This window comes from Miscanthus floridulus, chromosome 9, assembly GCF_019320115.1.
Source record: "Miscanthus floridulus cultivar M001 chromosome 9, ASM1932011v1, whole genome shotgun sequence".
Taxonomy (NCBI): domain Eukaryota; kingdom Viridiplantae; phylum Streptophyta; class Magnoliopsida; order Poales; family Poaceae; genus Miscanthus; species Miscanthus floridulus.
This window is the reverse complement of record NC_089588.1, coordinates 3,182,359-3,254,244: the sequence shown is the minus strand read 5'-3', so window position 1 is coordinate 3,254,244 and position 71,886 is coordinate 3,182,359. Positions and strand designations below refer to the sequence as shown.

Here is a 71,886-nt window from a genome sequence, read left to right as displayed (position 1 = left end):
AAGTTGAAGATCCTTAGACCAGAGGCTTTGAAACATTTTGAATGCTTCATCAAAACAATTGTTTTTGGAGAGTCCATTTAGAATTATGTTGTATGTGCTAATGGACCATTGTTTTCCACTTTTAATAATATTGAGGTAGAGTTCCTTTGCTTTAGAAAATCTCCTAGTCCAAAATAAACCATGCAGTATAGTATTGTAAGTCACAACTCCAGGAATAACTCCCTTCCTCAACATTTCTCGAAAAAGACAATATGCATTGTCTATCCTGTCAGCTTTACAGTAGTCATGAAGCAATGTATAGGAAACAATGTTAGGTTTCAAGCCAACTGAGACCATACCGTCAAGTAACTTTGCCGCTTCATCCATTCTACCAGCTAAGCAATGGCCATCTATTAATGTCGTGTATGAGATAACATCAGGCTTCACACCCATGCATACCATCGAGTCAATGAGCCTTTGGGCTTCCATAACCCGCCCTTCTCTACATAAGTTACACAATATTGTGTTGAAGAATACGATGTCAGGGCAAATCCCTTGATTCAACATTTCAAAAAATAATTCCTCAACCTTCTCCCATTTGTCAACAGAGCAGAGTCCATAAACACAAGGGAGCTAAAAATAACCTTGCCAGTAGTCACTCCTTCATTGATCATCTGATTGAATTGGAGCACAACATCATCCACTCTTCCCAACTTGCAAAGTGCATCTATTAATGCTCCATAATTGACGACATCTGGACTCAAACCTTGCTGCTTCATTTTGATAAATATATGCATCGGCTCATGTATCATTGCCCTTTTAGCATATGCACAGATCACAGTGTTGAAGATGTAATGATCAGGTGAAATACCATTTGCTACCATCAAACTCAGGAGATCATGCATTTAAGAAAGAGCTCCTTTGTTACCATATCCATGAAGCATAATGGCATAGATAGTTACATTAGGTTTTATGCCCTTCCTAATCATAGAATCAAAAAAAAATTGAGCTTCACTGCAATTTCCTTTCTTGCATAGATAGTCCAGAAGCAAACCATAAGTAAAAACATCTGGCTCAAGACCACGTGCGGGCATCTGTTTAAACCTTCGAACCACCTCTTCCCACTGTCCTGTTGAGAAGTATCCATGGATGAGACAATTATATGTCCCATTGTTTGGTTTAACACCTTTATCCATCATCTGCTGAAAGACACCCTCGGCCCTATCAACCGATTGAGCTTTGCATAAGCCATCAATGATTGTATTGTATGTCACATGGTCTGGCTTAATACCTTTATCAGTCATCTGCTGAAAGACACCCTCGGCCCTGTCAACCGCTTGAGCTTTGCACAGGCCATCAATGATTGTATTGTATGTCACATTGTCTGGCTTAACACCTTTATCAATCATGTGCTGAAAGCCACCCTCGGCGGTGTCAACCGCTTGAGCTTTGCACAGGCCATCAATTATTGTGTTGTATGTCACAACATTTGGTGAAACACCCATTTCAAGGAACAGGCTGTAAGCTTTATCCACCTGACCCTCACTAAAGAAACCGTTGATGACGGTGGTGTATGACACCACATCTGGAGGGCAGCTACTACCTTAACCATCAGCCATCATGTGGAGCAGCTCAAGTGCCTCCTCAGCTCTCTTTCCATCGCATAAACCTTTGAGAACTACGCTATATGAAACTACACTGGGTGTGCATCCAACTTTGGGCATCAGTAGGAGCAATACATCCATGGCCTCGTCCACCCTCTTGGCGTCACAGAGGCCCTTGAGCAGTTGATTGATGACTGTCATTCACCCTCCAACCTGTCTTAAGGATGAGGCCAAAGGCGGCGAAGCCATGCTCAAGACGGCCCATGGCAGAAGCAGCCAATGAGGATGCTGTAGGTGCAAAGGTCGGGTGCCACCTTGTTGGAGCAGTCACGGAGCATTCCGTTGAAGTGGGAGACAACGAGCTTGGATGACGACGAGCATTTCGCGCGAGACACAACGCTAAGCAACTGGTTCAAGGCACGAACCGAGGCAGGCCTGGCATGGAGAAGTAGTTCGTCGAACAGCTTGAGCGCGTCATCGAGGCCGAGGTTCCCCGACCTTGCGAGGCCTATCGCGGCGCGCTCCAGCTCCAAGCACCGGTCGTGGGAGGCGCTCACGCGGCGGGACATGCCAACGGCGCGAGGCTAATCTGGCCCGGCGAGGAGAGGCACGGACGGCGCCGCGTCAGCCTCCGGATCGGCGAAGCAAAGTAGGCGAGCAGTTTGCGTGACGGCGTGAGCTGGGCGTAGCCGCGAGTGCTGTGCCGTGGAGTGGTTGGATCGGCGAGGGCAGGTGCTGGAACGTTGGGCGCCGCGGCGGCGGCGGCCACGGCGACGGCATGGCCGCGTCAGCCTCCGGATCGGTGAAGCAGAGCAGCTCGCGCGAGCTGGGTGCAGCCGCGAGTGCTGTGCCTTGGCGTGGTTGACTCTATGAGGGCAGGAGCCGGAACGTCGGGCGGCGGCGGCGGCGGCGGGCGCTGCTGGTCAGGCGGCTTTTTCTGTCCTGGAGACCTGGAACTGGAAAGCTGGACGGACTGGGTTTTTTTTGTTTTTGTTTTGTTTTTGTGCCGTGTAGCATTGCGTATTATTCTACTGGATTTCAAGAATTTTTTTTTGACTTAATTTTTGTTTTGCATAGAGATATGAGTCATTTCTTCTTTTTTTCTTTCATTGATTTTTTTTTAAAAGAGGAAAGAATATGTTAAAGTTACCTGACAGTCAGGCCCATCGGTTAATATAAAGGTAAAAACATCTAAATGCGAGATTTTGTTTTGGAAGAGCCACACACAACTGATTTTGCATCCTTTTCAGGCTCTTAGAAAAAATAGCAGTGTGATGACTGATAAATTGAACAATCCCATGCACCTACTGCAAATTTGCTCATCTGTCAGAACAAAACTAACAGAGAAATTACTGATTTGATGGTTGATCGCTTGCATCATCCCATTTTCAGGTGTTGTCAGTCAGAGGACGAAATTCACACAGGGAATAACTGTGTCAGGAACAGGATTTACTTCCAGTGCTAGCTTCTGCCACAGATTGAATCATCAATTTGTTTCCTCTACTTTATTTCGAGTGACAAATCTTAATCACCATCTCATTTGACAGGATCATAGAATCATGATAGGAACAGTGTTACAAATGTGGATGGGTTAAGCCTCCTGCAACGAAGTTATGTGCCCTTGCTCTACGCTCTTTGACACGTGCTACTTGTTTCGTGAACCGGCTCCAACACTGGGAACAGCTTCTCAAGCTTCGCATTTGAGAGAACCTTGTGAGGGTCCAGCTCCATACGTGCCATGTTATATGCATCCACAGGGAAACGCTTCCTCAGCCGGGCCTGGACTTCAGCAAGTTCGTCCTTGTCTTTTGGAACCTAGGAAGAATGGAGACAGAATAATAACCAGCCATGAAATTTATTTGCAAATAAATAACTCAACCAGGTATCCGTGCAAGTGAAGAGGTCATACTTTTGAAATTAACCAGACTGATGCTATTTTCACTTGTGAAGCCTAGGAAACAGGAATAACACAAACAATGTCTGAATAAATCTTGAAACTAGTAGTAAAAATTGGTACCTCAATTTTGGCCCAGTGTTCATGGGCAGAATAATCATCCCAGAGACTTTGTGCCAGGCTCCTGTAATTGAAGAACTCCTCTGTAATTTCCTTCCTTTGGAGAGCATCTGATGTTGGCAAGTACATTATAATACCAACCTGCATGGATACCAGTAAGTTGGTCACCGAGACAATGCATAACTGGTGTAAAATAGAACCAGGTTTTGCAAGACGGGCATTGCATATGATTTATCAGAAGATGCAGGACGTGAGCTTTCCAAAGCAGTTATGAGTTGTAACGTGCAACTGTTTCAGAATATACGTGATTGTCTCAGAAACATGAGAAAGATAACAACTACATACAGTAGAACAATTTGGTACTATCATCGACACTGAAGCAAGGATATCCCCTTGTGTTTTTATTTTTATTTTTCTCGAACTCACAGGGCAGCTGTGTATCAATATATTAAGAAGAAAAGGGTTTAAGAAACCCAAGGTACAGCCAGGTTTTTAAGGGAACCTTGCAGGAAAAAACAGAAATAAAAAACACCTAATACCAAGAGGGGTAGGACCTGACCTAGAGAAAAAACTCCTGACAGAAACTTAAACCTGCAAAGGGGGCAGGGCGAGGAGATGAGAGACTCCTCTAGCTCCAGCTGTTAGATTGATCTCCCAATCAATAAGCCCAACGGCCTATTGGGCCTTGGTCACGCGCCCTGATCGGGGGCGCCCAACCCTACATGGTTGGTGGGCCCCCGTCGCACTGCGCTATATATAGAGGTGGGGGCCGGCGGCTCAAAGCACGAGGTTCGTCGTGAGCCGCAAACCCCACCGACAAACCCTAGACCGATCTAAGAGGGCGCGCAGCCAGCGACGGGAAGCTCCGCTGACCCTCGCCGTCGTCACTGCTACGCCCTGTCTGCTCTGCATCGACGTCCGTGCAACCTCTACTCCAACCATCGCTGCCCGTGAGCAGACTTCACCGACGAAGCTGATGGAGGCCTCTGGATCCACTCCCTCTGGGATCTCAGGTTCGACACCTTCTCCTTTCTCTAGATAGCTTTCTAGGTCTACATCGTTACCGTTGTCTACTGCACTTGATGTCTACCCTCTAGACCGACTGCTAGATGATTCAAGGTTTATAACAATGGTACCAGAGCCTGCTAGCATGTAGATCTAGATAGGGGTAGAGAAAGAATGAGATCACGATCTCGGATCGGATCTGATGAAACCCTAACCCTAGATCGGGTTTTAGGGAAGGAAAAGTATGAAGAGGGGAACCTACCCGGTCCTCCCGACACCGCCGTCGCGCGGAAAGCTATCACCGCCGCCATGGTTGGCGCGCGGACAGAGGCCCGGCTCGGCCGTGGCTCAGGGAAAACAGTGTCGTCCCCAACCCTAACCCTAACCCGCTCGGTGATTGACTGAGAAGGGAAAAGAACCGATTTCAAATCGGAAAAGCAAACCCTAACCCTAATCGGAAAATCAGTCCAAATCCGAATCAAAGAAACCGAAAGGGGAAAGAAGGGGAAGAGGGTGGCTCGGCTCACCTCGCCGTCGTGCACGCCGCCGCGCGGGGAAAAGAAAGGGCCGGCCGGGGGTGATCTGCTCGCCGGAACGGCCACTAGGGCGCCGCGGCCAGGCCGCTCGACGGCGGCGCGCTCACCCGCTGGGGAGCGCGCACGCCGGCGAGGGGGCCGGAGACGGCGCCGGGGCTTGCTGATCTCTCTCGCCGTCGAAGCTCCTCGCTCGGTGTCTGCTGTGGCGGGACTGAGTGGAGAGGAGAGAGCAGTGAGGGGCGAAGAGAGAGAGAGAGAGCGAAGCCGAATGACGCTAGGTCAAGGGAGCCGCGGCGGTCGCCGGGGTTTTGATCCTGCGATGCGCGCGGGCAGCCGTTGGATGGAGACGGACGGCCACGAGCGAGTGGGCCAGCGCCGCAGCCCAGGCGGGAAAGGGCGCGAGGCCGAATTCCCGACCCAGGCCCAGGTTGCGGCCTGGGCGCGGGGGTGCGCTGGCGCGCGCGGCTGGGCCGAGGGATGCTGGGCCGGGACAGCAGGTGCGCGCGGCTGGGCCGCGGGGTGCTGGGCCGGGTGCGCTGGCGCGCGCGCGAGAACAGGCCATGGGCCTCATTTTGCTGGGCCGCGCGTGTGCTGGTCGGGCTGAAATGGCCAAATAAAATAGTACAGTCACAGTTTTTGTTTTTCTTATTTTCCAGAAAACAGTTTGATCAATTTGAATTGAATTTTTATGATAATTTTCTGTACAAAATTTATCCAACGATATTTTTTGTTCAGTAAATAGTAAAGTTGCTTCTGGAAAATAGGAAAATGATTATTAAATGTTAAAGTTTCCGCTGCATATTTAAAGATGTAATTTTCATTATTAAATTCGAACCAACGGGAGAATTTAATTTTAAAAATGGATATGTTTTAAATTGATTATAATATTGTTGTTATTCTGACCAACGTTGATTAATGGCAATATTATAATGTTTTTGTCATACATTAATTCTATTTCTGCCCAACGGTGATATAGAATTAGTGTAGAAAATAATTGTATGTTTTAATTTTGACCAACGTTAAACTAAGGCATACAATTATTGTTGTTATTTCTGTTCTCACACTATTTGAATTGTGTTTTCAGGAGAACACAACTTGATGAGTTGTATCAAAGAAATCCCCACTCTAAAAGGTGATAACTATAATGAGTGGAAGAAAAAGATAGACCTGGCTTTCATCCTCGCTGAGGTGGACTGGGTTGTTACCACACCGTGCCCCAGAGAACCTGTGGCACCGGTGAGGGAGGCTGATGAGACTGATGCTGCATGGTAGAATAGAGAGCGGGATTTTGCTCCCGTAAAGATGTCCTATGACCTTGAGCATAGGAAATAGGTCACTGCCAACAAGAAGTGTTTGGCAGTGATAAAGAACACCATTGAGCCTGCTATTATGGGCTCAATTCCAGACTGTGACACGGTCACAGAGTACCTAGATAGAATAAAGAGTCAGTTCACTGGCTCTTCAAAGACATATGCAACCCAGCTGATCAAGCAGCTGGTTACAGAAAGGTACTCTGGTGGCGGCAGTGGCATTAGAGAGCACATACTGAGAATGAGCAATCTGGCATCTAAGCTCAAACCAATGGATTTGGCACTCAAGGATGAGTTTCTTATTCATTTGATTTTTGCTTCTTTGCCCAAAGAATTTGACACCTTTGTTGTTAATTACAACATACAGCCTAAAAAATGGGATTTAGAAAAGCTCATAGCCATGTGTGTGCAGGAGGAGGAAAGAATAAAAGTTTCACAAGGTGGTTCTGTCAACTACCTAAAAGATAAGAAAAAGAACTATAATAACAGCTCTTCCTCCAAATCATCTGGAAAAGGTCCCATGCAACAGTCTCAGAACCAGCAATTCCCAGTGGCTAAAGACCAGTGTCTCCACTGCAAGAAGACGGGACATTATAAAAAGAATTGTCCTGATTTCTTAAAGATGATTATGAAGAATAAAGGTGAGAACATTATTACGTTCGTAAACGAATCCTTGTATGTAAAGTTTTCAAAATCTACTTGGTGGATTGATTCAGGTGCAACTATTTATGTTGCTAATTCATTACAGGGATTCCATTCGATGAGAACTTTGCAAAGAAGCGAAAGTTTCATTAAAGTCGCAAATGGAGTACAAGCAGATGTTGAGGCCGTTGGAGATCTTCCTCTAGAGCTTCCAGATGGCTTCATACTTTTTCTTAGAGATGTTCTTTATGTACCTTCTTTGCAAAGAAACCTGATTAGTGTATCAAAGTTGGACCATGATGGTTATGATTGCCATTTTGGAAATGGCAAATGTCGGATATTGTTTAATAATAAATGTGTTGGTCTTGCCTTCCGACAAGACGAGCTTTATTTGTTATCACTTCGTGAAAATGTGAATTCCGTATGTGATGTGAATGACAATGTATCCTCATCGAACAATGGAAACAGAAAACGAAAGAGAGCTCACGATGCGTTGTCGAAATTATGGCACCGTCGTTTAGGCCATATTTCAAGGGGGAGAATAGAAAGACTAGTTAAGAATGATATTCTTCCTCCATTAGAGCTCTCAGAGTTAGAACAATGTAGAGATTGCATAAAAGGAAAGTATGTAAAGAAAATTAAGAAAGATGCCAAACGAAGCGTAGGAATTCTATAGATTATTCACACAGACATATGTGGTCCTTTTCCTGTGAAAAGTGTGGATGGTTATGATTCATTCATAACATTCACAGACGATTACTCTCGGTTTGGCTACATTTATCCAATTAAAGAAAGAACAGAAGCATTGGATAAATTCAAAATATTTAAAGCAGAAGTTGAAAATCAGCATGATTTAAAGATTAAGATAGTCAGGTCTGACCGTGGAGGAGAGTACTACGGTCGGCATACCCCATATGGACAAGTTCCTGGACCTTTTGCAAGGTTCTTACAGGAGAATGGTATAGTCGCCCAGTATTCAACACCGGGCGAACCTCAGCAGAATGGAGTAGCTGAAAGGCGTAACCGTACCCTGATGGATATGGTGCGTAGTATGATAAGTTACTCCACTTTACCGATGAGTCTGTGGATGGAGGCGTTAAAAACCGCCATTCATATTCTCAATAGAGTACCAAGTAAGTCGGTGCCCAAAACACCGTATGAGTTATGGACAGGAAGAGTACCCTCACTTAACCACTTGCGTGTGTGGGGGTGCCCTGCTGAGGCTAAAGTTTTTAACCCAAACATTGGGAAGCTAGATCTCAAAACAGTGAGTTGCCATTTCATTGGCTACCCAGAAAAGTCAAAAGGTTTTCGTTTCTACTGTCCTAACAGACATACAAAGTTTGTGGAAACGAGACACGCTGTCTTCCTAGAGGATGAAATGATTAAGGGGAGCATGGTAGCTCGAGAAATTGACCTTGAAGAGAAGCGGGTGTATGCACCCACTCCGATCATTCATGAGCCATTTTTCTCACTACCTGCTGTTGCTGCACCAACAGTACAAGACACTGTGGTGCTAGCACCTGTTGTTATCCCGCCTGTGGCAACAATGAATGATGATGAGGAACCTGTGGCTCAGGATCCTATAGAACCTATTGCCACACATGAGGGGGAGCAACAACAGCCTCAAACCGAAAATGTGCCAATTGAGGAGGCCCCTAGAAGGTCTCAAAGAGTTAGAAAATCAGCTATTCCTGCTGATTATGAAGTGTACAACAGTGAAGAATTTCAAATGGAGGATGATCCCACCTCATTTGAAGAAGCCATGAAAAGTGATCATTCATCAAAGTGGCTTGAGGCCATGGAAGATGAGATAAGATCAATGAATGCAAATAAAGTTTAGGATTTAGAGATAATTCCTAAAGGAGCCAAAACAGTAGGCTGTAAATGGGTCTACAAAACAAAACTTGACTCTCAAGGGAATATAGAGAGATATAAAGCCCGACTTGTGGCAAAAGGCTTTACACAAAGAGAAGGGATTGATTACAATGAGACCTTTTCTCCAGTCTCATGTAAGGATTCCTTCAGAATCATAATGGCATTAGTGGCACATTACGATTTGGAATTACATCAGATGGATGTAAAGACGGCATTTCTCAACGGAGACTTAGAGGAAAATGTTTACATGGCACAACCGAAAGGTTTTGTCATGGAAGGAAAAGAACGTTTGGGATGCCGCCTAAAGAAATCTATTTATGGATTAAAACAAGCTTCAAGACAGTGGTACTTGAAGTTTGATCAGACAATAAAGAATTTTTGGTTTAAAGATAATGTTGAGGACAATTGTGTCTACGCAAAGTTTAAGAATGGGAAGTTTATCTTCCTTGTCCTGTATGTGGATGATATCTTACTTGCTAGTAGTGATGTCAGTTTACTACTGGAGACAAAGAAGTTTTTGTCCTCAAAATTTGATATGAAAGATCTTGGTGAAGCTTCGTTCGTTCTAGGGATCGAGATTCACCGAGATAGAAGTAAAGGGGTATTAGGACTGTCACAAAAGGCATACATAGAAAAAGTCTTAAAGAAATTCAGTATGCACAAATGTAGTCCCTCACCTGCTCCCATAGTCAAGGGCGACAGATATAGGGATTTTCAATGCCCCAGGAACCAATATGAGATCGATCAAATGAAAGTGGTTCCATATGCTTCAGCTGTCGGAAGCTTGCAATATGCTCAAGTGTGTACACGCCCTGACTTAGCATTTGTTACCGGGTTACTTGGCAGATTCCAGAGCAATCCTGGAATAGAACACTGGAAATTGGTAAAGAAAGTCTTGCGTTATTTGCAAGGAACGAAAGGGCTCATGATGACGTATAGAAGATCTGATTCACTCCATATAGTGGGATATTCAGATTCTGATTATGCGGGAGATAATAGAAAATCCACGTCTGGATATGTGTTTACTCTCGCAGGGGGAGCTATTTCATGGAAAAGCTCAAAGCAAACCGTCACTACATCGTCCACAATGTATGCCGAGTTTGTAGCGTGTTATGAGGCAACGGGGCAGGTGAACTGGCTAAAGAAGTTCATACCCGGTTTGAAGGTGGTTGACGACATCAATAGACCACTGAAGTTATACTGCGATAATAATCCAGCAGTACAGTATGCTCACAATAATAGGTCAAGTGGTGCTGCCAAACACATTGACATAAAGTATTATGTTGTGAAGGATAAAGTCCGGGATCAAATGATAAGTCTTGAGCATATAAGTACCGAAAAGATGCTCGCGGATCCGCTTACAAAAGGCTTACCACCCAACGTGTTCAGAGAACATGTAGCCGGCATGGGTTTAAGGGAAAGCCTATGATTCCTGGACTATAAAGGGCCCAAAAGTTAAAGTAACTATTTCAGATCAGAGACGTGCATTGTAGCTGTTAAATCTATCGACGATTGACCGTGATGATGAGACATGCTCTATGCATCATCTGTGAAGAAATGAGTAAGGATAAAAGGATTGAAGTTTAAAGTTTAAAGATAAAAGTAATAGTGAGATCAAGGGGGAGAATGTTAGATTGATCTCCCAACCAATAAGCCCAACGGCCTATTGGGCCTTGGTCACGCGCCCTGATCGGGGGCGCCCAACCCTACATGGTTGGTGGGCCCCCGTCGCACTGCGCTATATATAGAGGTGGGGGCCGGCGGCTCAAAGCACGAGGTTCGCCGTGAGCCGCAAACCCCACCGACAAACCCTAGACCGATCTAAGAGGGCGCGCAGCCAGCGACGGGAAGCTCCGCTGACCCTCGCCGTCGTCACTGCTACGCCCCGTCTGCTCTGCATCGACGTCCGTGCAACCTCTACTCCAACCATCGCTGCCCGTGAGCAGACTTCACCGACGAAGCTGATGGAGGCCTCTGGATCCACTCCCTCTGGGATCTCAGGTTCGACACCTTCTCCTTTCTCTAGATAGCTTTCTAGGTCTACATCGTTACCGTTGTCTACTGCACTTGATGTCTACCCTCTAGACCGACTGCTAGATGATTCAAGGTTTATAACACCAGCCACACTCCATAGGCGCATCTCCTCTATCAGAACTGACAGCACTTCATTGAGGTTAGGGGTAATCCCATCAAACACACACCGATTTCGATGAATCTAGATTGACCAAACCCCAAGAATGATGATGGAATTCAGGCCTTTTTTAGCTTGACTTTCTACTCTATTGCTTCCTGCATCCCACTAGTCATCAAAGGAAACCTCTAGCTGTGGGGTCAAAGCATGCAAGCCGACTTTCTGCAGTACACAACCAAAATTGCTGGATGAAGACGCAAGAGACAAGCAGATGATCAATTGTTTCCTCCTCTTGGTCACACAAAGGGCAGCACTCTGGATGTAGCAAATTTTTCTTAGCAAGGCGGTTGGCTGTCCAACATCTGTTGTGGGCTACCAGCCACATGAAGAATTTGCATTTGCCAGGGGCCCAGCTTCTCCAAATCCTCCCCCAAGGTCGGAAAAGGGTGGCTCCGATGAACAGGGAGATTCATAAGGCAGATTTTGCCGAGTATCTACCTGAAGAAGAAAACTGCCATATGTGAAGGTCCTCAACCTCTGGTTGCAGCGAAAATCAGAGAGAAGATCCCAAAGCTGTAAGAACTCAGTCAAGACAGCCAAGGTAAGAGCTCCGCGGATATCAGCAACCCATCTCCGATCAGTGAGGGCATCGTGAACTGTCCTCTTCCTTGCTCTGGTAGGAATTGCACCAAACAAGTTTGGAACAAGATGGTCCAGCCTCTGCCCATGGAGCCATCTATCTGTCCAGAATGAAGTGTTCATCCCATTTCCAACTTCTGATTTAGTGGCAAAGGAGAAAAAAGCTTGGATCGAGGGGTGAACCTGGATGGGAAAGGAAGCCCAGGCTTGCCTGGTTCTGTCTTCAGCCAGAGCCAACACATTCTCAGCGCCCATCCAAGCTGTTGTAAGCTAGATATGCCCAGGCCCCCTAGTTTAGGTCGTCTTGTCACTTTGGGCCAGGCTATCAGATAGTGTCCACCCTTCACCAATCCTTCCTTCCCTCCCAAAGAAAGCCTCTTCGAATTTTGTCAATGGCCTTAAGGGCCCAAGTTGGGAGATCCAAGGCCATGACGAGGTAAATTAGCATGGATGTGAGTACAAATTGCACCAGGATTTTCTCCCTGCCCTGGTCAATAAGTCAGCCTTCCATCCTGGAAGACAATCTGCAATTTTGTCTATGATTGGCTGAACCTGAGTGGTTAGCTTCTGCAGAGAGAGAGGAACTCTTAGGTACTTACAAGGAAAATCCAACATTTGACAAGGAAGCTGCTCCTGTATTGCTGCCTTCTCCTCTTCCGTGCACTGGATAGGTAGCACACTGCTCTTCTGCATGTTTGTCTTTAGCTCGGAAGCTTCCCCAAAGAGTGTTAATAAGTCCAGCATGACTTCCAGGTCACTGGCTGATGGACGCGGGAAGATAACCACATCGTCAGCGTATAGAGAAATACGGTGCTGGAGAGCTTGTCTAGCAAGGGGTTGAAATAAGTCAGCTTCTACAGCCTTTGTGACCATATAGCACAGGATATCCATCACCAAGATGAACAGCATTGGAGACAACAGGTCGCCTTGTCGGAGCCCTCGCCGATGCAAGATTTTGTCCCCCGGAATGCCATTAAGCAGGATCTGAGTGGAGGAAGAGGCTAGCAGCCCACTCAATATGTCACACCATATAGGCCCAAAACCCAATTTTTTCATGACTTCCAACAGAAAAGGCCACGACACAGATTCAAATGCCTTTGTGATGTCCATCTTTAGCAAGATACGAGGTTGTTTTTGTTGGTGTAGAAACCTTGCCGTTTACTGCACAGCATGAAGTTGTCTTGTATGAATCGACCCTTTATGAAGGCACTTTGATTGGGTGAAACCATTTGATCCAGCTTGGTAGCCAATCTATTGGCTAAAATATTTGTGATAAGTTTGGCAAAGGAGTGCACCAAACTTATTGGCCTGAAGTCTTTAATACTTGTGGCATCTTCTTTCTTTGGCAAGAGAGTAATCTAGGCCGAGTTAAGGATCTATTGATTCGCCATTTTTCTACTCCAAACAGCAGATACTGCTGCCATTACGTCTGCTTTGATAATTGGCCAGCAAGCTTTGTAGAACTTTCCTGTGAAGTCATGAGGCCCAGGTGCTTTGTCGGCCGGTAACATGTTGATAGTCCTCCATACTTCAGTTTTTGAGAAAGGGACTTCTAATTCTGAAAGATCAAAATTTGGGATAGCCAACTCATCAAGATTAATGGTGACCTCCCTCTCTGAACTCTCCCCAAGAGGCCGCTATAGAACTCAAAAACATTCTTTTCCTTCTCTGCATGGCTTGTTAGGATCAGCCCTTCTTCTGAAATTAGTCTGCTAACGAAGTTTCTCCTCTTGCGGTGTCTTGCGTGCAGATGAAACAAGGCGGAGTTGGCGTCCCCCTCACTAAGCCAGCTGATTCTGGATCGGCTTCTTGCAATTGTCCTTTGTAAGGAAGACAAGGCCAGGGAGTGTTTTTTTAGCTGGTTGCACAGCCAGCATTCCAAGTTGGAAAGAGGTCGCACATCTTGGGCGATTTCAAGCTGATGCAAAATTTCCCTAGCAAGATCCAACTGAGAGTTGACATGTCCAATCTTTTTGTGACTCCAGCTTTGTAGTCCTTTAACTGTGGCTCTGAATTTTTTTCCCAAGGTATCAAAAGGGCAGGAGGTTGCTGGAACCGAGTTCCATGCTGCCTTCCAAGCTGGTTCAGAAGGATTCAAAGTGAAACCGAGCTTTGCCTGGCTGAACATCATGCAGGCCCAGAAGGAGTCGACAATGGTCTAACTCATCTGTAGTATTACTTTGAAGCAGACAATTGGGAAAGAGTTGTTCCCAATCTGTTGAACAGAAAACTGTCTAGCTTGACCAGAATTGGTGAATCTTGTTGATTAGACCATGTGAATTTTCTTCCATTAAGTGGCAACTCCTTCAGTCCCAAGTCATTGATCAAGCGGCAGAAACGACCCATCATTGCAAGATTCAAGTTCCCATTGTTCTTGTCTTCATCATTTATAATTAGATTGTAATCACCGAGTGTCAGCCAAGGACCTTGGCAGGCTAGCCTTATTTCTCTCAGCTCTTGTAGAAACTGGACTTTGGCATCATCACCTTGCGGCCCATACACACATGTGAGCCACCATGCTTGACAAGTTATGTGCCCTCGCTCTTTGACACATGTTACTTTGCTTGGTGAACAGGCTCCAACACTAGGAACAGCTTCTCTTCGCATTTGAGAGAACCTTGTTAGGGTCCAGCTCCATGCATGCCTTGTTACAATATATGCATCCACAGGGAAACACTTCCTAAGCCTAAGCCTGGCCTGTAGTTCAACAAGTTCGTCCTTCTCTTTTCGAACCTAAGGAAGAATGGAGATAGAATAATCACCAGGCATGAAATTTATCCAGATATAAAGAGCTCAGCCAGCTATTCGTGCAAGTGAAGAGGTCATACTTTTGAAATTAATCAGACTGATGCTATTTTCATTCATGTGTTCAAAGAAGTCTAGGAAAGAACAGAAATAATGTCTGAAAAAATCTTGTAACTAGCAGTAGAAATTGGTACCTCAATTTGGGCCCAGTGTTCATATGCAGAATAATCATCCCGGAGATTTGCTTGTGTCAGGCTTCTGTAATTGAAGAACTCCTCTGTAATTTCGTTCCTTTAGCAAGCATCTTTCCTCCTCCATTGCCAACACTTGTATCACTTATGAGACAAATACCCTCTTCCAACAGGAATCACCCATTATTCTTACAAGAGGTTCAATAAATAGAAGAAAAAACAAAGAAAGGAGTGGACACACTCAGATAGAAATGGTGTAGCGACATACCAAAACCTAAATGAATACAACAGTTTCAAGAATAAAATTATTTTTTAATGTCAGTTCAATTTCTAAGCAAGAGAATACTTAGCAGATTCTTCGGTAAGAGATAGAAAGCAAAGATGTATTTGCATACAGAACACCAGGCCACCAGGAGCATTGAAATTTTGGCGTACCAAACCACAATATGTGGAACATATATTTTTCAGTGACTCATGATACAGGTTATGAGAGAATATTTCTCTAAAGAATTTCATCATTCAAAGCACACCACAGAGCATGGCCAAAAAACTGATTTCTTTTTTTTCAGCACTCACTTATTGGCTCCATTGACAAAACGATACTTTTCAGGCAGGGACTTTGCATGATGGTGATAATCCTTCCTCGAGAAAAGTGATATAAGCATGGAAGTAGTGGAAGCCTCAAGTGAGAAGTTCTTCTCATCAAGCTTGGATAGGTAAGCCCCAGCCCTACTTATGTCACCTCTATGCAACAACCTCCTAACTACAACATTTAACATACGTGAGTTTGGAGCAGTACCATTCTTTTCCATTGCTGAAAACAGACCATCGAACTCCTCAAGCGACCCTTCTTCTATGAGACTTTCTGCTATTAAGCGGTAGGTCACAACATTCGGAACCAAACCATAAGTAGAGATAGTAGCAAACAAATCCATGGCATCTTCCCTTCTGCCACCTTTGAGCAAAGCACCAATCATAATGGTGAATGTAACAATGTTAAGTTGAATATCCTTAGAACACAGGCTCTGAAACATTTTGAATGCTTCATCAACACAATTGTTTTTGCACAGCCCATTCAGAATTATGTTGTATGTGTAAATGGGCCACTGTTTTCCACTTTTAATCATATTGAGGAAGAGTTCCTTTGCTTCAGAAAATCTACGAGTCCGAAACAAACCATGCAGTATAGTATTGTAAGTCACAACTCCAGGCGTAAATCCCTTCCTCAACATTTCTCGGAAAAGAGAATATGCATTCTCTATCATGCTAGCTTTACAGAAGCCATTAAGCAATGTATCATAAGAAAAAATGTCAGGTTTCAAACCAACTGAGGCCATACCGTCAAGTAACTTTGCCGCTTCATCAATTCTACCAGCTAAGCAGTGGCCATCTATTAATGTATTGTATGAGATAACATCAGGCTTCACACCCACGCATACCATCGAGTCAACGAGCCTTCGGGCTTCCATAATCCGTCCTTCTTTGCATAAGTTACACAATATTGTGTTCAAGAACACGATGTTAGGGCGAATCCCTTGATCCAACATTTCAAAAAATAATTCCTCAACCTTCTCCCATTTGTCAACAGTGCAAAGTCCATAAACAAGGGAGGTAAAAACTACAATGTTAGGAGTCACTCCTTCATTGATCATCTGATTGAATTGGAGCACAGCATCATCCACTCTTCCCAACTTGCAAAGTGCATCTATTAATGTTGCATAACTGACAACATTTGGACTCAAACCTTGCAGCTTCATTTTGATAAATATAAGCATCACTTCATTTATCATTGCCTTTTTAGCATATGCACAGATCACAGTGTTGAAGATACGATGATTAGGTGAAATACCATTTGCTACCATCAAATTTAAGATATCATGCATTTCAAAAAGAGCTCCTTTGGTACCATATCCATGAAGCATAATGTCATAGATTGTTACATCAGGTTTTATGCCCTTCCTAACCATAGAATCAAAAAAAATCTAGCTTTACTGCAATGTCCATTCTTGCATAGATAGTCCAGAAGCAAACCATAAGTAAAAACATCTGGCTCAAGACCACATGCGAACATTTCTTTGAGCCTTTGAACCACCTCTTCCCACTGTCCTATTGACAGGTATCCATGGATGAGACAATTATATGTTACATTGTTTGGATTAGCACCTTTATCAATCATCTGCTGAAAGACACCCTCGGCCCTGTCAACCGCTTGAGCTTTGCATAGGCCATCAATGATTAAATTGTATGTCACAACATTTGGTGGAACACCCATTTCAAGGAATAGGCTGTAAGCTTTATCCACCTGACCCTCACTAAAGAAACCCTTGATGACGGTGTTGTATGACATCACATCTGGTGGGCAGCTACTACCTTGACCATCAGCCATCATGTGGAGCAGCTCAAGTGCCTCCTCAGCTCTCCTTCCATCACATAAACCTTTGAGAAGTATGCTATACGAAACTACCTCGGGCTTGCATCCAACTTCGGGCATTCGATGGAGAAATACGTCCATGGCCTCGTCCACCCTCTTGGCGTCACATAGGCCCTTGAGCAGTTGACTGATGACTATGTCATTCACCCTCCAGCCCGTCTTAAGGATGAGGCCAAAGGCGGCGAAGCCATGCTCCAGGCGGCCCATGCGGCAAAAGCAGCCAATGAGGATGCTGTAGGTGGAAAGGTCGGGAGCCACCTTGTTGGAGCAGTCACGGAGTATTCGGTTGAAGCGGGAGACAATGAGCTTGGATGGCGACGAGCATTTTGCGCGAGACACAACGCTAAGCAACTGGTTCAAGGCACGAACCGAGGCAGGCCTGGCGTGCAGAAGCAATTCGTCGAACAGCTTGAGCGCGTCATGGAGGCCGAGGTTCCCCGACCTGGCACGGCCTATCGCGGCGCGCTCCAGCTGCAAGCACCGGTCGTGGGCGGTGCTCATGCGGCGGGACATGCCGACGGGCGACGGAGCGAGGGTAATGTGGCCCAGCGAGGAGAAGCACGGACGGCGCCGCGTCAGCCTCCGGATCGGCGAAGCAGAGCAGGCGAGCAGCTCGCGCGAGCTGGGCGGAGCCGCGAGTGCTGTGAGTGGTTGAATCGGTGCAGGTGCTGGAACGTCGGCGGCGGCGGCCACGGCGACGGCGTGGTCGCGTCAGCCTCCGGATAGGTGAAGCAGAGCAGCTTGCGTGAGCTGGGTGCAGCCACGAGTGCTGCGCCGTGGCGTAGTTGACTCTATGAGGGCAGGAGCTGGAACGTTGGGCGGCGGCGGAGGGCTGGGGCAGGCGGGCGGCGGGTTGGGAGCAGGCCGGCGACGGGCGTTGGCCAGGAGGCTTTTTCTGTCTTGGAACTGGAAAGCTTTCTTTTCTTTTCTTTTTCTATTTGCTCCGTGACATTCGCATCGCGTGTTCGTACGGATGGATAGGGGCGTCCATGGCATGTTAGTGAACTCGAGAAGGCCGTTTTTATACTAACCAGAAAAAAGTTGTTGTGCCGTGTAGCATTACGTATTATTCTATTGGATTTCATGATTTTTTTACTCAATTTATGTTTTGCGACATGAGTCATTTCCCCTTTTTTTTCTTTCACTGATTTCTTTAAAAAAAAGAAAAAGAGGAAAGAATATGTTAAAGTTACCTGATAGTCAGGTCCATTCGTTAATAAAAAGGTAAAAAAAACATCTAAATGTGAGGTTTTGTTTTGCAAGAGCCACACAGCTGATTTTGCATCCTTTTCAGGCTCTTAGAAAAAATAGTTGAACAATCCTATGCTCCTACTGCAAATTTGCTCATCTGTCAAAAGAAAACTAACAGAGAATTTACAGATTTGATGGTTGATCGCTTGGATGATCCCATTTTTCAGGTGTCCTCAGTCAGAGAACGAAATTCACACAGGGAATAACTGTGTCAGGAACAGGATTTGCTTCCGGTGCTAGCTGCTGCCACAGATTGAATCATCAATTTGTTTCCTCTACTTTATTTCGAGTGACAAATCCTAATCACCATCTCATTTGACAGGATCATAGAATCATGATAGGAACAGTGTTACAAACGAAGTTATGTGCCCTTGCTCTATGCTCTTTAACACGTGCTACTTTGTTTGGTGAACAGGCTCCAACACTGGGAACAGCTTCTCTAGCTTCGCATTTGAGAGAACCTTGTGGGGGTCCAGCTCCATACGTGCATTGTTATATGCATCCACAGGGAAACGCTTCCTAAGTCTGGCCTGGACTTCAGCAAGTTCGTCCTTGTCTTTTGGAACCTAGGAAGAATGGAGACAGAATAATCACCAGCCATGAAATTTATTTGCAAATAAATAACTAAACCAGGTATCCGTGCAAGTGAAGAGGTCATACTTTTGAAATTAACCAGACTGATGCTATTTTCACTTGTGCAGCCTAGGGAACAGGAATAACACAACCAATGTCTGAATAAATCTATAAACTAATAGTAAAATTTGGTACCTCAATTTTGGCCCAGTGTTCATAGGCAGAATAATCATCCCAGAGACTTTGTGCCAGGCTCCTGTAGTTGAAGAACTCCTCTGTAATTTCCTTCCTTTGGCGAGCATCTGTTGTTGGCAAGTACATTATAATACCAACCTGCATGGATACCAGTAAGTTGGTCACCGAGACTATACATAACTGGTGTAAAATGGAACCATGTTGCAAGACGAGCCTTGCATATGATTTATTTGAAGATGCAGGAGGTGAGCTCTCCAAAGCAGTTAAGAGTTGGAATGTGCAACTGTTTCGGAATATACGTGATTGTCTCAGAAACATGAGAAAGATAACAATATACATACAGTAGAACAATTTGGTACTATCATCTATACTGAAGAAAGGATTTCCCATTGTATTTGTCAGAGTAGAGGAAGCAAGTGAGCAAGTGATGCTACTATATTTAGCAGAAACTATCAGAAGAGAGTAAAGGACACAATCGAATTGCAAAATATCACATTTTTCCAATCAGGCGAACCGAATTTAATTACCAAAATATTACTTTTTTGAACCAAATTATAAGCAAAGAAATCAATACAAACAAATTAGTATGAGTTGCAAAAGAGCTTTTAGGTAGGCGATTACAAGTGGCAATAGCAGCACACAGATTAAACATACAGAAAACAAAAGAACTATTGGACAAGAACAAATTAATTACCCATGAAAATATGTCTTCTTCTTCAGAGCTTGATGCTGGGCTCATTGGGCTCTTGCTGCGGGCTGTCCAACGCTGCTCAATAGGTCCAGGTGCGGGTATCTCTTCCTTTTCAATCAACCGCAGCAGCTTATCTATATAATCAAGATCCTTCATACTTGGCTTTGCTAGGGTTCCAGTGGGGAAGCAGTTTTCAGAAACCCACTGCTGCCCACCACAATCAAAGCCCAGTATTTCATCACTCCAGCCCATGCGATACCCTTCTGACTTCTTCCAATACTCAGCTTCCGCTTTATTGATTTTCATCACATGATCTTTATCCAGAGGATCAAGAGCAAGCAGCTTGTCCCTCAGCTCAGTAAATGAAAGTGTATCTATGTCTGGGTCATTACTTTCTGCTTCAGTTCTGAAAAGCATCTATAAGGTGGCGTAAGTGAAAAAACAAACAAATATATTGCAGAATACAGCTACAAAATTCTGCAGAAAACTAAATAATTTCATAATTTACTTCATTTGAGTAGAATGGCAACAACATTTGAGTATCCTAGTTGACTGTATAAACCAATATATCTGATTTTCAGTGCATATCGATTTAAAGTACAGGAACTGAATGCTCAAAGGTTCTATGTCTGTATACTAATTAACTAGCTAGAAGCCACAAAAGCCCAACTTACACTTCTTGCGTCACCTTTTTTTAGTGAAAACTGGAATCACCACTTATTTCTAAGCAAGAGAATATTGAGCTGATTCTTCGGTAAGAAAATAGAAAGTAAAGATGCATTTGCATACAGAACCCATGTTTTTGAGGCGCCACGGCGAGGCGCGGCGCCCGACCCCCTTCACAACGCCTAGGCGTTTGTGGCGGACGCCTAGGCGACGCCATACACACATTTATTAGGCGCCATATGATCATCTTAATATATATGCTACTAAAATTCAGAAGCAAATCATACCTTAATATTGCAAGTCTTAGCATGTAATACCATAATAAATTAGCTACCAAGAGTGCTAGTGCACAACATAATAAAGTAGCAAAATAGCAAATCTGAAATCTCTCATCACTCAATAGCAACAAATTAGTTTCTAATATCATAATTGCTGGTAATGGAAGATGTACTCGCCATTGTGCTATTAGCTGTAACTGTAAAAACAAAGAACTCGAGCAGTTCCAGTCACCTCTCTGTAACAAAGCATGAGAGACAGGGAAAGAAACAGAGGAAGAGGGAAGGAAACAGAGGAAGAGGAGGGAAGCAGATGGCTGCAGAGGAGGGGAGGGAAAGCAGACTGCAGAGTACACGCCTCAAATATTTGGGAAAGCAGAGGAGGTAGGAGGGAAAGCAGAGGAGACGAGAGGCATACCAGGCGGAAGGGGAAGTACCCGACCAAGGCAAGGCAGAGCAGGTGCGGACGGATGTGCGGACTCGAGGCAGAGGCAGAGTCGCGATGTGCGAAGCAGGGGCGGCCGGCCGGTGGACTGGAGCAGAGGAGCAGCCAAGCGGAGCTCGAGGTAAGCCCGCCGCCTTCTCTCTTCCTCTTCCGGTCGCCCGGTCTTCCTGCCGCCTTTCTCTTTTCCTCTCCCCTCGATCTCAGTCGTGGCCGCGGGTAAAGGCCTCGCACGGTAAATTTCCTGCGCGGAAGGGCCTATCTACTTCCCGCGCGGTCAATTTCCCCCCTGCGCAGTCGATTTCCCGCCGCGCAGCCACCGCGCAGTCGATTTCCTTTTGCGCGGTCGATTTCCCGCGACCGCGAGGGCCACGGTCTTTTGGCGCCCTTCCCCTCGCGAACTGGCATCCGGCGTCCGCGGCGAGCTTGTAGGCGTCCGCCCGACGCCAAACCAGTCCTAGGCGACGCCTAATGCGATTAAGCGGACGCCATACCACTCCAGGTCGTGGCGCCCCCGACGCCCAGCCCCTCTGCCACGCCTTGTCGCCTAGGCGACGACTAGGCGACGACTCAAAAACATGGTACAGAACACCAGAATAGCATTAGAATCTATTAGAAGGCTAAGAAGGGTATCAAACTGTAACAAGTGTACGTACCTATATTTTTTCAGTGACTCACGATAAAGGTCCCGAACATGCTGTAAAGCTTCATCCTTTCCATATTTTGATCCCAACTTTGGGGTTCTCCACTTTGAGGGAGGATTGCATTGGACAACAACAACCGTGTCAGTATATGGAATCCACAAGTACTTAATATGTTTGTTTTCTGAGAGCCACTTCCTGCAGAAGGGGAGAAAGGAGTAAATCTGAGGATGTTACAACTGCATAGGAAAATCAATTATAAAGCTACATAAAGATTGGCACCAAGAAACATTACTTGTGGTTTTTCTTGACTTCATCTGCATTGGAAACGAATGTATGTTCCACAAGCTGGTGTCTTTCTGCACATTGCAGGGTAACTTCTGCGACGACGCCTAGGCCGCCAAGTCCACAGCGAGCAAGATAAAACAACTCAGGATCCTTCTCCCTCGATAACTCTATTGTCCCTTTGGCAGGGGTAACCAGTTTCATGCTGATGACTTGCTCATCAACCGGAGGTAATGTTGCACCAGTGCCATGGGCACCAACCTGCGTCCAATCATGAAAAGAAGTATACAACCATCAACTGATTAAGCCTGAACTCAGTACGCAAGTTACAATTATGCACTTTGTAAAGGAATACTAGGACCCGCTACAATTGGAGCACTTGAGCACTCAGGCATTAGATGAGAAGAACTTTCTCGATATAGGAAATGGTAGGAAAGAGTAACTACTGGTAAAATGAATATCAGCTTCGAAAACATTAATTTCGATCCCCTGAAGAGGCTATATGATGATACAAGTGATTCTAGACAATCTCGAACATTTCACTGAAGCTGTTAATCCAATATCAAACATATCCAGGGGCGGATCCACCTATCTGGCAAGCTGTGGCGGGTGCCACACCTGCCAGCCACCAATTCATGCATGTATCTTGGCCTCAATAGCAATGTTTTCAAGTCGTCTAGTCGAACCTAGTCGCCATGGGACCGACCAGGCGACTAATTGCGATTACTCGTCGACCAGTCCGATTAGTCTAGCAGAGTGGATGGCTTATCTTTCCTTTGGAACCAGAGAATAGCAGAGGGACAGCAGTACAGCACAGCAAGCAACCTAGCAGTCTAGCAGAGAGCCAGAGAGGCTGTAGAGTGAGGGATGGGGGAGGAGGGAAGAAGATGGAGAGGGGAAAGGCACATACCGTCGTCGGAGCAGCTCATCACGAAGACCGCGGCCACTTGACCTGGCAGAGGGCGCCGTTGGCTTCACAGCTCACCAGAGAGGAGAATAGCGTGCGAGGGAGGGGAATAGCACACGAGGGAGGGGAATCGCGCGCGGGAAGGGGAGGAATCACGCGCGGGAGGCAGGAAACACGCGCGTGGGAGAGTGGAGGCGCGCGGGGAAAAATTGCGGCCGCCCTGCGTTTGCCACCATGCCTGCGTGCCTCCGGTGTTTTGGGGTGCCTATTCTAACTCTAATAGGCCAAATTGGAAGCCCAATAGGCCACATATAGGCCCGGTTGAACAGACCCAAAAAAACAGAGCAACCACACTGGTCGTCCATGGCCTAGTCGGACGACTAATCGTGATTAGTCATCGACTAATCGGACGACCAACTTTCTGGTCGAGCTAATCGAGTCGGACCTCCTAATCGAACACCAGGGACCGATTAGGACGAGTAATCGTGATTAATCGCGATTAATCGGACGACTTGAAAACATTGCTCAATAGTGCAGCATTAGCAATTAACGCTTGAGAAAGAATAGTTCTACTTGTGCCAAACACATTGACGATAAATTCTTGTTGCTGGGAGACCATCAAAGACGACGTCACGGCGGCCATAAATAATTTATTCCAACTGAACTCCCAGGGCTTCGAACTCATGAACTCGGCGAACATTGTCCTACTCCCCAAAAAAGAAGACGCACTGCGGATCACAGATAATAGACCCATCAGTCTTATCCACAGCTTTGCAAAGATCTTCTCAAAGCTCCTGGCCAACAGGCTTGCCCCTCTACTCAACTCGTTGGTATCCAATTGTCAGAGCGCGTTCATAAAAAAGAGAAGCATCCATGACAACTTCTTATATGTCCAGACCACAATACAAAAATTGCACAAACAAAAAACCCCGTCCCTCTTCGTGAAGCTAGACATCCATAAATCTTTTGACACGATCAACTGGAGCTACTTAATGGAGGTACTGCAGGCCCTGGGCTTCGGGCCTCGTTGGCGCGAATGGGTATCCATCCTTTTCCGTACGGCCACTTCGACGGTGTTGCTAAATGGCCAACAAGGACCTAAGTTCAGCCACAGTAGAGGGGTTCGCCAAGGCGACCCCCTATCGCCCATGCTCTTCATCCTCGCCATGGATCCCCTGCAACGGCTGCTGGAGTTAGCCACACAACAAGGAATCCTCGCTCCCTTGCCTTCGGCTGCAGCAAGGTGGAGGATCTCCATGTATGCAGATGACGCTGCCATTTTCATCAACCCCATAAAGGATGATCTGGAAGCTATCAAAACAGTCCTCCAAGCATTTGGGAATTTCTCAGGCCTACACATAAATTTGCAGAAAAGCTCAATTCACCCGATTAGGTGTGACGAACTGGATTTGGAGCACATCCTGTCTTCTTTTGCGGGGAATCAGAGGTGACTTCCCTTGCCGGTATTTAGGGTTGTAGCTGCACTTCCGAAAACTTCGAAAAATTCATGTGCAACCTCTTATTGAGCGCATTGGCCAGAGACTGCCTGGGTGGAAAGGGAGATGGCTGAATAGAGCAGGTCGCCTCACTCTAGTCTCCTCGGTCCTCTCGTCCATGCCGACCTACCACCTGACAGTGTTCCCCCTTGCAGTTTGGGCTAGGAAGAAAATCGACAAAATCAGGAGATCATTCCTATGGAAAGGTGAAGAAAATGCACATGGAGGCCACTGTCTCATGAACTGGCCAACAGTGACAAGACCCAAAGACCCTGGCGGCTTGGGGATACCGGATTTAGAAAAATTTGGGAGAGCTCTTCGCTTACGATGGCTCTGGCAAGATTGGGTGGAGAAATCCAAACCTTCGGCGGGCGCGGACCTACCTTGCAACGAGACCGACCGGCTGCTCTTCAACCTATCAACCAAGGTCACGGTCGGTGATGGCGCAAAGGCACGCTTCTGGCACAATAGCTGGCTGGAGGGCGAGGCCACTAAATATTTAGCACCACATTTGTTTGAGCTGATTAGAAGGAAAAACAAATCGGTCCAACAGGAACTTCGAAACAACAGTTGGATCCGATAGCTAAGAGGCAGAATCACCACCACCGTCCAAGTTGAGGAGTTTGTCTCCCTTTGGATAAGGCTCCAAAACATCCAGCTGACGCCGGGAGTTCGTGACACCATAGTTTGGAGATGGACTGCTGATGCCTCTTACTCCACCCGTTCAGCGTATAGGATCCAGTTCAAAGTTCCTATAGCGAATTCCGTAATGACCTCATATGGAAAGCGCATGCAGAGAACAAAGGTAAAGTGTTTGCTTGGGTCCTGGTGCGAGAAAAAATCCGAACGGCGGATAATCTACAGAAGAGGGGCTGGCCTCATCATGATCAATGCGCCCTATGTAATGGACCTTTGGAAACATGCCTTCATCTATCACTCCTTTGCCCTTTCACCAAGGCGGTGTGGAGTCAGATTCTTTCATGGGAGCACTTTGATGTACAGTTGATCCACCCAACTCAAGACCCACATCATCTGAAGTCATGGTGGGAAGGGGCAGCAGCCAAGATAGTGAAAGAAGAAAAAAGGTGCTTCAACGGAATGGTGATCTACACGTTGTGGAACATATGGAAGGAAAGGAATAGGAGAATTTTTAACAACACCCACGAGTCGGCAATGCAGGTGGCTTTAAGGGTAAAAGAGGATATCGAGCAAAGAAAGAGGGCTTTAGCTTGGGAGGGGGCAATATCACAACACAAATTATGTAATCTTTTTGGGGGTCATGCCCATTTTTGCTCTGTACATAAACCTCTTTTCCCTATCTTAATTGAAGTGCAGAGCTCCTGCCATTATGTTAAAAAAAAACTCTTGTTGCTGAGCAGACATCACAATGTTCTTGGCCTACTACTACTTGCCTGAACTGCCGACCGGCTGCACATCTGCACCCTGCGTGAGTGGAGTGTGGTGCCGCAGCAGCCTAGCGGAGAAGCATGCAGTAGTCAAGCAATGTGCCAAGCTGTGCCAGGCCTCGGTTGGGAAGATAATAAGTGAAAATTGACTAATCCTAATTGCTATGACAATTGTGATGTGAAGTAATAATTAGATTAGTGAATGAAAGGAGGCAATGCAACAATATGATGCACCGATTTAGCAAGATGACATCGAAAGTGTGAAACCTAATTAGATAATGATTCGGAAATAAGAAGGCTGATGTCTTTAACAGACCTGAGTGAACCCTCCGACCTGCTGCTCCCGAATGGACGCAAAGTTCTGCAGCGTGAGGCCATGTTCCCGGAGCGCGTCGACGAGCTCCGCGACACGTATCCCAGCCTGCACCGTGACGGTCTTCTTCTTGGCGTCGACGTCGAGCACCTTGTCCATGAGGGCGAGGTTGACCATCCCGGCGCGGGAGAGCGCGATGCCATTGGGGGACAGGCCGGAGCCGAGGGGCCTGAGCTTGCGGCGCTCCTTGTGTGCGGCGGCGAGCGCGCCCTCGAGGGCCGGGAGCGAGTCCGGCTGGAGCAGGACGCGGGCGTGGACCTCGTGGGTGCCGCTCCAGTTGGAGACGGCGTGGAGGTCCTCCGGCAGCGGCGCGTACCGGAACGGCACGGCCTTCTTGTGCAGCGCGTCGGCGGGGAGCGGGAAGGAGTAGTAGGTCGTGGCGCCGCAGCCGAGGAGAAGCAGCGCGTAGCCCGCGTACTTGCGGAGCTCGGCGTCCGAGGAGACCGGGGAGGGGGCGGAGGAGAGGGCGCGGAGGAGGTGATGGTGGTGGTTGTGGTGGTGGGCGGTGGGGATGCCGCCGCTGCGGCGGCGGAGGAGGAAGCGGGAGAGGAGGAGGTGCCGCATCGTGACGTTCGGTGGCGCGGCGAGGGGCAGCGAAAGGCGGCGTCTCGGTGACGTGGTGGAGGCAGTGGTGGGCGGTGGAGGGTGGACGGCGCCGGCAGCGGCCACCGCAGCAGATCGCGATGGGCGGGGGTGGGATTGGGCTCCTGTGGAAATGATTAGTTGCGATTGATGGGCTCTTGGCCCATGCGACCCCAACGTACGCACGCACGCGGCCCGATTTCGATCAACCAGCCCACGGAGTTAGAGAAAGGAGTGGCCTTGTTTTTCTTTGCATTGTCCCAAGGCTAACCAAGCCATGCTATTGACGTCCGAGTGATATTTGTGCGGTAAGCACCCTTGGCATCACATTACGAGTATATATGGTTCCCGTATATACAGTGGCGGATCTATGATGAAAATCTAGAGGGCTTAAGTTCACACGGTTTTCAACCTCAACGCTCAAGCTCCTTCTTTCCATCCTCCAATGGCAGAAAAATTTAGAGGGGGCTGAGGGGGGCTCCACAGGCTCAGCCACACCGCCGCTGCTATATATGGTTCACCGGACCTACCTTGCCCTTAGAAGAAGTTTAAAGTGTGTGAACCTCTTCCCTCCTTCATCCTAGGGCAAGCTCTCGCACATGCTACATGTGCCGGGCTTTTTTTTTCCCTACTATGAACATTTCCACTATATGAATTCTCGCTTTAGTTAAGTTTCAAAATCAAATATTTACCATTTTTTACATTTCATTTTTGCTACTATGCAAGCATGAGAAGGAACATTTTCACTATATAAATTCTCACTTTAATTAAGTTTCAAAATCAAATAATTACCATTTTTTACATTTCATCTATGCAACTGTGCAAGCACGATAAGGATTTTCTTTTCCACGGGCCTTCCTTACTCCATCTGTCTCTCACTGTATTTTATGGATGTCATTTCACAATATGAACTCTCAGTTTAATTAAGTTCATAAATCAAATATTTACCATCCTTTTTTATACTTCATTGATGCAAATATGCAAGTATGACTTTTCCACTAGCCTTTCTTACTCGGTTACTCCATCTATCGCTCAATGCATTCCTCGGATGCACATTTGACAATATATGAATTCTCGCTTTAGTTAAGTTTAGAAATAAAATACTTTCTGCCCTTTCTCTTATAAAGCTAAACCCCGCCAGAGATTTCTCTCAACAAGCAAGCTATCCACGTCAATAATCCACTAGAACTTGCAACTATAGCCAACCACTAGAGATTTCTCTCAATATGCAAGTTATCCACATCAACAATCTACTAGAAATTGCAATTATAGCCAACTAGCACATGTATGATAGTTATCTCTTCATCCACTAACATACATTTAGCTGTCCACATCGATGTGTCAAATCATTCACCAAAATTAATTTAAGATAGTTTCATTCATATAACTATAAATATAAATAGTCTAATTTCTTTTTAAATTATCTGGAATCCCCGCAGCAACGCACGGGGTATTCTCCTAGTTCACATGAGCAGCAACGCGCGGGGTATTTTCCTAGTTCTCCTAGTTCACATAAATAGTTTAATTGCATGCATGAGTAGGATTTTTCTTGACCTTTCTGACTCTGTCTATCTCTAAGATGGTTGATTTTATTACTAAATTATTCTTTCAATGATATGTAATTTGTAAACTATGCCCATATAAGCAAAATGTACCTATAACACTACTGGAAACTCGAATATTTCTGTGGGTAATTATTTTTTTTGTGCGTTTTTTTCAGAACACACAGAAAATTTATAATTTTTCTGTCGGTATCAAAAAATACCCACAGAAATATCGGAAAACCGACAGAATAATTGAGTTATTTTTCTGTGCGTGACAATACACACAGAAAATCAATACATACCCACAGAGAAATAGCAATTATTCTGTGGGGTTTTTTTTAACTCACAGAAAAAACGACACAGGCACATGAATGGATTCAGCGCGCCCTATTTTCGTCATTGGCGCCTACCTTCGCGCGGTATAGAATAGAAAAGAGAGTGAAAAAAAAACAAAACAGCCTAAAAGTGAATCCTCCCGCGGCCGCCACCCCAACCCTATCCCAAACAAGCCGCCAGAGGCCGAACTCCGCAAGTCCGCCGCTCCCATAGTCCCGTCGCCCCCGGCTCCAAGTCCGCCGTTCGCCGCACAAGACCACCCCCATCTGCACATTCGCCGCTCGCCGCCCGCCGCTAGGCACCCTAGCTCCATGGTCGCCGCTCGCTGCCCTAGGTCTGTTGTCGCCTAGATCTGCCTCCAGCCCACCGACGGCCGTAGCCACCAGCCCGCCGGCGGCCGTAGCCCCTCCGGTGCGTGGCCCTAGCCCTACGGGTGGTCCTTCGGGCATGGCCTTAGGCTCGCCGCCGGCCATCCGGGCATGGCCCTAGGGCGGCCACCGGCCGACCATGAACATCCCCAGGCGGCTGACTGCCCCTGGTCTCCCTCTCGTCCAGCGCACGTCCCGGCGCGACGCCCCTCGTCTCTTCGTCGATCTCCACCGCCCCTATTTTCAGTTGAAGTCTGCTTCCCTCAAGATTTGGCCACCGGTGTTGTCTCCGTCAAATCTGAATCGAGTTTTTAGGTTCCTTGTTTCTCCCCTGAAAATGTATATATTATACTTCCTTTCTCTATGTGTGGCTATATGTATACTGAAGTAAAGCATGGTTCTGATGTACTGCAGTGGAGATTTTGGGCTAAGCAAGGACTGAAGGTTGCTATTGGAGGTACTGTTTACTTTCAAGATAGTGAAGAATTGTTCAGGACCTGTGATTGAGACTCAAAGGTATAATTCTTTCTTCACTGGATTTATTTGTTGTATGTTGTTATTCTACATAATAATAAAAGAAAAGAAAGGTATATATAAGATACTTACTGCCATGATAAATAGTGCACATTGCAATTTATCCACAAAAAAGAGAAACTTCTGCTTCACAGAACTTTTTATTTACTTTATCTAGAGGACAAATCATGCTACTTATCTACAGAAACAAGAGCAAGCAATTTTAGATAGATGATATATGGTGAAAGGGAAAAATAAAAAATCAGATTCTGAAATTCTCTCGACTCACCAACTAGAGTAACAAGCATCAGGGAGAAATAGCATAAGAAATATCCTCATACTCAATGTAATGAATCTTCTTCTTGCGCAAAATTGGTGAAAAAATGGATCTTATAAAGCGACTGAAAGGATCCTGCAAGCCTTCCATTTCATAATGACCAAATCGCCAATCCCGCAATATGAATGATCTCTGGATAGGCCGATCTAAACCCCCTGAAGAACAAAAGACTCATTTTTCTTAGGTGGAGATAGCAACCACAGTTTATACCAACTAAAATTTCTATTTTAGTTAGGTCAATAGTTTTTGTTTATCCTACTTATCAAGTTGTTTTAAGAGAAACAAGCCATTACACATGAATAATGTCAATTTAATAATATAACAGAATGTTTCGGGAAGAATCAGCACATACCTGCATACATCCGACCATGTTTATCTACTGCCCTAAAAAATGGGCGTGTTTTCTTCTGAAATGCTGCTTGTTGTAGCTCCCTCCAAGCACCCAGCCTGTCCTGTCTTGTAATTTTCCCAGTTTAACAACCTGAAGTTCAAGTGCATTTTGTTAAGATCATCAGAGAAACACCAAATGCTCATATGTATAAAAAAAAGAGTGAGAAATTAAATTATCACAAGTCTGCACAATTTATGCAAAACAAGGGACCCAAGAAACAAAATGCACAAACATTACAAATTTGTTTTATACTTTTGCGGACAATGTGTACACATGATACTGTATAATAATTTGCTGAGATCAGGGATCACCTTGGAGAATAAATAGTATGAATGCCTAGGTTTCCGTGCTAGGTCGTTAGCACGACCAACAGCTACAAGCCCAAGCTTGGGACCATAGCCATCTGCCCATTCCCAATTATCTGACATCGTCCAGAATAGATAACCAAGCACAGGCACACCCTTCAAAACAATGTCTATCAGTGCTGGAAGTTACAGATACATGACATTAAGGAATGTTTCATTACACATTAATTTAAGACCGGACCATAATGATTGCAGCATAAATGGCTAACATGTGCTCCAGAATATATGGTTTCCGAATCAGATCAGTCTCGTCAGAAACTCCATTTTCAGTAATTATAAAAGGTATATTCAAGCTCTTGTATCGTTCATTAAACTGAATCAGGATACGGAACAGCCCATCAGGATAAACACCACAACCAGACTCACTGTACTCATCATTGTCCACGAGCTTTAGATCAGAGCCTGATATCACCTCCTGCATGAAAATGGAGTAATCAACTCCTGTTGTTTACATGTTCAGATCATTTATCTAAGCAGCTAGTATTTAATTTACCTGCCCATAGTAGTTGATGCCAATAAAATCCAATTTATCACATATGCTATCAATGTAAGGGAAAAGGGTCAATGAATTAGCCAGTGTGACAGCAGCAACATCAAATAGACCATAGGGCTGTGTAAACGATACATGATGAGCGACACCAACGATTGGCTTCCTTTTACTTTTGCTGTAAAACACCACCAAAGAGTTCAACTCAGAATTGTGGAAATTCATGAGAAATTGCATTTCAAGTAACATATTATATACCTTTCTGAATGTATGTTTTTTTAACGCACTTTCTGAATGTATGTAGTCATAGGCTTCTGCATGTGCAATGGCCATCCAATGTAATGCTTGGTTATATACACCAGTCGGTAAAGCAGATGTTGCTACTTCAATTGCATTAGGGTCTCCACCAGGCCAAGCACCAGCACAATAGGCTTCTACATTTTATTTGTGTGCTCACTTGTCGAGTTTGGAATGTTTGTCCTTGCACCAAAAATAATTGAGCTTCCTTTGTTGTGATATCTAATATATTAATATGAGTACTCTATTAATATTTGAAATAGAACTAGTTAATATGTCAAACCGGACATGGATGTATAATGGTTGGCAACGTGGCAAAGCTCCCTCAAATGAATGGATTGATGGAACCACAGAATTCTTGAATAGTGCATTTTCAATTCCTGGTGTAGCTGAAAATGATACCATTAAGTGTCCTTGTGCACAATGTCGGAACTACTTTAGGCATATAAGATACACTATAGAGATGCGTTTGTGTAGGCATGGTTTTAAGGAAGACTATGAAACTTGGACTGAGCATGGTGAGGGGCTGATTTCACATGATGGATATGATGGTGTGGGAAATAGAGAGGGCACTGATGAAGTTGATCAGATGGATCCAATGTTGGTTGGGCTTGCTGGGCACCATCCACCTATACTGGATGCTGAACCATCAGCATATGCCAAAGCTTTCTATAGGATGGTTGCTAGTGCAGATGAGTTGGTGCATGATAGAACCACACACTCATGCTTGTCTGCTGTAGCTCGCTTGTTTGCTGTGAAGTCACGGTACAACATGTCTGTCACAATTTTTGTTTTCTGATGGCTTAGTCATACTATATAACAGAGGAGAAGAGAGAGGATCAATGAAAGACTAAGCACGCTGCAGCAGCTAATTCCTAATGGCACCAAAGTAAGTTCTTTTCTTTTGTATTTAGTGATCAACTTTTTTGCTATCAAATTGTGTTTTCAAAGGCCCAACAATTTACGCAAACTTTTGTGTGAACACTGAAGATAAGTTGTTCTCTTGCCTTTGCAGCTTTGGTAATTGGTTGCATAGTCCCTCATGATGGCGGGGTCAGTTATCTCTCCCTCACCTTCTGTGGTGAGTTTCATATTTGCAGCGGCATATGTTGATTAATTTCTTGATAAAGCATTTATATATCAGTTATTAGGCTTGTAAAAATCCTCAAAGAGCTATAACCTTTTTGCTATGCTGACATGGACAAATATTCTTACAACATGTAAGATTCTGCTCGGTTGTTATTTATTTGCTTTTGGTCTAGGATCTGAAGGCAGAGAAGCCTGATGAGATGGTTACAAATGGTGTTCTTTTCCTACTGGAACAGTCTCAAAGAAGTTTTCGAATTCTTACAAATTTTTGTGCTTGTAGAACCCCATCATTTGCGGATTAGTTAATAGAAGCTGACAATGGTCTTGGCGAAGTAATGAAACCACCTGAGAAATCTTTCTGGGCTAAATATGTGAGTAACTGCACTAAATATCTTATGTACTTTGTTTAATATCTTCGTGTTTGTGTGTGTGTGTGTGTATGCATGTTCCTTCAGTCTGACTTGTTTGTTTTGCATCGGATGTACATCATTCCGCTTGGTCTTATTGTCATGAATGCTGTTACGGCAGTGGCCAACATACCAGAGGAAGCTGCAGGGCAGGGCCAACCTAGAGCAGAACGGGCACCTGCTGCTGCTGCTGCCGGGAGGAGAAGATGATGGCTGCCTCTATGTTTTCCCATACCGTAGGTATTATCATCCGTTTAACTATCGTCACATCGTTTTCTGTTTTTTTGGGTATGGTGTCAATATTACCTTGACTGCATCATCTGTGGTACTGCATGATGATGCCATCTTTTGCTTGTGTTGAAACACGTAGCGTATGCGTATCCAAGATGAATTGATGTGGTTCCTATACATCTATAGCCATTTTTGGTCACTAGTTTGCCATTGGAGACCATAAACTTTAGGACCTGAAGCCTGCCCACACATCATTTGCAGTGATGACTTCATACTTGATGCTGTAGCAAAAACACTTACTAATTTCAGCTATTGAATTTCCTGCTGATAATTCATGGTTTCATTCCTTGTTCATGCTGAGAATTTATTCTTTGTTTTAGTAAATAAATTATTAGTTTTTGGAATGATGAGCTTGCTTCTAGCTTCTATCTAATTTGAAGCCTTGTGACTTTCAGATTCATGGGTAATGGTAGGAGATTGAACCTGTCTACCTGGCTAGAAGAACTGGAGCTGTACTTACACGACTCATACAATAGTGTGCGCTGATGAGCTTTCTTTCTTTTCCCTGGCTGTATTGAGCTACTCTGTTATAGCAGAATCACCTTCAATGGTGTGGTTAAACACATTTGTTGTTGAGAAACTGCAATCAATCTTTAACACAGTTCAATTATATGTTTTGATATTAAGTAGTTTGACATATGAAATTTGAATGCTGGATGCATTGTTAGACCACCCTTATTTTGTGCGTTAACCGAGACCGACAGAAAAATAAAAATTTTTCTGTGAGTGTGCCTCTACGACTATCGGGATAACATTGACAGAAAAATGATTTTTCTGTCGGGCTTTTCCTTTTTTCTGTGGGGATTAACGCACACAACATTTAGATTTAATCTGGGCTAAGGTAATTTTTCTGTGCATGTAACACCCACAGAAAAATCATTTTTCTGTCGGGCTTTTCCATTTTTCTGTAGGGATTAACGCACACAACATTTATATTTAATCTGGGCTAAGGTGATTTTTCTGTGCGTGTAACACCCACAAAAAAATTATTTCTGACGACGAACACATAGAACAATTGAATTTTTCTGTCGTTATATTTCCGTGGGTATTTTTTTGAGGGTACACCGTCAGAAAAATATTTTTTTGACGGTATTCGCATTTTTCTGTGTGTTTTCGCACACACAGGAAAAAGCGAGATTCCAATAATGTAAGGTTGCTTCATCAATCTTAAGATCCCTTGGATATGTCATATTTTCATGCCATCGAATGAGTGTGTGCATATAAGTTTCTTTGTATGTCTTCTGAAAAAAAGCTTCTTTGTATGTACTACTCCCTCCGTTCCTTAATATAAGCCATATAGATTTCTAAAGAAAATTCCAAAATATAGGTACTTATCAGCTCCCACGCCGATTAGTTTGGAAACTTTCCCACTATACATAGCACATGCCCCAACCAATCCCTTAGATTTAGGAAGCAATCTGATTGGGAGAGAGAAGATGTCCTAATTTTCCTTTTTTCCTCGGTCTCACATCCTTTCCCAAGCCGTGGGTTAATATTAGTGCTAAAAACTATATGGCTTATATTAAGGAACGGAGGGAGTATAGTTTAAGGCAGTGCAGGTTTCATGTTCCTGTTTCCAAGACTTTTAGGTGTTTGAAACACTGTAAACAAAATTTATTCCCATTAAGCTTTTATCATCTATCTCTTCGTTTAAACTATGTCATGTCAGTTTATTTATGTTCATAAAACTCCCATTGAGATTAGTCTTAGGGTTGGAGAGTGAGATAAACAAATAAATTATATTTTCCGACACCGTGGCAACTTATAGGAATACACTTATTAACGAGGAGTACTCGCTGCATCCATGAATAAATCAATCCCTAGAGTTGTCTTAAGTCAAACTTTTAAAATTTGACCGAATTTATTGAAAAGAGCATCAAGGTTTATGACACCACATTATCATTAAATACATCATAAACTATATTTTTATGATGGTTTGGTTGTACTTCTTTCTATAAATTCGGTAAATGCAAAAAAAATGACTTAAGACGACTCAAGAAATTGATTTATTTAGAGACGGAAGGAGCAGTATATAAGAAACAGCAAAAAAAACTTAAAGAAAGATTTTTGCCTTAGCAAATGGATATACATAGACCCTGACAAAGAAAAAAATCCAGAGTTCCTGGCTCCGACACTGCTATCAAATCAGTGACAAACGCCGGTGCAATGCCCTCCGTCCTTTGTCACACAGACACGACCTAGGCAAGCTCAAGAATTTTCCACATGGTGTACTATGTGTACTGCCACAAAATAAATCGTCACCATAATTATTCTACATAAGTGCATGCTGGGAGAGTCGAAGATTCCCACAAAAACACTCTGGTAGGTACAGAGGGTAGTCACACAAGAACAAAAGAAGATTGTTCCAGACGCAGACTGACGATGGTCGTTTGACCTTGAACCAGAGCGGCGATGTATGTGATGTACAATTGCTGCGAACTCCAGTGAAAAAGACTAAAAGAGCATGTATCAGATGGAACGAAAATGATGCTTAGATGGAGACAAGGATCTGGGCAGGTAAGTGCAACAACACGGCATTTGCAATGGCGATGCGCGTGAATGAACTTGCAAACAATGGAGTCGTCGAGCGAGTCAAGACAAAGCGACAAAACGCCACTGCCAGTGAGCTCCCACTCCCCCAGCTCCCAGCTCCAGTTGCCCATACTCTGTTCGTTTGATCGTTTACATGGCTTATAAGCCGGCTAATGTTGTTTTGTCGTAAAAGAAAAACATTGTATCATGACTGATAAGCATACGATCCAGCGAACTTGCTCTGCTTGACCTGACTGTTGCAACCATTTCTGAGAATCTACGCGCGCCGGCGACGCGATTCCGACGCGCTCGACGAAAATTTCCGATCCACGCGGTGTTCGTTTCGTCTTTGTAAATCACCACCACTTGCCGACTGATTGAGCAGACTGTCCCCAAGTGAATCCCCCAAGAGAGAGACAATGGTGGTTGACGTTGACTCCGAGCGCCACCAGCCAGCAGCTCCAGCACCGCCGGCGCCGGCGGGCACTCCGCCCACCACAACCAGAACCAGCAACTCGGCATCGGCGGTCAAGGAGGCAGACTTCCTCTGGGAGCTGCGCAAGTACGTGCTGCTGCAGGCGACGCTGGCGGCCACCATCACCTACTCGGCGGGGATGAGCCCGCCGGGCGGGTTCTGGCCCGACAACGACACCGACGGCGGCGGCCGCCTCGCCGGCGACCCCGTGCTGCAGGTCACCTACCCGCGCCGCTACGGGGTTTTCTTCTACTTCAACACCACGGCCTTCGTGGCCTCCGTCGTCACCGTCAACCTTCTCCTGGTCCACTCTCTGAGCCGCCGCCGCTGGTGGCTCCGCGCGCTGCAGGCCGCCATGATCCTCAACCAGCTCAGCCTCATGGGGGCCTACGCCGCCGGCAGCTGCAGGGAGGTGGCCATGTCCGCGTACATCCTGGCCCTCGTCGGCATGGTCTCCACCTACGTCTGCGCCCACGTCCTGTTCTTCACGCTCTACGCCCTGAGAGCGCGCGGCCCCGTCGGCATGAGCCCGGCGCCGCCCGAAGCGCCAGAGGCCGTGGAGCGAGCGCGCAAGGACCTGCTCATCTTCGCGACGTTGGTGGCGACGGTGACCTACGAGGCCGGGCTGAGCACGCCGGGCGGGTTCCTGTCGTTGGACAGCCCGGACCAAGACCACCTCGCCGGGGACCCCATGCTCCCGCGGCCACCGCTTCATGGCCTTCTTCTACCTCAACACCACGGCGTTCGTCGCTTCTCTGGTCATCATCATGCTGCTCATGAGCAGGACCGTGATGCGCCACGGCTTCCGGTCCTGCGCGCTCTGGGTGTGCACGGGCGCTGCCCTGGTCGGGCTCACCGGCGCCTTCGCCATCGGGAGTAGCCGGAGCGTCAAGACTTCCGTCTACGTCGTCGCGTTGGTGGCGGCGGTTCTGCTCTACATCGGCCTGGATTCTGGTGTTCCTGTGCGAGCCTGTGGAGACTTGGTTCGGCAGTGTGCAAGGAACACTGCGGAAATTCCTGAAACTAGACCAATTTCCATCGCAAGGTGATGCTGATGAGCAGGCTCAGGGATTATCTGACCAGCAAGGAAATCTTGACACCGATCAGCTTCTGAAGAAATCTCGTATGTATTTCCTCCTGCTGGGGATTCATGCTGCGAGTGTCACACATGGTTTCCTTTTTCGGACGAAATCTCATGATACTTTCGATATATCCTTTTTATCCGTAGGTGCCGATAAGAAAATATCTATCTTATTCATACAAATTTTATTTAAATTTACTTAAGTTCAAATTAAATTTTATTTGAATTTGGTCCGATATTTCCGATATATTCTGTTTATCCTCCTTATCTGTGACCCCCGATAAATTTTAATTTCCAAAAATAAAAATCTTGGTGTCACATACCAAGCGGGACTGGACCCGCCTGGCGGCTTCTGGCAGAGCAATGCCACTGATGGTCTGCATCACTACCTCGCCGGCGATCCGATCCTTCACATCACCTATCCCCGGAGATACCTGGCTTTCTTCTACTGCAACGCGACAGTTTTCGTCGCATCGCTGGTTATCCTGATCCTCCTCCTAAGCAGCACATTCAGCACCCAAGGAATCAAGTACTATGCACTGCAGGTCGCCATGATCCTGGACCTTCTTGGGCTGATTGGCGCCTATGCTGCCGGAAGTTGCAGGCAAGTGTCCAAATCCGTGTACATCTCGGTGATTGTGGTTCCTGTGTTCCTCTATGTCGGCATCCATGTTTTGGTGTTCATGCTTGAAGTCTTCCCAAATCATGCCACATGGAGGGAAATGGTGAAGCACAAACTGGAGGAGTCCGTGCCCGAATGGCTCAAGAAGTTGTTTAAGCCACAGACTGAGGAGGAAGATGAGGAAATGAAATGGAAATTGGAGAAGAGCCGCAAGCTTCTGCTGCTCCTTGCCATTCTTGCAGCAGGCCTCACATACCAGGCCGGCATGAGTCCCCCGGGCGGCTTCTGGTAACAGAACAAGACAGGCCATATTGTCGGCAACCCAGTGCTCAATGACAACTACCGACGTCGTTACCTGGCTTTCTTTTACTGCAATGCAACTGCCTTCGTTGCATCTCTGGCCATCATCATGCTGCTGATTAACAGAAAGCTTCCGACGAGGGGGATACAGTCCTATGCACTCAGGGTGTGCGTGATCCTTGATCTGGTCGGGCTCATGGGTGCGTTTGCTGCAGGGAGCTCCAGGAAGGTATCAACATCCATATATGTCTTCATCCTGATCTTTGCGGTTCTAATATGCATCACGCTCCAAGTTATTCTGGTTGTGTCCAAGTCGGTTCAGGGTCTCTTGCAGAGACTCCTGTCCTTCTTCGACGTAATGGAGGACGAAGATGGTGACACATTGCCGCACACAGCTGCTGATGCAGAGGCACGAGATCCCTGGTTTGATAAGTTGCCCAAATACTTATTGCTGTTGGCTGCACTTGCAGCGGCTGTCACTTACCAAGCCGCCATGAGCCCGCCCGGTGGGCTCTGGGTCTATGGCCAAGCTGGCCAGATAGCTGGTGATCCGGTTCTTCGGAGCACCTATCCACGCCGGTACAAGGCCTTCTACTGCAACGCGACTTCCTTCATGGCCTCTCTGGTGATTATGGTTTTGCTCCTGATCAAAAGAGTGAGCAGCGCACAGTCGGCGATCTTGGCACTGCATGCTGTTAGCGTGCTAGGATCATCTAGTTGTAGATCTTTGGGTCTAGACACTTCTATTTGGGTTAATACGACCAAATCATGAACTGGAGAGGCCAAGAAAACTTAGAGAGAGAGAGTAGAGGCCTATACCTTCGGGCTTGGCAGAGGAGGTAGGGGAGAAAGAAGTCGCCATGGCAGCGGCGACGTAGTGCGGAGCGGTGAAGTCCAGAGGACGGCGGCGCGGCCGGCGGTGCTTCCCATCACTACAGCGCGCCCGCGATCGGATGGGGCCTTCTAGGGTTCTTCGGTGGGTTAGTGACGGCAGTGAACTTCGTGCCTCGTGCCCCCGGCCCCCACCTTTCTCTTTTATAGCGCTGTGTGACATGGGCCCGCCGACCAGGAGTCGATAGAGCGTCCCCGATCAGGACGCGGTTAAGGGGTCTGACTCAATTGTTGGATTGAGTCGGATGAGATCAATCTTAACAATCCCCCCTTGATCTCATCTTATACTTTAAGCTTAGTCTTAAACTTAGAATAATTAACTTGGCACCCATTTCATTACAGATTGGTGTATAGAGCATGTCTTGTCATAATAGTCAGCACTATCAGACTAACAAGCTACAACACACCTTTCTATTTGAAACATATCTTTAACTTATTCTAGGCCCTTAGTATCCATGAATCATAGGCTTTTCCGTAAACCCATGTCGACTGTGTGTTCTCTGAACGCACTGGGTGGTAAGCCTTTGGTAAGTAGATCCGCAAGTACTTGCTCCGTACTTATACGCTCAATGCTTTCTAAATGATTCTGGATTTTCTCCTTTACAACATATAACTTAATATCAATGAGTTTGGCAGCACACTTGACATGTTGTCATAGGAGTGAATTACTTTAAATGGTTATTCCTGTTGTCTACCATTGTTGATTCCGGGTATAAATTCTCTTAACCACTTTTGCCTGTCCCTGAAGCCTCATAACAAGGTATACTATGGGTATACATCATTGATGATACCACAACTGTTTCTTTACAGCTTTTCCACAATAAGATTCTAACTACGAGTGTTAGCAACTACTGTGGATTTCACTACACATCTCGCCGAAATTTAATATTTGTACCCACAACTATTTGAGAGTACTTGTTATTTCTTACTCAGCATGAGGCCTATAATACTTTGCAAAATTGCAAGACATTCTTAACTCCATTCCAGTGATCTATATCTGGACTGGACTTCTGCCAAAATATCCCGGATACGTGAGCTATGTCAGGGTAAGTTCTTACTTGTGCACTCATTAAGCTTCCAACAGCTGAAGCATATGGAACCATGTACATTTGATCGATCTCATATTGGTTCCTGAAACACTGAAAGTTCCCAAATCTATTACCCTTGACTATAGGAGCAGGCGTAGGTTTACTCGCATGCATACTTTATTTCTTTATAATCTTTTCTAAGTATGCCTTTGCGATAGTCCTAATACCGCTTTTCTTCTATCTCGGTGAATTTCAATTCCAAGAACGAATGACGCTCCACCGAGATCATTCATATTGTAAATTGAGTACAAGAACTTCTTCTCCCATAGCAGATTAACATCACTACTAGTGAGTAGGATGTCATCTATACACAGGATGCGGAAAATGAATTTCCCATTTTTGAACTTTGCATAAACGTTATTGTCCTTCTCAATCTCTTTAAACCCAAACTTTCTTATTGTTTCATCAACTTTAAATACTACTGTCTAGATGCTTGTTTTAACCTGTAAATGGATTTCTGTAGGTGGCATCCCATACGTTCTTTTCCTTCCACGACAAAACCTATGGGTTTGTGCAATGTTAACGTTTTTCATACAAATCCCCGTTGGGGAATACCATCTTTACATCCATCTGATGTAACTCTAAATCGTAATGTGCCACTAACACCATTATGATTCTAAAAGAATCCTTGCATGAGACTGGAGAAAAACTCTCATTGTAACATATTCCTTCTGTTTGTGTAAAGCCTTTCTCCACAAGTCGCGCCTTATATCTTTCTCTATTCCCTTTGGAGTCACATTTTGAATCGTAGAACCATTTACAGCCTACTGTTTTGGCTCCATTAGGAATTTCTTTTAAGTCCCCAACATCGTTGGTACTTATCGATTTCAACTCATCTTCCATAGCCTCTTGCCATTCAAATGAGTGAGCGCTTCTCATGGCTTCTTCAAATGAGGTGGGATCACCCTATATTTGAATTTCTTCACTAACATAGACTTCATAGTCATCAGAAATAGCTGGTTTTCTAATTCTTTGAGACCTTCTGGGGCCTCAGTGTAAGGTCGAGATGGCGACTAGAGGGGGGGGGGGCGGTGAATAGTCGCTACTAAAATCTAATCGTGCTGGCTAACCGAAACAATTGCGGAATTAAAACAATAGGTCAAGCCAAGACTACACCCCTCTTCAAAGTTCACAAGCACCTTATAAAGATCCTAATTAAGTAACTAAGGTGCCAGGCTAGCTAGAGCTCACCTAATCAATTCTAGAAGCAAGGTCACACAAACCTATGCCACTGGTACTTTAAGGAACGGGGAGCTCCTACACATGCTAGTAAGCAAAAGCACAAAGCCAACTAAGCTCACTAGCAATGCTCAATAACAAGGCAACCAATGCTAAATATAGAGAGCGCAAATACTTAGCTACACAAACTAAGCAATGTGACTAACAAGGATACACAAACCAAATTAGCCACGCAAGGGAGCTACTTCTATGCTACATAAGCAAGAAGGTAACTAGTAAGTTACACAAGCTAACTAATTACAAGAGTAACTATATAAACACAATGTATATGAAATGTAAATACAAGCTTGTGTAACGAGGATGCAAACCAACAGGAATACAAGGATGACACGATGATTTTTATCCCAAGGTTCACGTGCTTACCAACACGCTAGTCCTCGTTGAGACAAGCTCCAAGGTTGCCGCCAGTCCTCTTGCTAGTGGTGACCCGCAAGTCACACTCTCCCACGTGGATTGCTTACCACAAGCTCTAGCACTTGACCCGGCTAGACCACTTGTCGCCCTTCGCATCTTGCTTTACTAGAGTTGCTCTTCGTGGCTCCCGCGGGGCGAGCACAATGCCCCTCACAAAGCTCTTCTCTGGAGCACCGCACAAGCTTCTTACGGGCTTCAACGGAGACCACCACCAAGCCGTCTAGGAGGTGGCAACCTCCAAGAGTAACAAGCACCACCGGCTTGCAACTTGATCACCTAGTGCCACTGGATGCAACCTCATGATGCAATCGCACTAGAACCGCTCTCTCACACAATCGGATGATCGCTATCAAGCCTATGTGAGATGGAGGGCTCCCAAGCACTACCACACAAGCCACCAAGGCTCTAGTGTGCTCAGCAACCAGCCCAAGGCTGAGACCCCTTCTATTTATAGCCCCCATGAAAATAGAGCCGTTGTACCCCTTCACTAGGCACGGCTCGAGGCGACCGGACGCTCCGGTCATATCGACCAGACGCACCCTGCCAGTGTCCGGTCAATGGATGCACGCCACGTGTCGCCTCTGTTCAACCTCAGTCACTGGATCTCAACGGTCGATAGACCCGCGCCAACAGTCAAGTCATGACCGAACCCAGCATAGTGAGATGACCGGACGCTGCTACGCCTGAGTCCGGTCGTTTCTAGAGAGCTCCCCGAGCCTCTGTTTTGCGACCGGACGCGTCCGGTCCACCATGATTGGATGTAGACCAGCGTCCGATCGGTTCTGCACCCGCGCGCTAAACTCCAGCGCCGCCTACGTCACCGTATGTCAGCCTGACCGGACATATCCTGCCAGTGTCCAGTCACTTTCAACGCTAGCGTCTGGTCGAAGACCGATGCCTGCGCGCTCTCTGCTACCACTAACCGGACATGCCGGTCCTGCCGAGGCCAGCGTCTGATCATCGTGTGAAATCCTATCATTTCTGTACAAGGCGCCAGTGAAGTTTTGAACCCTTGTCGCCTCTGTTTCATCGCCAAGTTGATCCACATCAACTCCAACTTCATCTCCTTTCTAAATGTGCCAACACCACAAAGTGTACACCACCATGTGTATGTGTGTTAGCATTTTCACAATCATTTTCCAAAGGATTAGCCACTCAACTTGCCACGCCACTCGATCCTAGCGATGATGCAAAGTTAGATCACACGAGTGGCACTAGATGACCGATATGCAAACAAGTTTGCCCCTCTTGATAGTATGGCCATCTATCCTAAACCCGGTCATCAACTTCTCTACACACCTATGACTGGTAAAATGAAATGCCCTAGGTTATACCTTTGCCTTGCACATTCCATTTCATCTCCTCCATTGTTGATGCAACACATGCACCAACATGATCAACAATGATATGATCCACTTCATATCATCATGTGATCATATTGGTTCATCGATCTTGACCTCACTTGCTTTTCACCGTTGCCTTCGTCCATCGGCGCTAAGTCTTGCTCAAGCTTCACCGCCACGCAGTCCATCGCTCCAAAGCCTCCGACTTGCCCTTCACGCTTGCAACCAATCCATCAAGCCAAGTCATGTCTTGACCTTCTCCACCTTGATCACATGACTCAATGTCATGTCTCATGTGCAGTGAGCTCCTTCATCATCACATGTGTGAGCTTTGCAACATCTCTGAGCTATTTCCACCTTCATGGCATGTGTTGCCCACACACATGTACCTGTGGACTAATCACCTGTGTATCTCACATAAACACAATTAGTCCACCTAGGTTGTCACTCAATTACCAAAACCATACAAAGGACCTTTCACTCAGCTACTGGCACTTCTTTTCATATGGGGCTGTTGTTGCTCTTCATTGCCAAGAGACAATTGATTCTACAGGCTCCTATATAACAAGATCATTTTTACATTATTCATCTTCCTTGAAGAGCTAACAACAGGTGTTGTATAAGTCATACAGCATCAACATGTATTGAGAAATTTGTTGCTCTTGAATCATTAAAGTGGGCACGCAGTCCCATTTCTCTTCAAGTCTTCAAGATGGTGTATCTTCAAATTTTTTATTTGGGTTTAATCTGTTAAAACCTCATATGGCGCTTTAAGCACTGCCTTAATATCTTTGAGGCTCATCCAGTATGAATACTGGCTGACTACGCTATCTTCCTATTAGAACTATGAAAGGTCTAGGAATTTAGCTATTTCTCTGCTTAGGGGTATCGTTATTATGACCGTTGTACTCCGCCGATGGTCACATTCATCTTTTATAGATCATTGTTGCCTTCAATGCATACTATGCATCGCATTATATGGAGAGTATCTTTCTTAATTGATCTTATGATTCTCCCCATCAAAATATGGCATAAACTTTACTGCCATAATTTTGAAAACTATTATCGGGTATCAATATCAGGGGTACCCAGCATAAGGGGTTTAGCAGATGCAAACTCCAAACCGCCTAAACGATTAAAGACAAAAGCTACAGCCTTTCTGACCCCACAGAAGGGTCTCCGCCTCGTCCGACCCTAAGGGCAAGGTCTCCGCCTCGCCCAACTCCGAGGGCGCGATCTCTACCTCGCCCGACTCCAAGGGCGCGGCCTCCGCCTCGTCCGACCCCGAGGGCATGGTCTCTGCCTTGCCTGATCCCAAGGGGGAGATCGTCGTCTCGATCCCAAAGGTACGAAGGTCAACCGCAATACCAAGGTCCGTACCCTGCCACACTCTCTGCCACGCTAGGCATACACTGTGCGGCATTGACTTGCAAACAGTGTTGTAGGCACTATCATCTGCCATGCCAGGCGTACACTGTGTGGCACCGACTTGCAACAGTGTTGTGGGCGCCACCATCTGCCATACAAGGCGAACACTATTTGGGCTATCAGATGCAGCAGAGCTTGAACAGTATGGTAGGCGATACTGAATCCCCATATGGCCTCTGTCAGGGGGCTCGTTGACCATTCTGTCCGCTCGGATAGATTGGGAGATAGGACCGGCGCACATCGTCCGCACACATTTTGGAGCGGCTAATAGGGCTCCAGCATGGTGCCACTTCCGCCATGCTCTACAGGGTCATCAGGACACACGCAAAGAGGAGAACGATGCAGCCCCGGAAGCCTTTTTTCTCTTTCTTCTTTTCCTCTTTTTCTTCTATCTTTTCCCCAGGTAGCCTGCTCTCTCCCCTTGGTCTATAAAAGGGGAGGCAGGACACCATTCAGGGGAACGAAGAGAGCTCAAACGATTGAGAGCTCAAGAGACCGAACACCCAATCAATGAATCAGTAGACACATCGAGCAATCGAACCCCAGAGACTTGGGAGCACCTCCCTCTCTCGACCATTTGTAACCCCCTACTACAAACCAAGTGCTGGTAACACGAGCAACCTAAAACTAGACATAGGGACATTCAGCCTGAACCCTAAATGCCCAAAGGCGTGTACAGGGTGACAAAGAGGATTCAGCAAACCGTGGCTACCACCCTTGCCACGGCGGATGCTACGACCACAAGGAGGATCGGAGTCCTAGCCCCGAATCGATGGGGCCTCAGGGCTTCGGTTGGCACATCCTCAAGGCAGTGCTCCTGCCCTGGTACCGCCCACCAACGAACATCCCAAAGTACTCCGAGGAAACAAACCCTGGCTTGAGGCTCGAGGACTACTAGCTTGCCTATTGGGCCGGCGATGTAGTCGGCAATGACTTCGTCATCCGCAATCTCCCTCTGTTCCTGGCTGACTCGGCGCGAACATGGCTAGAGCACCTTCCATCCAACTGCATTCAAAGTTGGGCGGACTTAGAAATCTTTGTGGGGAACTTCAAGGGCACCTACACATGCCCTAGGAACCCCTGGGACTTGAAGAATTGCCGGCAGAAGTCGGGAGAAACTCTCCACGAGTACATCCGACGCATCTCCTGGTAGTGCAATGAGCTCCCCAACGACACCAATGCCAACGTCATCGGAGCCTTCCTATCAGGGACCACCTGTGAGTCCCTGGTCCATAAGTTGGGTCCAAAGGGCCCACAGACCACTAAGGAACTCCTCAACTTCATGACCAGCCATGCTTCCAGCGAGGAGGTGGTTGGAGCCATCTTTGATCGCTCCAAAGGCAAGGCGAAGTGGGACAAGGATGCCAATGAGGGCCCCTCCGACCGCTTGAGCAAGAAGAAGATCAGGAAATGGTGCGGGGGCTTGCCTGTGGCTGCCACCGGATAGAAAGCCAGTCGAGCGCTGGCCGAGGCTGCCCCTAATCACTTCGACAAGGTGCTCAAGGGGCCATGCCCAAACTATGTCTTCCCCGTCAAACACTAGTACAAGGACTGTGCGCTCATGAAGCGGTTCTTCACTGGAGGCTCCAAGAAATGGGAGTAGAAGAAGAGGCCCAAGGTAGAGGCTGACGACGTCAGAGAGAAGGATGGCGGCTTTCTAGAGGAGGATGGCTACCTCTTGATCTTCGGCGGGCCAGAGGCATATGGCTCCAAGCGCCAATAGAAGCTCGCACGACGAGAGGTCTATGAAGCCGAACCTGCCGCGCCAGCTTTCCTCAAATGGTTAGGGTCTCCCATAACCTTCGACCGATCTGACCACCCGGATAGCATCACACATCTGGGCAGGTACCTGCTCGTGGTCGACCCTATCGTCGGCATGAAGCAGCTCACTAAGGTACTGATGGACGGGGGCAGCGGCCTCAACATCATGTACGCAGAGATGCTTGACCACATGGGCATCGACTGATCGTGCATTTGGCCGACCAAGGCTCCTTTCTACGGCATCATGCTGGGAAAGTAGGCCATACCGCTCGGGCAGATCGACCTGCCTGTCACCTTTGGGAATTCATCCAACTATAGGACGGAGACCCTCATCTTCGAGGTAGTCGGATTCCCTCTGGTCTACCGCATCGTTTTGGGGCGACCATGTTACGCGAAGTTCATGGCCATCCCCAACTACACCTATGTCAAGCTCAAGATGCCAGGACCACGTGGGGTCATCACCATCGGCACTTCTTTCCAGAGGGCCTATGAGTGTGAGGTCGAGAGTTACGAGCTCACTTCGGCAACCATCGCCTCTCTAGAGCTTGCAGCCATTGGCTAGGACATCGCTGAAGAAACACCCAACGCGAAGCGGGCGGCTGGATCCTTTGAACCTATGGAAAACATCAAGGAGGTCCTCATCAACCCCGACAACTCTGCCAACAAGACAGTGCACATTGGCACCACCCTCTCCGCCAAATTGGAAGGCACGCTCGTCGACTTCCTCTACGCCAACCGAGACATCTTTGCATGGAAGCCCTCGGATATGCCGGGCATTCTGAGGGAGGTCGCTGAGCATGGCTTAATGATCAAGCTGGGTTCTAGGCTAGTCAAACAACGCCTGCGCCGCTTCAACGAGGAGAAGTGTAGGCTCATTGGTGAAGAAATCTCCAAGCTCTTGGCAACCGAATTCATCAAGGAAGTATACCACCCAAAGTGGTTATCCAATCCTGTTCTTGTAGAAAATAAGAGTGGAAATGGAGAATGTGTGTTGACTACACGAGCCTCAACAAGGCATGTCCAAAGGATTCATTTCCTTTGCCACGCATAGATCAAGTAGTTGACTCAACCTCAGGGTGCGAAACCCTGAGCTTCCTTGATGCATACTCCAGGTACCATCAGATCACGATGAAAGAGTCCGACCAGCTCATGACTTCTCTCATCACCCCGTTCGGATCATTCTGCTATGTTACGATGCCGTTCGAACTTCAGAACACTAGGGCTACGTACCAGCATTGTATGACCAAATGCTTTGGGGACCTCATCGGGCAGACCATTGAGGCTTATGTGGACGACATCGTAGTTAAGACCAAATAGACTGACTAGCTCATAGTCGACCTAGAGCAGACCTTCAGAAAGCTCTGAGAGAACGGCATCAAGCTCAACCCCGAGAAGTGCATCTTTGGGGTCCCGAGGGGCATGCTGCTCGGATTCATCATCTCCGAGCGGGGCATCGAAGCCAGCTCGGTAAAAATCTTAGCCATCACAACGATGGGCCCGATTCCCAACCTAAAGGGAGTTCAGAAGGTTACCGGGTGCCTCGTAGCGCTTAGCCGCTTCATCTCGCGCCTCAATGAATGGGGGCTCCACCTCTATCGGCTTCTAAAGAAAACCAACCGATTCACGTGGACGCCCAAGGCTCAGGAGGCACTTGACAAGCTCAAGGTGCTCCTGACCAAGGCCCCGGTTCTGGTCCCACCGGCTAAGGGAGAGCCGCTCCTACTCTATGTTGCAGCTACGACTCAGGTGGTTAGCGCCGCCTTGGTCGTAGAATGGGGAGAAGAGGGACATGCCCTTAAGGTACAGTGCCCCATGTATTTCATTAGTGAAGTCTTGTCTGACTCTAAGACATGATACCCTCAGATCCAGAAGCTCCTATATGCCATCCTGATCACCAAGAGGAAGCTACGCCACTACTTCGACTCACACCCAGTAATAGTCATGTCATCTTTCCCCCTCGGCGAGGTTATCCAGAACCAGGAGGCCACAGGGAGAATCACGAAATGGACGCTCGAGCTGATGGATCAGGGCATCACATACGCCCCGCGAGCGGCCATCAAGTCTTAGGTGCTAGCCGACTTCACTGCCAAATGGACCAAGATCCAGATGCCGCCGGTGGCCGTCGATCAGGAGTACTGGATGATGTACTTCAATGGATCATTGATGAAGAAGGGCACCATTATCGGGCTAGTTTTTGTTTCCCCCTTGGGGTATGCATGAGGTACACAATTCGCATCCACTTCTCGGTTTTAAATAGTGTGGCTGAGTACGAGGCGCTTGTCAATGGCTTGCGCATCGCTGTTGAGTTGGGCATCCAATGGCTTGATGTCTGAGGTGACTCGCAACTGGTCATCAACCAAGTCATGAAGGAGTCAAGCTGCCACAACGCCAAGATGGCTGCGTACTGTCATGAGGTCCAACAGCTAGAGGACAAGTTCGATGGCCTCGAGCTCAACCATATCCTAGACAGCTCAATGAAGCAGCCAGCACGTTAGCAAAGATGGCATCCAGCCGAGAGCCGGTCCCCACCGGCATCTTCACTAGCGACCCGCACAAGCCCTCGGTTTGGTACGAGGAGCCAGAACAGATCGGCAATGAGCCGCTAGTTCTAGGCTCGGGGGCTGACCAATCCTCAGCTCCATCTGACCCCAAGACGGCCGGCAATGAGCCGCCAGTCCTAGTCTTAGGGGCTGACTGACCCTCTGTTCCATCCAACCCTGAGGTCATGGAGCTCGACGAATACCCAGTGGTGGAGCCCAACCGTCCGACTAACTGGAGAACACCATACCACGACTGCCTCCTCCGTGAGGTACTCCCTGCCGATAAGACGGAGGCCCGATGACTCGCACATCATGCTAAGTCCTTCATCATCATTGAAGGGGAGCTCTACAAACACAGCCACTCTAGGATCCTACAATGTTGCATCCCTGTCGAGCAAGGGAAGGACCTACTAGAAGACATCCATGGAGGGGCCTGTGGACATCACGCCGTGCCAAGAACCTTGGTCGGGAACGCATTCCGGCAAGGTTTCTACTGGCTAACTGCGGTGGCCGACGCCGAGTAGGTCATACGCACCTGCAAAGGCTACTAGTACTATGATTGGCAAACTCACCTACCAGCCCAAGTGCTCCAGGCCGTGTTGTTCTTCATGGACATCATCCACCAATTCGGGGTCCCAAACTCCATCATCACCAACAACGGCACGCAGTTCATAGGGAAGAAATTCCTTCGGTTCTGCGACGACCACCACATTCGCATTGACTGGGCGGCCATAGCACACCCCTGCACGAATGGGTAGGTCAAGCGCGCAAACGGCATGGTCCTGCAAGGCCTCAAGCCTAGGATCTTCAATCGATACTCTAGAGCCTAAGGATGTCCAGTAGCAGAGCAATCGGTTACACGCCGTTCTTCATGGTCTACGGCTCTAAAGCCATCCTCCCGACTGACCTCGACTATGGAGCACCGAGGGTCAAGGCCTATGACGAGCAGGGAAATGAAGCATCCTTGGAAGACACCATGGACCTGCTTGACGAAGCACGTGACGTCGCCCTCCTCTGTTCGGCCAAATAACAGCAGGCGCTACGTCGGTACCATAGCCAACGCATGCGGGGTCGGGCCTTCAGCGTAGGCGACTTAGTTCTTCACCGTATCCAGAGCAACAAAAATCGCCACAAGCTTTCTGCCCCATGGGAAGGACTGTACATCATCGCAGAAGTACTCTGACCTGGCACCTACAAGCTCAAGACTGTCGACGACAAAGCCATCACCAACGTCTGGAACATTGAACAGCTACGTCGCTTTTACCCTTAGTCTTTCCATTACAAAGCTTTCAATATGCTTATAAGACTAAGTAATGTTGCTGAAAAATCAAAAAACATTACCTCCCATTGGGTTCGCATCTGATTCTGACCCTGGCAACTGCCTGGGATTGGGTCTTACTCGGGGGCGGATGGGAGTACTTATACTCAGAAACATTTTCCCATCCAACCTTTCTTTTTTATGGCGAGATCTAGAAATAAGAGTTGTCGAAAGCTAATGATAAGTAAAACTGGTCGGAACGCAAAAAACCTACGCCCCAGCGGCTACGGCATTACTTGCTCCCCAGCGTGATCATTACTTAGCCGCTCACAACTTAAATTTCTAAATGCCTTAACATAAATCAAGGGTCGGATCGCAATAAACCTCTTTCGCTTCTGATTTAGTCGGTCTTCAGCAACACCCAACCCCAGCAACTACCTGTGGTCAGGCCTTTCTCAGGGGGCTGATAGCAGTATATGTACTCAGAAACATTTTCCATCCGACCTTTCTTTTTATGACAAGATCTAGAAATAAGAGTTGCCGAACTCTAACAGTGAATAAAACTAGTCAGAAGGCAAGAAGCCTACGCCCCAGCGGCTATGGCATCACTTGCTCTTCAGTGGGGTCATTACTTAGTCGCTCGCAACTTAAATTTCTAGTGCCTTAACATAAATCAAGGGTCAGATCGCAATAAACTTTATATATATATATATATATATATATATATATATATATATATATATATATATATATATATATATATATATATATATATATATAAAGAAAGGCCGAACAACGTTCCTGGCCAAAACAAAAGTCTTTACAGGAGACCAACGCCGGACTCAGCTATTTAACTAGCCCCCTTGGGCAGGATTTCTCCTTCGATCGTCTTTGCTAGGTCCTGCACTTAGGGAGCCACCTCCGCCTCGATCTCATCCAGCTAGTCATCGATGTAGCCGAGCATGAAGCCTTCGCTCATCGCCGCCAGGTCGATATTCTCATAGTGGGAGCTGGCGATCGCGAACGATCGGCGGACGCCAAGGTGAAGCGTGTCTCTCGTGAGCCCACGTGCCCGGTCGGTGATCTCGATGGCACGAACCACGAGCGAGCTCACCTCTTGTGCCGAGGCCATCCCGAGGTCATCCATGACTAGTTCGATGGCGATGCGGAGGCTCTTGTGGCTGTCGGACTCCGCCTGGAGGTTTTGCTTCACCTCGTCGAGCTCTTTTGCTAGCTCTCGGACCTTCACGGCCTCCACCGCCAGACGATCATCGAGACCTGTCCAGACCACGCGCCAGCCGCGTCAAAAAATTGGCCACAATCATCAAAAAACAAATGTCAAGTACAAAGGTAACCAAAGCCTCACCGTTCACTTGGTCCTCGAGGACCTTCTTCTTCCCCCGAAGCATGCCAACGTCCTCGGCCAAGCCGGCGGACAGGACCTCAGCCCCTTCCTTCAACTTTTGCTCACCATCAAGCGTGCTCCGAGCATCGGTGGTCTCTTGGCGGGCAAGGTCGAGTGCTGGGCGGAGTCATCCAAGCTCCGCGACATCTTCCCCGGCCTTGGCGGCCAGGACCGTTAGCTTCTCCTTAGCCTGGCGAGCGAGCTCACGGGCCTCCGCTTCCCTGTTCCGAAGGTCAGCTGCTGAGGGGAGGAGGCGTGCTCGGCCAGCTGCTGAGGGGAGGAGGCGAGCTCCTTGGCTAGCCTCTCACGTGACTATCTCTCCTCGGCAAGATAATCCCATACGTCCCTCTCCCGATGGAGGAACAGGGATTTCTCCTGACTACAATCCATAACGGACCGCGAGAAAAGCACGGGTTAGAAGTGCGCAAACCAAAAGAAAAAATAGAGCCCGGAGGCACGAACAGGTCATACCTGGCCCACTGGGATGACGACGTCGTGTAGAGCATCCATCACGGCAGACAGAGAGTGGACCACGATCTCGACCCCTCCGCGGACGCTCTCGTAGTCTTTCACCTCCTTCTTGTCATCAAGGACGAAGACCGTCGCTTTCGAATCCTGCCTATTAGCCCAGCGGATCCGAGGGCCTCCCCACATGTGTGGCTCACCGCCCACCCATACCAAGGACAGCGATGGCCCTGCGCCGTTGGGGACATCAGCCATCCCTACCGGAGACGCCTGGCCGACAGGGGCTGATGATGTCCCCTCAGGTTGCACCGACTCATTTGTCGGCTGCACTTCCCCAGGGGTGGGCCCTCCGTCGCCAGAAGGCGGCGGCAATATGCACATGGGAACTAGCACCCGCGATTTGACTGCTGGCCCTAGCGCAGCAGGCGGCGGTGATGAGCGCATGATAACCGGCGCTGGCGATTCGACCGCTAGCCTCGGTACAGTAGGCGGTGATGACGCGCGCACGGGAACCGCTGTCAGTGATTCAACCATCAACCCCTGCGCGGCATCGGCAGATCCCGACCCCGGCTGCTGGAGCGCTAGGTGCTTTTGGGGCGCCAGCCACAGAGGGACCCCGAGTCCATCGACCCTACAGGGGGGAACAACGATGAGAAATAGCTAGACCAACATGGCGAAGCAATGAGATGTTTTCTGACTCACCTTGAGGACACCATTTTGGCATGCTTTGGGGCCGGATCCTCTGACCCTGACCAATCCTCATCGGTGCACGGCCGCTTCGAGCCTTCCCTTGGCTCAGAGGACTCAGACGGAGCAGGGTGGCCTGCCTCTGTCATCTCTGGGGGCATGTCCCCCCTCCTACCCTGGGGCGTGGAATGGGAAGGGCCCCATTGGCGGCGAGGATGGGCCCTCATCCTCCTACTCGAAATGGGCCCAGTCGGCGGACGATAGGCTGCCAAGGCCTTCCCCTTGTTCCCCTACCTCCTCTTCGTCATCATCATCCTCTTCTTCCTCCTTGGCATCATCCTCCTCCTCCGAGCCATGCTGGCGCTTTCCACGCTGTAGCTTCGCTCGCTCCCTCTCCGCTTTCTTTGCCTTCATCCAGTCCTTCTTCACCTTCGCCGCCTTGGCCACGGTGCAATTCACCGCCCTCCTATCTGTGTCCTCTGGCAGTGGCGAGTTGGACTCACGGGCGAAGCGGTCGGGCTGCAAATCCCGGCGCTTAGAATCTAAGAACAGAGGAGGGTCGACTAAGGAGGGAAACTCGAATAAGGCTTACCAGTTCGACGAAACCCACGTCTGGCCACATCGCGGGATGCCCCAGAACCCGGTACACCAGGGCGAGATCCACCAACGGATCTGTTGGGCATTCCATTGCCTCCTTGATGCATTGCTCCACTTCACCGACGTTGAGGGCCTCACCGGCGACCATCACCGTCCCTACGGGCATGGAATCTGGCATCATCTTGTACATCGGAAGGGCGCGCACCATCAGCGGCGCAAGCTAAAAGGTTGTTAATGGCTAGAGGGGGGTGAATAGCCTAATAAACATTCTACAAAACACTTAGAGCAACTTAATTAGTCAATTAAGAAGCAAATCTTTTTGCACTAGCTCTACTAAGTGTTGCAAGCCACCTATCCAAGCAATTCTAGTATATTATGATCTCTATGGCACACAATGATATGTCTAGGTTGCTACTCTCTAAACAAGTGAGTACGCAAGAATTAAATACTAAGAAATACAACAATCACTACACAAGAGTATATGAAAGTAATGCAAGTGATAGATATAGTTACCAATGCCGGCAAGAGACAATTGATCACAATATGAATACCAAATGAACCAAGGAGACAAAGTTGACACAATGATTTTCTCCCAAGGTTCACATGCTTGCCGGCACGCCACGTCCCCGTTGTGTCAACCACACACTTGGTGATTTGGCAGCTGATAGGTGTTTCACAAACCTAGCCCAACAAATGGGCACCGCAAGAACCGAGCCACAAGTGAAGGTAACTCAATGACACGAGCAATGTATTAGAGCTACCTTATGACTTCTTCATCGGGGAAGGTGCAATACCCCTCACAAATCACCAGGTGATGGCCACGAACAATCATCGACTCATGCCAATGCTCCTCCGCTGCTCCAAGCCGTCTAGGTGGTGGCAACCACCAAGAGTAACAATAAAACCACAGTAAAACGATCCCCAAGTGCCACTAGATGCAACCACACAAGCAAATGCACTTGGAATCACTCAATCTCACTTTGATTTGCACTATCAAGCAAGGAGATGAGTGGGAGGGAGTATGCTTAGCTCAAAGGGATGTCAAGTATATCAAAATGCCAAGAGTGTTGCCCTAGAGCCAGCCAACATCTATTTATAGACCGCCTCCAAATAACATACCCGTTGGCCAATTCATTGGGCTGACTGCATGTGCACCGGACATGCTGTAGGTAGCACCGGACGCGTCCGGTGCCTATGCGTCCGGTGTATCACCCATTGACACGTGTCCTAGCCGTTTGAATATTACTGTTGGCGCGCAACAACTACTCACGTGTGCTTGCTGAGTTTGCATCGGACGCATCCGGTTTACAGACCGGACGTGCTACGCCTTAGCGTCCGGTGTAACTCAGAGAGGTTCCAAATCCCATTTTTGACGACCGGATGCGTTCGGTCGCCTTGACCGGACGCGCCCAGCGTCCGGTGCCTTCTATGCCATTGAGTTTGCTTGGTAGAGTCACATCCGGTCGCGCCCGAGGGGCAGCATCCGGTGCTTCTGCACAGTGGCCCTTCACCTAGGGTATGCCACCGGACGTGTCCGGTCCCATGGGGCCAGCGTTCGGTGCTTCTTCTTCAGTGAGACCGAGGCTAGGGTTAGCCACCGAATGCGTCTGGTCCGACGGGGCCAGCGTCCAGTGCTACTCATTGAGCACCACTTTACCATTTCTTCAACCCCTTTGCAAATGTGCCATCTCCACAAGTGTTCCACTATATGTGTGAGTGAGTTAGCATTTTCACAATCATTTTAAAGGGTATTATGTTAGCACACTAGGTCCTAATGCAAATGCATGTATGATTTCACCTAGTGGCACTTGATAACCGCATTAACCGAGATTCTCCCCTCTTAATAGTACGACTATCGATCCTAAATGTGATCACACTCTCTATAGTGTCTTGACCACCAAACCAAAAATGGCTCCTATGGTTATACCTTTGCCTTGAGCCCATTTTTGTTTTTCTCTTTCTTCTTTTCAAGTTGGAGTGCTTAATCATCATGGCCGATCACTCCAAATCACAGCCGACCACCAAAGATCTTCGGCCGAGCACTCATAGTGCCTTGCCGACCACCTAGGAACCATGGTCGAGCACACCATTGCCTTGCCGACCACATAAGAAGTGTGGCCGAGCACTTCACTTGATCTTGGATCTAACCTCTCACAACTACACACTTAGCAAATAGGTTAGTCCAATTAGGTTTCATCAATTAGCCAAAACCAAACTTGGGCTTTCAATCTCCCCCTTTTTGGTAATTGATGACAACATTTTCACAAAGATATTCAATTAAAATCTTTTGGATTCATGTTGCTTGCCCAAGCATTTTACCATGTGTAAAGGATATGGACAAGTCTCATAAACCCGAATTGGTAGCATTAGCTCCCCCTACATATGTGCTAAGAGTTTGGATTGAAAGCTTGCACATATGGATGGATATAAAATGTGGGAGAGTGAATGACTACCAAATGATGCTAAGGTGTAAAGAATGGACCTTTGAAGCGTGATACCAATCAGAGTTGCCGATATACACTATCCTTAGCACCATGGTTAGCTAGATATCACTTGTAAAGTAACTTAGTAAAATAAACACAAACTAGAAACCTCGTGAGATCAACATTAGAAGCAAGGCTCTAGTACCACTTGTTAAAATAACAAGATATGTAGCTACCTAAGCATGCTAGTATTCAAATCATCAATCAAGTTCTATTACTAGCATACACCACACAAGCATGAATCTTGAAGTTTACAACTTGTGCAATGCAAGCAACCATATGTAAGTGCACATACAAATGCAACAAATAAGTTTATGAGCTTGCTCCCCCTACTTGTGTGCTCAAATTTTAATTGATCCCCTTCTTTTGTCAAATCTCTCCCCTTTTGTTATGCAAACTCTATTTCATATCTTTGTGACTAATCTCTCCCCCTTTGTCATCTATTATCACAAAAGATATGGCTCAAATTTTATGTGGAGTTAGTCAATTAATAGCTAGAGAGAGTGAATACCACTTGTAAAGTTCTTGGGAGTGGATCATTAGTTCAATTGGTTTAAACTAGACAATATGTATAAGATATTTAACTCGGTTTAAACCAATGATAAGCTTCTTCACACATCTTGCAATGGTTATCTTGCCAATGTTGAATTAAACACTTGATACATATTAGCTAGATCAAACACTAGGTTCACAAGCCCATAAACAAGTTATATGCTACCACTAGATCATAGTAAACATAGAAGCAATAGTGGCACATATAAACATTAAAAACATTTGTTTATATGGAATGAGCCTAATAAGTGCAAAGTATGACTAAATGCACTAATCAAGTCCTTAGCAACATATGTATGCATGCCAAACAACTTTTACCTTGCTTTGCTCGAAGATGAGGCATGTCATATATGTGGGGGTGCATCAACTCATATTGGAGAAATCAAGGATGTTCAATTCATTCCTAATCTTGCAAAACCTTTTCTCATCAAGTGGCTTGGTGAATATATCGGCAAGTTGATCATCGGTGCCAACACTCTCAATTGCAATGTCACCTTTTATTTGATGATCTCTTATGAAGTGATGTCTTATGTCAATGTGCTTAGTTCTTGAATGATGAACCGGGTTGTTGGTGAGCTTGATTGCACTTTCATTATCACATAGCAATGGTACTTGTGTGAATCTGACTCCAAAGTCATTCAAAGTTGCTTTCATGCAAAGTAATTATGCACAACAACTACCGGCGGATATGCATTCGGCCTTTTGTGGTAGATAGTGCTACACTATTTTGCTTCTTTGATGACCAAGATACAAGTGACCTTCCCAATAGTTGACATGTGCCCGATGTGCTCTTTCTATCCACTTTGCAACCAGCATAGTCAGAGTCCGAATATCCAATTAGCTCAAAGTTAGACCCCTTGGGATACCATAATCCAACGTCTTGTGTATGCTTCAAGTACCTCAATATTCTCTTTGTTGCCTTCAAATGACTTTCTCTTGGTGAGGCTTGAAATCTTGCACACATGCATACACTAAACATGACATCTGGCCTTGAAGCGGTCACATAGAGTAGACTTCCAATCATAGATCGATATAACTTTTGATCCATCATATTACCACTAGCATCACTATCCAAATGTCCATTTGTTCCCATGGGTGTACTTATTGGTTTAGCATCTTGCAATCCAAACTTATTGATCATGTCCTTGATGTACTTGCCTTGACTTACGAAAGTATCATTCTTCATTTGCTTTATTTGAAGACCAAGGAAGTAACTAAGTTCTCCAATCATGGATATTTCAAATTCACTTGTCATCATTTTCCCAAACTCTTCACAAAACTCTTGATTGGTTGATCCAAATATGATATCATCAACATAGATTTGCAACACAAACAAGTCCTTATCTATCCTTTTGGTGAAAAGAGTGGTGTCAACCTTTCCCATCTTGATCCCTTTAGAAAGGAGAAAGTCCCTCAACGTCTCATACCACGCTCTAGGTGCTTGCTTCAAACCATACAATGCCTTCTTTAGCTTGTAAACATGGTTGGGCTTCTTGTCATCTTCAAAACCGGAAGGTTGCTCAACATATACTAACTCATTGATATATCCATTTAAGAATGCACTTTTTACATCCATTTGATAGAGCTTGATGTTGTGGGCACAAGCATAAGCTAATAGGATTCTAATTGCTTCTAGTCTTGCAACCGGTGCATATGTTTCTCCAAAGTCAAGACCTTCAATTTGTGTATATCCTTGTGCTACCAATCTTGCTTTGTTTCTCACAACTATGCCATCTTAATCTTTCTTGTTGCGAAAGACCCATCTTGTACCAATCACATTGTAGTTCTTTGGCCTTTCAACAAGTTCCCAAACTTGGTTGCGGGTGAAGTTGTTTAGCTCTTCATGCATATCATTTACCCAATCAACATCCATCAAAGCATCTTCTATCTTGGTTGGCTCATTGGATGACACAAATGAATAATGTTCACAATAGGATGCCAATCTTGATCTAGTTTGCACACCACTTTGAATGTCACCAACTATCTAATCTATGGGATGATCTCTTGCAATATTGGTTGGTTGGAGCACTTGAACTTGATTGCTTGTACTAATTTGATCATTGGATTGAGATGATGTACTAGCCACTTGTTGATCTTGTGTTTGAGAACCACTAGTTTGCACAATTGGAGAAGTGAGCACTTGATCTTTGTCATCTTCAATCTCAACCACTTCTCTTGGCCTAATATCACCAATATCCATATTCTTCATTGCATTTGCCAATGGTGACCTCTCACATCATCATGATTTTCATCTTCATCTTGAGAGCCTTTAGTTTCATCAAATTCAACATCATGGACTTCCTCAAGTGTACCACTAGCCAAATTCCAAACTCTATATGCTTTGCTTGTAGTGGAGTAACCAAGTAAGAACCCTTCATCACATTTCTTTTCAAACTTGCTCAATCTAGTGCCTTTCTTCAAGATATAACATTTGCAACCAAACACTCTAAAGTATGCAATGTTGGGCTTTCTTCCATTCAATAGCTCATATGGTGTTTTCTCCATCATTGGGTGACAATAGAGTCGGTTGCTACAATAGCAAGCCGTGTTGATAGCTTTGACCCAAAATGAATGACTCACATTATACTCACTAAGCATAGACATTGCCATATCAATGAGTGTTATATTCTTTCTCTCAACAAGGCCATTTGATTGAGGTGTGTATTTGGCCAAGAATTGATGTTTGATTCCAAATTCATCACAAAGCTCATCAACTCTAGTGTTTCTAAACTCACCGCCATTGTCACTTCTATCTTTCTTAATGGTGGTTTCAAATTCATTGTGACATCTCTTGACAAAAGATTTGAATGTAGCAAATGTATCACTTTTGTCACTAAGAAAGAATACCCATGTATATCTTGTAAAGTCATCCACTATCACAAAGCCATATTTATTTCCACCAATGCTAGTGTATGTGGTTGGTCTAAATAAATCCATGTGCAATAACTCAAATGGTTTGCTAGTGCTCATCATGCTTTTCTTAGGGTGGGTGTTACCAACTTATTTGTCGGCTTGACAAGAACTACAAAGTTTGTCCTTTTCAAATACCACATCTTTCAAGCCTTTTACTAGATCATGCTTAATCAATCTATTCAATTGTTTCATTCCAACATGACCAAGCCTTCTATGCCATAACCATCCCATGCTAGATTTGGTGAATAAGCATGTTGTCAATTGTGTTTCACTAGCATTGAAATCAACTAGATAGAGGTTCTCATATCTAAAGCCTTTGAAGATCAAATTCGAAACATCTACACTAATGATCTCAACATCATCTATTCCAAATATGCACTTAAATCCAAGATCACACAATTGAGCTACAGATAGTATGTTGAAGTTCAAGCTCTCTACTAGCAAGACATTTGATATGCTCAAGTCATTGGATATTGCAATCTTACCAAGTCCTTTGACCTTGCCTTTACCATTGTCACCAAATGTGATACTATCATAACCATCATTGCCACTTGAATTGATTGAATTGAACATTCTTGCATCTCATGTCATATGTTGAGTGCACCCACTATCAAGCACCCAATGCCTTCCTTTGGCTTTATAATTAACCTACAAAAGCAAATCAATTTCTTTTAGGTACCCAAACTTGCTTGGGTCCTTGAAGGTTAGTCACTAAGCTCTTGGGCACCCAAATTGCCTTCTTCTTTGGGCCAACAATGGGAGCACCAATGAACTTAGCCTTCACACCATTGGTACCCTTTATAAGCAAATAACAAGAATCAAATTTTATTGAGGATACATTAGTATGTGATTTCTTGTTCTTGCATTGTTGCTCTATATGCCCTACTTGCTTGCAACTATGGCAAAACTGACTATTGCCCCTTACAAAGCTAGCTTTGGGAGTTACAAAGGCCGCCTTGCCCTTCTTGGGGGTATAGCCTAATCCCTCTTTGTTAAGAGAGAAGCATTGGCTACCCAAGCACTTTAGCAAGCGGGCATCACCGCCATAGGCATTGCCTAAAGCACGTGTGAGCTCATTGACCTCCTTCTTGAGGTTCACATTTTCCACCATTAATGAGGTATCGCAAGTGAGACCATCACTAGTAGGTGAAGTAGAAGTGGAGGTGCTACATGTAGAGTTAGTGGGAGCAACAATGATAGGAGCATGGATAGATTCATCAATAATATCACAAGTTACTCCTATGTCACATGTTACAACAATCTTATCCTTGTTTTGTTCAAGAAGAGAGGAGTGAGCCTTTTCAAGCTTCTTGTTAGCTTTGCTAAGCTTCTCATGAACTTCCATTAGTCCCTCATGAGTAGCATTGAGCTCATCAAAGGATTGCTCAAGAGCTTTAAGCTTCTTGTGCAATTCTTTGCACTCCTTTCTCTTCATCTCAAAACAAGTATGAGCTTGTTCTAACATGTACATGAGGTCCTCCTTTGAGTGCTCCTCATCATCACTCTCACTATCACTACTATCACTCTCATTACATTGTACCTTAGTGGCCTTAGCCATGAAGCATGTTGATGGAGTGTCGAAGAGAGAGGGCTTGTTGTTGATGGTGATACTTGCAAGTGCCTTCTTCTTGGATGTCTTCTTCTCATCATCACTAGAATCATCATCATCCAAAGAAGCATCACTATCCCATGTCACAACATAAGAGCCACCCTTCTTCTTTGTGAAGGACAACTTCTTCTCTTTCTTCTCCTTCTTTCCTTTCTTCTTCTCTTCCTCATTATCATCACTATTGTAGGGACAATCCACAACAATATGATCCTTGCTCTTGCATTTGTAGCATCTTCTCACATAATCCTTGCTCTTGGTTTGATCTCTTCTCTTTCTTGCACCATATCCCTTCTTCATGAATTTGCCAAACTTGCGCACAAAGAGAGCTAAGAACTCATCATCAATGTCACTTGTTTCCTCATCATCACTTGACACTTGTTTCTTTGATTTGCCCTTGCTCTTGGATGAGGTACCGGCCTTGAAAGCCACACTCTTCTTCTTCTTGCCCTTCTCTTGGTCAACCCCCTCCCTTTCCACACGGTATATCTCTTGTGTCATGACATCACCTAGTACTTGGTTAGGGGTTATATCTTTCAATCCTCCTCTTATGATGATCAACCTCAATGTTTCAAATCTTGGAGGTAGACACATCAAGAATCGATGAGAGACATCATCATCATTCACCTTCTCACCCAAGCTCTTCAAGTCATTTACAATTACTTGAAGCCTATGAAACATCTCCGGGATGCTCTCATCATCCTTCATCTTGAAACTTGTCAACTTATCTTTTAGGATGTATAGCTTGGCACTCTTGACCGCCGGTGTGCCTTCATATGTTTCTTCCAACCTTGTCCAAACTTCACTTGCTCTATCAAGATCTTTAATTTTCTCAAACACCTTTGGATCAATTGCATTGTATATGGTGTTTAGAGCCATTGTATTGCATTGCTTGTTTTCTTGCTCTCTTGGGGTTAGACTTGTGGGATCAAGAATTACAAAGTCATTTTCCGTTACATCCCACACCTTCTCATGAATTGACCCTAAATGCATTTTCATCTTTCTCTTCCAATAATCATAGGATGTGCCATCGAATTGCGGTGGTTTGGTTGCAACATGGTTGAGCATGATTTGAGCCATCTTTTAGACACCAAAGGTTGTTAAGCCTTAATCAATTGGTGACCATGGCTCCGATACCACTTGAACGGTCCTTAATGGCTAGAGGGGGGTGAATAGCCTAATAAAAAATTCTACAAAACACTTAGAGCAACTTAATTAGACAATTAAGAAGCAAAGCTTTTTGCACTAGCTCTACTAAGTGTTGCAAGCCACCTATCCAAGCAATTCTAGTATATTATGATCTCTATGGCACACAATGCTATGTCTAGGTTGCTACTCTCTAAACAAGTGAGTACGCAAGAATTAAATACTAAGAACTACAACTATCACTACACAAGAGTATATGAAAGTAATGCAAGTGATAGATATAGTTACCAATGCCGGCAAGAGACAATTGATCACAATATGAATACCAAATGAACCAAGGAGACAAAGTTGACACAATGATTTTCTCCCGAGGTTCACGTGCTTGCCGGCACACTACATCCCCATTGTGTCGACCACACACTTGGTGATTCGGCGGCTAATAAGTGTTTCACAAACCTAGCCCAACAAATGGGCGCCGCAAGAACCGAGCCACAAGTGAAGGTAACTCAATGACACGAGCAATGTATTAGAGCTACCTTATGACTTCTTCAACGGGGAAGGTGCAATACCCCTCACAAATCACCAAGAGATGGCCATGAACAATCACCGACTCGTGCCAATGCTCCTCCGCTGCTCCAAGCCGTCTAGGTGACGGCAACCACCAAGAGTAACAAGAAAACCATAGCATAACGATCTACAAGTGCCACTAGATGCAACCACACAAGCAAATGCACTTGGAATCACTCAATCTCACTTTGATTTGCACTATCAAGCAAGGAGATGAGTGGGAGGGAGTATGCTTAGCTCAAAGGGATGTCAAGTATTTCAAAATGCCAAGAGTGTTGCCCTAGAGCAGGCCAACATCTATTTATAGACCCCCTCCAAATAACATACCCATTGGCCAATTCATTGGGCTAACTGCGTGTGCACTGGACGCGCTGCAGGTAGCACCAGACACGTCCGGTGCCTACGCGTCCGGTGTATTGCCCGTTGACACATGTCCTAGCCAATTGAATACTACCGTTGGCACACAACGGCTACTCACGTGCGCTTGCTGAGTTCGCATCGGACGCGTCCGATGTACAAACCGGATGCGCTACGCCTCAGCGTCTGCTGCAACTCAGAGAGGTTCCAAATCCCATTTTTGATGACCGGACATGTCCGGTCGCCTTGATCGGACGCGCCCAGCGTCCGGTGCCTTTTGCGCCGTTGAGTTTGCTTGGCAGAGTCGTGTCCGGTAGCGCCTGAGGGGCAGCGTCCAGTGCTTCTGCACAGTGGCCCTTCACCTAGGGTATGCCACCGGACACGTCTAGTCCCACAGGGCCAGCGTCCGGTGCTTCTTCTTCAGCGAGACCGAGGCTAGGGTTAGCCATCGGATGCATCCGGTCCCACGGGGCCAGTGTCTGGTGCTACTCGGTGAGCACCACTTTAACATTTCTTCAACCCCTTTGCAAATGTGCTAACTCCACAAGTGTTCCACTATATGTGTGAGTGAGTTAGAATTTTCACAATCATTTTAAAGGGTATTATGTTAGCACACTAGGTCCTAATGCAAATGCATGTATGAATTCACCTAGTGGCACTTGATAACCGCATTAACCGAGATTCTCCCCTCTTAATAGTACAGCTATCGATCCTAAATGTGATCACACTCTCTATAGTGTCTTGATCACCAAACCAAAAATGGCTCCTATGGTTATACCTTTGCCTTGAGCCCATTTTTGTTTTTCTCTTTCTTCTTTTCAAGTTGGAGTGCTTAATGATCATGGCCAATCACTCCAAATCATAGCCGACCACCAAAGATCTTCGGCCGAGCACTCATAGTGCCTTGCTCACCACCTAGGAACCATGGTCGAGCACACCATTGCCTTGTCGACCACATAAGAAGTGTGGACGAGCACTTCACTTGATCTTGGATCTAACCTCTCACAACTACACACTTAGCAAATAGGTTAGTCCAATTAGGTTTCATCAATTAGCCAAAACCAAACTAAGGCTTTCACCAGCCTCCTAACGTGGTACACTCCGATGACACCGGTCCCGCGAAGGCCATGGCCCTTCAGAGTCATGACGGCTTTGAGGAGGTCGCCGAGCCTCTTCTGCTCCTTCACGATGGGCCCATAGTTCCACATGTCCGGCGCCTCCTCGATCAGGCGGCCGTTGAAGATCAGTAGGGGGACGGCGGCGTCGTTCCTCAGGTAGAACCAGTGCCTATGCCACCCCTTGTTGGACTTCGATAGCAGGATGGACATGTACTCCGATGACCAGTTGACCTAGAGACGGATGCTCACCTATCCCATCGGCACCACTAGGTCCGCCTTCTTCTTCTCCTTCTTCTTCTGCAGCTCGACGGCGAAGAAGTACTTCCATAGCTCGAAGTGGGGCTCGATCCCTAGGTACCTCTTGCATAGCGTGACAAAGGCCAAGATGTGCTGAATCCCATTGGGATTCAGATGCTGCAGCTCAGGCCCGTAGTAGTGTAGCAGCCCTCAGAGGAATCGGTGGGGAGGAATCGTGAGTCCACGCTCATGGAAGGGGATGAAGGAGACGACATAGCCGTTGGGCGATGATGGTGCATCATCGTTACCAAGTACGATCCACTCCATCGCCATGGTCCTCGCGCGGAGAAGGCCCTTCTTAACTAGACCCTCCATGCGCGCATGGCGAACATCAGAGCGAAGCCACAGCTCCATCGAGGAACAGGGATGATGATGTGGAGGCTCCGACAATGGCGTAGGTGTGAGGACAAGAAATCCCAGCGAAGGCGGCACGACGGTGGCGGAAGCAGGGGAGAGCAGAGTGTGCAGACGCTAATGACAGAGAAGCCAAGAGGGTAAGGTTGCGTTTTGCATTAAGAAAACAGAGGAAAACCCCATCTATAAAAAGGTGGAGCATCACGCGAACCGCTTGCCTCAATTCACGCGCCCACCCTATCCCACCAACCGTCAGGCGTCTCTGCCCTCTCGTGAGCCACACGCACGCTACCTCTGGTCGCCGCCCACTCGGGAGCCGCACACGCGCCACCTCTGGCCACTCCCTCAAAAGACGCGCTGGACAGCAGTTCGTTTCCTTAGGTGGGCCAAACCATCACAGTTAAGAAGGGATACAGAGCTGAAAACGCTCCCATGGCCCATTAAGTTCGAAGGCTGGCATACCAAGTGGGTTCACAGCCGCTCCGGGGCACCCCAGAGTGAGGGGAGGTTACGGATGGGCCCGCTAGCGGCTAATACCCGAGGCGCATGAAGCGCAATAGGCATCCCGACCCTCGTTTTGAGTCTTGTATGATGCGAGGTCCATGGTTTTTCCCCGAAGAAAGGCAACGAGCCCTCGGACCGGCCGAACGGATCTAGGAAATTATATGGACCGGCCACCAAGAATCTAGAGTCAGTCACCAGCTGACCTCGAACCGGGCCCCCGCGAAGGGGATGCCGGGGCTCCACTCGAACAGGCCCGTTCACAACTCACCGAGCACCGTGCTTTGTCCAGCAAGGAAAGTACGGCATGGCTCAGCCCCTATGTTCTAATGAATGAACATGCGAGGGATGACGACCACAAGACGAACCGACCCCTTAGGGGCTTGGAATTGCAAAGAGACCGAACACGCAGTCGCAGACAAACAATGGATCACCTCTGGTTGCGAAAACCGTGAATAGGGTGACGCAGGAAATTAGGCGACCGACTCTGACCATCCCCTAGTGCCTCGGGGGCTCAGGCCATCAGATCCTAACTCGTGAACTCGACCGGCCACACAGGCTGCAGTCGGAACAGACACGGGCGAACTCCCTAGTTGGCCGTAGGCTCGGGGGCTACACCCACTGGGTGCGCTCGTGTGCACCCGGTGGAGAACAAATTACCATCAAGTCTCCTCCTCCTCGGGGGCTGGGCGCCTGTACCCACTCAGCGCACCTCCACGGACTTTGCCAGTCCTCCCCATGGAGGCTGGGCGCCTAAATCCTACCCGATTACCTTACGTGGTACAAAGGGGAAAACAACGAAGTTCCAGTGAACAACCCACCTCCACAGCATAGTGGCCATGGGGACAACAAAGCGAATACAAGCTTTCATTAAGCTAAAAATACAAGCCCTGGGCTTTTACAATATCCACGCAGAGCATGTGCAAATAGTTTCGGTACTGCAGGCGACCACGTACCTCACCAAGCCCCTCGATAGCCTCCTCCCATCCCACTCGCTCATGGCGATCCACCGAGGATCTCCAGCAGTCGAGAGGAAGTCATCCTTGTCGTAGTCCATCACCCCGTCACGCAGCGGGAAGAACACCACTGGGACTGCTCCGCATCTTGGAGCATGAAGCGGAACAAGGGAGCCAAGATCCTTGTTCTCCTACCCCCATGTTCTACCGCCTCTGCCTTGGTGGAGCATCCCACAGGCCCCTTGCATCTCGGGGGTGCATGGACCTTTCCTTGGTGCCACCTTTCCTCCCCTCTGTCCTTTGGTCCAGAATCTAGGACAGGGGCTCGGTTGAGACCCACGATGCTCTCTCCTTATGAGAGATCTTTTAGCATAATGGCCCCGGACATGCCCAAGGAGGCTTTAGAGGGAAGGAGCTTCCAAGCACCATTACAAGAAATCTTCTGGCATCAAGAGGAGTGGCCGAAGCCACCCCTGGCGAAAAGCAAGAGCCTCAAACCAACTAGTGCTATAACTCGAGCCATGAAGGCTTCGGAAGTAGAGGCATCTCAATTTATAACCGAGGCAATGAGCCATCATCCAAGGTGCCATAGCACGTGCCTGTGATCGCACAGCGAAGGTGCCTAAGCGCAGGACGACAGCACAGTCTCCCCATGAGGTTGATCCTTATCCGAAATCCGGAGCCAGTACTCACACGCGGCACGCCATTCTGCGAAGTGACAACGACGAACAGTACTCCCATGCACCCACAAACGACGGATCACAAAAAGCCTATGCAGAAGTGTCCCACTCCTCCTAAAGCTCGTGGGCTACTATCAGGTATCAATATCAGGGGTACCCAGCGTAAGGGGTTTAGCAGACGCAAACTCCAAACCACCTGAACGATTAAAGACGAAAGCTACAGCCTTTCCGACCCCACAGAGAGGGTCTCCGCCTCATCCGACCCCGAGGGCAAGGTCTCCACCTCGCCCGACTCTGAGGGCGTGGCCTCCACCTCGTCTGACCCCGAGGGCATGGTCTTCGCCTCGCCCGATCCTGAGGGGGAGATCGCCGTCTCGACCCCAAAGGTACGAAGGTCAACCGCAATACCAAGGTCCGTACCCTGCCACACTCTCTGCCACGCTGGGCGTACACTGTGCGGCACCGACTTGCAAACAGTGTTGTAGGCGCCGTCATCTGCCGTGGCAGGGGTACACTGTGCAGCACCGACTTGCAACAGTGTTGTGGGCGCCGCCATCTGTCATACTAGGCGGACACTGTTTGGGCTGTCAGATGCAGTAGAGCTTTAACAGTATGGTAGGCTATGGCGAATCCCCATATGGCCTCTGTCAGGGGGCTTGTTGACCATTCCATCCGCTCAGATAGAATGGGAGACAGGGCCGGCGCACGTCGTTCGCACACATTTTGGAGCAGCTAACAGGGCTCCGGCATGGTGCCACTTTTGCCATGCTCTATAGGGTCAGTGGGACCCACGCGAAGAGGAGAACGACACAGCCTCAGAAGCCTTTTTTCTCTTTCTTCCTTTCCTATATTTCTTCTATCTTTTTCCCCAAGTAGCCTGCTATCTCCCCTTGGTCTATAAAAGGGGAGGCAGAGACACCGTTCAGGGGAATGAAGAGAGCTCAAACGATTGAGAGCTCAAGAGACCGAACACCCAATCAACGAATCAGTAGACACATCGAGCAATCGAACCCCAGAGACTTGGGAGCACCTCCCTCTCTCGACCGTTTGTAACCCCTACTACAAACCAAGTGCTGGTAACACGAGCAACCCGAAACTGGACGTAGGGACATTCAGCCCGAATCAGCATAATCCTCGTGTCCTCTTAGCACACCATCCGGGCCTGACGCACAATACACAAATTTACTAGCCCGTTGATTCGAAACACCGACAACTATTTAGAGCTCCTGTGAACGAGGAGACATTTATGACGTACTTCATTCACATGATTATATCATGCAAACAAAGTAATTTCTTAATTCGTATGGGAGTACACTTTCCTCATTCCACTTCAAGAACTCAACAAGGTCCTTTATTAGCAGTACTTCTGCAAGTCATGCTTGCATGTCTTTCTTATCTTTGGTTCGTTTGCAACTTCCTTTTGTCCTTAAACTTATTTCATGTCAAAATGATACTATAAAGAAGGATTTGAATTGTTCATTTTCTAATTGATGTGCTCAGCTCAGTTGATAGATTCAACCTGTCAAGCCTTAATCTTTTCCTTTCCTTTCGATCCACGTCTAATGACTCCATCTTAGTGGCCATATTATACATTCAAAATGTGCATTCCACCGTTACTAGATTACTCCGCAACGAGCTACTCAATTAGAGTGCCCGCATATATTTGTGGAGAGTCAGTTAACCGACTCTCCACCTTCTTAAGATTTAGCATTGGTGTGATTTTGGGATTGAACCCTTATAGCCCTCAATCCATTGAGTGCTTAATGACCATGACACAATTGAAATGCACAATCAATACTAGAATAGCATGAGAGCTACCCCAAACTTCTCTCGTTGTGCGGGATACACTAAAAACACATGAGTCATCACAAACTTCTCCTGCTATGCAGGATTTGAATAGCATAAGTACTATGCCAAAACTTCTCCCGCCATGTGGGATAATTCCCTATAAGGGACATAAATACCAGAATTAGCTCTCAGGACACAGGAAGTGCTTGAACATTCAATACATCAAATTCAGAAATAAATCCGAATACTCTGTAACACACATGTTTAATCCGACGTTGGTCAAATTAGACATGCATCTTACTTATTGCAACTCTTATCATAATGATTGAAAATACATATTCTATTTACAGTAACGAAAACTTAGATACGACGACAAAAAATATTCACTTATACTTTATTTTCCAATTAAATCTTCCCGTTAGTTCTAATTTAATTAGAAAATTAATAAACTAATAATAATGGAAGCTTTTGGTGAGAGAAAACTGAATTCATTTTAGCCCAAAACAGTCCAAAACTAGCTTAACTCAAGCCTTTTCATTCACATAGCCCAGCATTGCAGCCTATTGGCATGCAGCCGAGTAACATCAAGCGTTGATTGAAATCAATGGTTGTCTGTCTTTTCCTCTTTGGCAAATGCCTTAATTTAACGTTTGTTAAAATTGAAATATACAAACATTCTTCCATAATAATTCTATATCACCGTTGGACAGAAATAGAATTAATGCATAAAACTCATAAATAAAATTATAATATTGTTATTATCAACTTTGGTAAGAAAAATAGCAATATTATAAATATAACATTCTTCTACATTAATTATATATCACTGTTGGACAGAAATAGAACTAATGCATATAAAAACTCATGAATAAACTTATAATATTGTTATGCAACATTCTTCTACATTAATTCTATATCACCATTGGGCAGAAATAGAATTAATGCATGGAAAAACTTATGAATAAACTTATAATATTGTTATCACCACCGTTGGTCAGAAAAATAACAATACCATAATTTAACTTAAACAAAAAATGACTACTCCTCCAATTAAAATTTTTCCGTTGGTTCCAAATTTAATTAGAGGATAAACATAATCATTGCATCGGAAACTTAAGCTTAATTCATGAATTTTACCCACAGGAAAAGCTCCTCAAAACTAATTTTACTTGAGCCAATAATCAATTTCTAGGAAAAAAACTAAATTCAATGGAAAAAGAAAAAAAGAAAAAAGGCTCAATCTGCTCTTGTTCATTTGGCCCGAGCAGAAATCGGCCCGGCCTGCCTGCCTTGTCTGCGTGCTCCCGCGCCACAGGCCGCAACCTAGGCCTTGGCCGGGAAAGCCACCTCCTGCCGGGCTGAATCCGGCCCAGTGTGCTCTGCGTCGTCCGATGGAGATCGATGGCTACGCGTTGATCTCGGAGGGACAAAAGCGGCGCGGAGGCCGGCACCCTGAAGCCCAAGCTCATTCTATCTCCCTCTCCTTTCTCTCTCAGCACTGCTCCCCGAAACCCTAACGATGGAGAGGCAGCAGTAGCTGCCCATGACGGCCGGAGGAAGGTGACGGCGCCACTGCAGGCCCCCTCGCCGGCGCGTGCGTTCGCCCAAGGGTGAGCGTGCCGCCGTCGAGCGGCCTTGCGGCGGTGCCCTGAGCGCGTGTACGATGCGCATTGGAACACCGGCGAGCCGGCGGCTTGGGGAGATCCCGCGTGATGGTGGGGTCTTCTTCCCGCACGACGGCGGTGGGGTCGGCGGCGAGAGAACTCGGGTAGGTACCCTCCCCTCTCCGTCCTATCTTCTAGTCTCTTCCCGGAGTGGATCCGGTCTAGGGTTAGGGTTAGGGTTCGGTTAGGGTTTGATCCTCTAGGGCGAGCGCGCACGCTGACCAGATGACCGGCAGCGGCACCTAGGGCATCCGCCACGGGTCCTGCTTCTTCTTCCCGGATGGATCCGGTGAGCTCCTTCCTTTCCTCTCGGGTTCTTCCCCTTCTTGGGGTTTCTGTTTTCTACCGGCGGCCGTCGGTCCAAGATCCGTCGGCCGTCGTCTCAGTCTTGCGGCGTGGCGCCGCCGGCGGTAGTTGGTAGGTCCGGCGGCCGCCGCTTTTCACTCAAAATCGGCAATGCTCTCCTTCTAATTGCTTCTACCCCGACTAGATCTACACCATAGAGGGCTCCAATACCAATGTTAGCGTCCTAGGATCATCTAGGTGTAGATCTTCGGGTCTAGACACTTCTATTTGGGTTAATATGACCAAATCATGAACTGGAGAGGCCAAGAAAACTTAGAGAGAGAGAGAGAGAGAGTAGAGGCGCATACCTTCGGGCTTGGCAGAGGAGGTAGGGGAGAAAGAAGTCGCCATGGCAGCGACGACGTAGTGCGGGGCGGTGAAGTCCAGAGGCCGGCGGCGCGGCCGGCGGTGCTTCCCATCACTGCAGCGCGCCCGCGATCGGATAGGGCCTTCTAGGGTTCTTCGGTGGGTTAGTGGCGGCGGTGAACTTCGTGCCTTGTGCCCCCGGCCCCCACCTTTCTCTTTTATAGCGCTGTGTGACAGGGGCCCGCCGACCAGGAGTCGGTAGAGCGTCCACGATCAGGACACGGTCAAGGGGTTGGATTGGGTCGGATGAGATCAATCCTAACACATGCTGCCATGATCCTGGACTTGTTTGGCCTGATGGGTGCCTATGCTGCTGGGAGCTGCAGGAGAGTCAGGACAAGTGCTTACATCTTGGCATTGGTGGTTGGGGTTTCCGCATACATTGTTGTTCTTGTTGTTGTGTCCATAGGTATCGCAAAATGGATGAAAAGAGTCATGTATGGGATGAGAGAACGGCTGATCCGGTGCTTCTCTCTAGAAGATCTGTAGAACCTGATGCCAAGGCATAGAAGGGGAAGTCATAGGTGTGTGAAGGTTGTAGCCGTGTAATTATCTTTGGTAATGTATCTTTTTGAACATTACGTAGGCATCCAAATCTAGCATATTGTCTTTTAGAGGCCATTGCTGTAATTGCTGTAATTTGACTAATTGATTGCGGCATTTCTTCACAACTCCTTTACTACTGGCGCCTGAAAACTCCATTCCGTCCAGCAAAACCATGTTCCTTGGAACTCTGAATAAGAAAACAAGGCCC

The 71,886-nt window shown here is 46.7% G+C and overlaps 2 protein-coding genes, 1 long non-coding RNA gene and 5 pseudogenes across 3 annotated transcripts; 2 read left to right on the top strand and 6 right to left on the bottom strand.

Annotated features, from left to right (window-relative positions):
• LOC136479070 (protein Rf1, mitochondrial-like) overlaps positions 1 to 2,152 on the bottom strand; it is a 7,454-nt pseudogene extending 5,302 nt beyond the window's left edge.
• Positions 2,153 to 15,210: 13,058 nt separating this feature from the next.
• Positions 15,211 to 17,882, bottom strand: LOC136481205 (protein Rf1, mitochondrial-like; annotated as a pseudogene).
• Positions 17,883 to 18,515: 633 nt separating this feature from the next.
• LOC136483289 (L-galactono-1,4-lactone dehydrogenase 2, mitochondrial) lies at positions 18,516 to 26,979 on the bottom strand. The gene is made up of 6 exons (XM_066480303.1): positions 26,250 to 26,979; positions 22,135 to 22,385; positions 21,855 to 22,037; positions 19,819 to 20,221; positions 19,125 to 19,262; positions 18,516 to 18,922 (listed from the first exon to the last, which is right to left on the bottom strand). Exons 1-6 carry the CDS (start codon positions 26,868 to 26,870, stop codon positions 18,752 to 18,754), a joined length of 1,767 nt encoding a protein of 588 aa, XP_066336400.1. The 5' UTR covers positions 26,871 to 26,979; the 3' UTR covers positions 18,516 to 18,751.
• A 2,731-nt stretch (positions 26,980 to 29,710) lies between these two features.
• LOC136483290 (uncharacterized) lies at positions 29,711 to 30,460 on the bottom strand. The gene is made up of 3 exons (XR_010765399.1): positions 30,339 to 30,460; positions 29,939 to 30,141; positions 29,711 to 29,848 (listed from the first exon to the last, which is right to left on the bottom strand). It is a non-coding gene; the product is annotated as an uncharacterized lncRNA (long non-coding RNA).
• Positions 30,461 to 30,552: 92 nt separating this feature from the next.
• LOC136479069 (beta-glucosidase-like SFR2, chloroplastic) lies at positions 30,553 to 31,454 on the bottom strand (annotated as a pseudogene).
• A 4,756-nt stretch (positions 31,455 to 36,210) lies between these two features.
• On the top strand, positions 36,211 to 37,720 carry LOC136483287 (uncharacterized; annotated as a pseudogene).
• Positions 37,707 to 39,095, top strand: LOC136479068 (uncharacterized; annotated as a pseudogene).
• Positions 39,096 to 60,526: 21,431 nt separating this feature from the next.
• LOC136479067 (uncharacterized) lies at positions 60,527 to 61,494 on the bottom strand. The gene is made up of 3 exons (XM_066477050.1): positions 61,009 to 61,494; positions 60,643 to 60,927; positions 60,527 to 60,553 (listed from the first exon to the last, which is right to left on the bottom strand). Exons 1-3 carry the CDS (start codon positions 61,492 to 61,494, stop codon positions 60,527 to 60,529), a joined length of 798 nt encoding a protein of 265 aa, XP_066333147.1.
• Between the last annotated feature and the right edge of the window lie 10,392 nt (positions 61,495 to 71,886).

Coding starts and splice junctions, on each gene's coding strand:
- LOC136483289 (XM_066480303.1), bottom strand. CDS start 26,870: ATGCGGCACCTCCTCCTCTCCCGCTTCCTCCTCCGCCGCCGCAGCGGC. Junction 20,222..21,854: donor GAGTCACTGAAAAAATATAG/GTACGTACACTT, acceptor GATGCTTTTCAG/AACTGAAGCAGAAAGTAATG. Junction 19,263..19,818: donor AAGAAGACATATTTTCATGG/GTAATTAATTTG, acceptor GTATCCATGCAG/GTTGGTATTATAATGTACTT.
- LOC136479067 (XM_066477050.1), bottom strand. CDS start 61,494: ATGACACAAGAGATATACCGTGTGGAAAGGGAGGGGGTTGACCAAGAG. Junction 60,928..61,008: donor AGAAGACATCCAAGAAGAAG/GCACTTGCAAGT, acceptor AAGGCCACTAAG/GTACAATGTAATGAGAGTGA. Junction 60,554..60,642: donor AAAACAAGGATAAGATTGTT/GTAACATGTGAC, acceptor CTCTACATGTAG/CACCTCCACTTCTACTTCAC.